This window comes from Glycine soja, chromosome 18, assembly GCF_004193775.1.
Source record: "Glycine soja cultivar W05 chromosome 18, ASM419377v2, whole genome shotgun sequence".
Lineage (NCBI taxonomy): Eukaryota > Viridiplantae > Streptophyta > Magnoliopsida > Fabales > Fabaceae > Glycine > Glycine soja.
In genome coordinates, this window is record NC_041019.1 from 51,553,474 (window position 1) to 51,624,309 (window position 70,836).

Genomic DNA, 70,836 nt, shown 5'->3' on the forward strand with positions numbered 1-70,836 from the left:
GCTCAAAGACATCCCCCCTAATCTGACTAAGTTCAAAAGTTTAACTGCTTCGCCTTGGGGGATGACGAATTAAAAATTGTTACTAGTTTCTATCTTTCAAATTCACTTATCTAATAATTATTTACAGATAGATGCATGATTCTGGAATCACTTTAAAAAAAATATAGAAAAAACTGCATGAATTGAGCAAGTACCAAACATCAACAATTATAATACTAAGAATAATGGATTTGTAGTTAACACTTAACACCAACTGTTAGCAGTGTTATAAAAATCGAAGGTCATTGACCCGGTAAAAATATTAAATTAATGATTAAATAGTGAGTCACTGATTAAATCACGTTATCAATCACATCATGAACAATAAAAAATAAAGTAACTTGATGAATATATGTATATTTGTATTATATGTATTCAAAAATAATTGTAGCTGAGTGGTTTGGTAATTGTTAAGTTAAATTGCTACACAGGTAAAGCGTGCCCACTACCAAGTTTGAATCTTTCTAGTCTTCACTTTTGCTTTTTAACAAATTGAGTAACGTGCTGGTTGATGTTAGTGTGTTGCAGGATTATTAATTATTAATTAAAGGATATAATTGAGTGGTGTGGAATGTGGATTAGTGCGTGCGTGATGCAAGTATTAGAGCACAGCCGGCGTGGATCAGTGTGAAAAGTCAAGTCAATAAGGAGCAATGTTTAAGTATTTTTGTAGTTTGTAGTTGAAAAAAAAAAAGTTTTTTACCGGTTAAATGCCGAGTTGATCAGTTTATATCAAGTCAAGTGCAGAAAGTGTTGATTGCCGGTCAAACCAATTCGATCCAGTTTTTATAACATTATCTGTTAAGTTAATTTAATGTTACTAAAAGTGGAAATTTTTTATTAAAGAAATAACAAGCAATGTATTACATGTCTAATTCTCCTTAGTTAAAATCTTAAGAGTATGATAGATTTAGAAAATAAAATAAAGGGGGAAGGAAAAAATAAGTAGAATAAAAATAGATTAATATGTGATTTGTTTGATAAAATTAGAGGTGGGTAAGCGGGCTAACCCACCCACATAAGTTTTTATTGACAGCAGATCATGTTAGTTTGTCTTGGTCCTCTTCTGTTCCATTGATCTCACAGGTTAGTCCATGATTCTAATTTAAAAAAAATTATAATTTCAAAATAAATATATTTTTCTCTTAAAAAGATAGTCAATTATACTTAATTATATATATATTTTTAAAAAAAATAAGTCTTAATAAATCTCTAACAAATATTTAATTACAAAAATTTTAACCTAACGAAATAAATTTCAACATAAATGCAAAGAAATTCTGAATTGAACTTTGAGGATTAATTGGGTTTGGGTTGAGTTTAGTGGGTGATTGTAGGTTTACGGGTCAACCCGCGGACCTCACAGTCTAAACCCGCATAGTGCATGGATTATGCAGGATAGACCCAAAATCATACATAGTCACGAATTCTTAAAAAAATTTGATTTGTGACTCGTGTCCTCACTAGTCGATCCATGGACCTAAGTCCATTTACCTGCCCCCAGATAAAATAACAAAATCATATCTTATTAATATATCAAACATCTTATTACAACATAAAAAGATTAAGATGGTTATTTTATGTTAACCTATCCTATTTTGGGCATCAAATTAGCTTGATTTCTTAATCGAATCATACCAAGGAAGGATGTGTCATACATTAGATTCTTTCTTGATTGTTTTTGTCCTATTTGGTAGAGAGGAGAGAAATATTATTGATGGAAATAAAAATTATTAGTAAAATTAGGTAAAAAATTAAATAGAAATTAAAAGCATTTGACTGACGATAAACAAAGAAGAGATAAGAAAAGAGATAGACAAATGAGTGAAAATATGTAAAAAATAATATATTCTCTAAGTGAAAATAAGTGAGGCTCACACTATTAACAAAATTGTTTGTTTTCTAAATCTTCTTTAACAAAATAGTCTAACCAATTTTCATCTTTCGCCCTCCCCCAATTTATTCTCTACCAAAACATTTAGGAATTTGGTTTATCAAAGTGAGAAAAGTGTACTTTAAGGGATAAGTTTGTTGTACACCATCATCTAACCACAAATTATTGTGTATGATGAGTTAATTTGTTGACTTTTATAATAAAATAAATAATTTATCCATTAATAATATAAAGTAATTTATTATTTTTTACACTATCATTTAATTATAATTTATTATGATAAATTTGTTAGCTTTAAATATAATATGAACCCTTCAAAAAATATAAATATGATATGAAATTGCATGCTTATACCAATAAAAAAATGGTACGTAGAAAAGTGTAACTTATAGGTTTAATTATATACCAATTAAAAAAGTACTTGAAAATTCCAAGAAATATTTTTCCCGTGCCTTTCTCTCTCTTGCATGGTAGAGTCTCAAATAATTTTCAAACAAATTGCGTCTTTTTCACTTTACTATTTAAGAAAAATTATATCATTTTCGTACAATCTAGCATTGCCATTGAATGTAATTGTTTATCAGCAGTAGCAACATTGCCCATTGAAAACCACCATAAATATGATTTTTTTTCTGTATATAAATTGGATTTAATACCATGCCACAAAAGTAGTATAAGAACAACATCTCTATCAAATAAGATATGAATCTCCAGTGTCAAATAAGACAGAAATTTGCATAATCAGATGCATTCATAGTAGTAATTATTTTAATTATGTCATTGCAATGAGGCAAATATTGGACAAAGAATAAATTGATACATGATGCATGCTTTCACTGCCTCGTGATGAAACAATAATGGTTTAGTTGATCAATTCAAAGACAAAGTCCACGTTCTGGTTCACGGGCAAATTAAAGTCTCAAATCAAGTTACGTCCTGTCCCAAACTTGCTGCCTTATTCTCCACAACCCAAATGTCGTAAATTAAAAATTAAAATTAAATAACGTCGTCGTAATAAAAAATAATAATACTATAATGATGATGATGATGCATGTCTTAGGCTAAATAGGAACCTATATATATAGCAGAAACATGGTCGATGGAACCATTGAATTAATGACGTGTTTGGTCTGTTTGGAACGAGATTAATTTCTGCATATTATTTTTTAATAAAATTCTTTCATATTGCTTCAAAAAAAAATTGCTCATAAATTTCTGGATTTGGCAATTTATAATATGTCTTGGATATTAAGTTGGACGTGGAAAAGATGACATAGTTCAATTATGCATGGAACATCATCCCTTTGATTAATTTTGTCTTAGTCCCTAGCTGGTAGTAAATTTTTGGACCGATGTTGGTGGGATGGAACGTCGAATGGGTGTGGATGAGAGAATTGGGTAATGTTTGCATGATTGCATATGGTGAAGTTGGGTAAACTTCTTACACTTCCACTATCATTTCCTGCATTTTTCATTAGATTATGAAAAGTTGATTCCGAAGTATATAAAAAAATGCAGGAAGCAATAATATGGGAGTATGGGAAGCAACAGATCATGAAGTTGTTCAGTGGACACGGGTGTTATCTTGTATACATACTTTTTGTAATTTTTTTTGGTTTTCCTTGAAAGTGGTTCATTGTTTCAGGGTTGGGGTGAGAGGGTAGAAATGAGTTACAAATATGTAATGAATCTCACAAGGTATTTGTTAGGGCATGGTACCCTTGGTAATATATTGGTTTTTCTGATTAAAAAAAATTAACTCACTTTGAGGTTTTGTCAAATTACATAAAATACTCGTGTTTCTTTTTATCTCTATACAAACCTCCCCTCATTGTTTTAAGAGCATTACACTGAACATCTTTTTTTTACGTTACACCCCCCTTAAGATTTAAAAAACGTTATATTGTGTGTATTCTCATTAAGGGAGGTCATGGTAAGGGTAAGAAAAGCATGACGTTTTGTGTAATTCGATAAAATTTCGAGGTGTTCAAGTCTTCAAAATAGTTATTCTAAAATAAATAGAAAGAGGGATTAGAGTCATTTGAACTTGCAAAAAAAATTATGACAATGCTAGCTAATAAAAGAAGTCTGATAGAATCATTGAGTAGAATCATTTAAGGTCGATACAATATAATTTATTTTTTTATAGAAAGATTGATACAATATAATTAAACATTAATTATATATGTTGATCGCATTAATGTTCAAGTATATAGGATATATTAAAGGAAAGCAAAGGACTAATATGTCCGACCCATATGATTATTTGGGTCTAAGGTGGGATTTTCACATTCTTAAGGATTAATGGGTCCATCATCAAATATTTTAAGGGATTTATGTTTTCTTTAGTGTGTGCGTTGGCCATGTGTGTGATAATATACTCCTAAGAAAGTAATTCTATTATGAAAGATATTCAAGTGTGAATTATTCTATTCTAACTGGGGGGTTTTATCCTATGGAATATCAGATAAAAGCCCAAAAGTGATATTGTGTACATTATTTGTAAACAAATTTAAATATTAAAATATTATTGTATTTGATATAAACGTTAGATCAAAATTTCTCCTTGCAAGAAACATTCCCAACTAATAAGACTTTGCAGTGCAAGAGTTAGTTAACCCTGCATGCGAGTCATTTGACCATTTCTAAGTGGCTCCAGCTGGTTAATAATTCAAGTGAAAAAGATTCAATGCAATGTGTTGGAGAAGATACCTGTTTTAGTCTGATGATGAATTTGAAGTCATCATTCATTATTAGACACTTAGTCCAAATTCTTGTGAATCACATTTCCACAAAAGTATCCTATGTAACTGTATAGATATTTTTTTTTTGGATGAAGGCAACATGATAGATATTGATAGGACACTGAAAATGAAAGCTCATACAAAATTACTTAACCATCAAATTATTTATTATTTTGGGGGCTCCATCAAGGAGTAAAAAACTCAAACTACAACTCATACAATTCCACTTGGTGCCACTACAATGGGACTCCTAACACTGTGTGTTCCACCTTCTTCAACCCAAACAAGATCCCCAAATGATATATTTTTCTTCTTGTACTTGCTATACTTTATCACAACATCGTAGCTCAGCTTCTCATTTTTATATCTGAATGTTAATGTCTCAGGTGACACCGTCACCACAGAGCCTTTTGGTTGTGTCACCTTGGCTCTGTATGTGGCAGCACCATCTCCAACATTGGTCACTGTCCTCCTAAACTTGTGAACAACTGACCTTGTGTTGTTGCGATAGAAAGCTATAAATGAAGGGTAATTAAGATCAAACGATGGTTTTGCACAATTGTAAGATGTTGATCTTGTAATGGTTAGGATTTGCTTTTGTGTGTACTTCAAAGCACAAAGGAGATTAACATAGTCCTGTGGGGTGGCATCATATACTAAACCTGGATCAAGTGCTTTGTTGGGGTCAATTTGACCAGCTCCAATGGCAAGAGGGGAAGCATATTGAGAAGGGTAACCATAGTCCCTAATTGGATTTTGTGTATTATCAAGAGGACTAGCTGTGGTTACTAGTGCAGACCTTATAGCAGCAGCACTCCATTTAGTGTGTGCAGCTTTCAAAAGAGCAGCAACACCAGAAGCATGAGGGCATGCCATGGATGTTCCAGACAGCAAATTGTAGCCACTGGATAACATCACATTGTTGCCAATTGTTGCTGCTGGTTCTGTAGGAACATAAGCAGCAAGAACATTAGAGCCAGGTGCCATTATGTCAGGCTTCAAGACCCCATGATAGCTTGGTGAAGGACCTCTTGAAGAGTAAATGGTAACAGCTGGTGCTGGCTTTATTCCAACAAATGTTCGTTGAAATTTGATGGTGGCTGTTGGCTTCTTATGGCTTTTTGCATACTTGATCACAGATGGTGCATCCTGTGAGCTGATTACAATAGTTGGAGAGGAAACATGTCCTTCTTCATTTAATAGAGGTTGATCAGAGATAAACACTGCCCCTAACAAACTGGCTTCATCAACAAAACTCCTTTGGTTCATCTTTAACTCAGGGTCTGACTCTGAGTCACATAGAATGATCCCTTGTTTGGCCACTTTGGATAAAAGCTTGACTGAGTTACATGCTGATATATTCTTATTGTAGATAAGTGGAAGATTTTCCACCAAGGCATTTGCTGGAAACAAGGTCCAACCAATAATGGTTTGTCCATTTCCAAGAATTAGAGTACCAAATGTGCGGTCTATGGTGCCTGCAGCTACAGTCAGAAGCCAGGGGATTCCATTGTGCAAGGTACCAAGATCAGGACCTTCATTACCAGCAGAAGATGAAACCACCACCCCTTTTTCCATTGCTGCAAAAGAAGCTATTGCTATAGGGTCCTCATAAAGTGGAACACCATCAAACCCCATAGAGATGGAAATCACATCAACTCCATCAGCAATGGCTTGGTCGATTCCAGCCAAAACATCTGAGGCTACACGACCCTCGTCAAAAATGACCTTGTACATGGCAAGCCTAGCTCTTGGGGCAATGCCTCTAGCCACCCCTTTAGCATAGCCAAAGTAAGAGGCTCCATGAACATAGTTGCCAGCAATTGTTGATGATGTGTGAGTTCCATGACCCACGGTGTCTCTAGCTGAGTTCATGCTGATTTTTACCTTGGAATTTGCAGCAATCACACCTTTGTTGAAATATCTAGCTCCAATTAGTTTGAAGTTGCACATGGAAGTGTTGAAGTCTTGTCCTTCCTCACAGGTCCCTTTCCATTTGTTTGGAATTTTCTTAGTCATTCCTTCATCTTTAAAGCTTTCACTCTCAGGCCACACACCAGTGTCAATAACACCTACAATGACATCCTCCCCAAAATTTGAGGCATGCCATAGGCCACTAGAAGAGTCTAGGGAGAGAAATTCAGAAGTGTGAGTGGTGTCTATGGTGACATTTCTGTCTGGATATGCTGCAACAAAGCCATGAGAGTTCTTAACAGCCTCCAACTCTTCTAATGTTAGTACAGCACTAAAACCATACATGGCATGGTTATAGGAGTACACTAGTTTCTGTGATTGGTTAGATGAGTGACCAAGTTTTGCTGATTTTATGGAATCAATGGTGGATTCAAACCAATCATGATGGGTTGTGAAAACATGAGGAAAAAGGGATTTGTCCATGTGGACTATATATGTGGAAGTCTCAGCACTGCCATGAAGAGCCAATAGAAACCAGTGAGTAATGAGGAGCATGAATGGAAATGGAAACACAAAGTTAAGCTTAGGCCTCATCATTGTTTATGAAACTGAATGAAAATTTCTGAGTTTGAACAAGTTGATCAGATCATTCAGCATATATAGGAATTTTAAGTATGTTTAATACCAATGATGTTGACATGTGTAATTGTTACGGAACTGAGGGTAATTTCAATGCAAAATAATTGGACAGATTTTTTTTTCTTGCAGAGAAGGTGCTTTATGATGAGAAAAGTATAGACTGCTTATTTTTCTTATAATTATTGATGCAATGTAACAAATCTCATGTAAGATTTCTGTATTGTACCAAATTAATTACCAATCAGATAGATACAATTGTTTATGGTATATGCATGGGCAGATCAACAAGATTTCATTGTACACGCATAGTTTTTATTAGGGCAATAATACAAATAGTCAAATATAGTTGTGTCGACATGCATGTGTGGTGGTTACATAAAGTATTATCAAGAGAGGAATAAGAGTAACGAGAGAGACAGAAGTGCATACGAAACTCTGAAAGGAAAAATAACTGTATAAAATCGAGGGCCTTATTTGTTAGATTCCATCTTCCATTTATGTATATATTAAAAGCTATGTATAATCTGGAAAAAAAAAAAACCCAGCCATGTATAACAGGCATTGAAAAGTGAAAACACTCTAATTGAATAAAAAAATAGTAAATGCACGTTAATGAAAATAAAATCAACTATCAATCGTAATTAAAATAGTACAAGAAGTCGCATCATGTCCCTAAAAGATTACAAAAAAGCCTTTTTTTTCCTTGTTTTCTATTTAAATAATAAAAATTTCTCCTCAAGAGTTATTTCTTTCTTTGATATTATTTTTATTTTGGGGTTACAAGTAACGATATTATTATATATTACGATCCATAATTGGATGGTAATATTTTTTTAATTTCAGTATATTTAAAATAAATCTTATATTTAATATCATGTAAAGTTTAAAAACATTCAATACTTTCATTATTTAGAATTATTAGTAAGAAGATCTATTATGGTATTATGAACTATTCATCTACAATACATCTTTAACGTAACTTTTTTTGTAAAATCTTTTAACTATAAATATCTATTTATTCTTTAATTGATGTTCTTACAATACTACATTGGTTAGGAGCACCTAAGAATATTTTTTTATTAGTGGAACACCTTAAGAATATACAAAAGCCAAATAGTATCGCAGGAAATCCATAATTGCATTTATTTTCCAATGAGTAGAAACAAGAAGCATCGCGATTATAGGAGACGTGTTGGATTAATTAACGTCAAAGAATCAAAAAGGTCCTAACATATTTGTTTCTAGCTTTGGAAGCTTCGCTCAATTTTCTTAAAATAGTAAATGAATTTTTTATATTATAAAATATTGATTTTTCAAAAAAAAAATGTTTTTTCTTAATTAATTCACTTTTTATATTCTCTTTTAACTTATTATACAATAATTCTTATCATTTTTTAATTTAGAACAAATTAAATATAATTTTTTATCTTAACTGATATTTTAGCATGCACAATGCACAAGATCAATATTTATTTTTATATAAATAAAGTTTAAGATTAATAAATAGTTTTAAAGTTATAAATCATATTATAATTGAAATCATAATAAATGAATATTTTTAAATATATAAATTGTATTTTAAATTTAAGATAAATCATTTAAATTTTTATATAAGGTTACTTTTTAAATATTGTCAAATTTTAAAAAATAAATATTGAAATTCAATTTAGAGATAAATATAACATATAATTTTGAATTAGTTTAGAGGATAGTATGTGAAATGTACCTTTAAGAGGGTGGAGGAAGAATTTTGAGATTGACTAATTGAGAATATGCTGTGGGTGAGAAAATCACTTTTCAAATGTTGCTTTGTTATGGGTATTTTTTAACTTATTGAATTAAAGACTAATTTTACTTATAATACATGATTATTGTTAATTTAAGACAATTTTACACATCGTAAAAATTAAACATAAATTTTTTCATTAAATAGATCATTCTTTCACATTTGATCGAAATATCTTTTAATTTATAATACAAGAGTAAATTTGATTTATTAAAAATTATAATAAAATAATTCTAATTTATATAATCAAATAATAAATAATATATGCACTAATAATATAATTTTATGATGTTATCTAATCATAAATAATCATATATATATATATATATATATATATATATATAAAAGTTTATTTTCATTTAGAATAATTATCTTTAAAATGATATATAAAAATGAGTTCTAATTAATTGAGAAAGAAAAAAGCTTTACGCGAATTGTGTAGGCCTGTTAAATTCTTACATAACTATATAAAAATATATTGATTCTATGCATATGGAGGAGATAAAAAAAATTAATCTCTTCTTTCAATTTTTTTTTTTTTTACAAAACTCAAAGTCAAGATATTACTTAAAGATATATACTAAGTTGGTAAAACATTCATCTTAGTTTACATTAAATTTCTTTTCGAATGATTTTAACAATGCACCTTTTTACAAAACTTTAATGCATTTAATATATATATATATATATATATATTTCGAGTTTAATACCAAATTTTTATGTACCGGGTAACATCTTTAAATAAACAAAACTATCTAGTTTGGGGGAGGGGGAATCTGGCTAACACTATTAATAATTGTTTATCTTTGAGTGAGATTGAAGATTTTGATTTAATTATAATCCAACTAGAAAATTTCTTATACAATGTACTGATATTTTTTATTTTAAATAAAATTTAAAGAGTGGATATTTTAATTAGTAATATATTTTTAGTCATGAGAAAGTTCTAATTTTGGTCTTTATAATTTATTTATTTATTTTCCACTCCTCTAAAAATTTAAATTATTGTTGTTACTTCTTATAAAATAAGTGAACTTTGGTTTAGGTCCCTGTAATTATTTTTTAAAATTATCATCCTCTAAAATCATTCTTTTTTAACACTCATTTTAAGATAAATAGATAACATTTGTTTTATGGATAATGAAATTTTTTAGAGTTATCAAATGCTGACATTAACCATCGATACTAATAAGTAGCACTTGAAAATTATTTAATCTTTGGCTAATGAGTATCACATAATAGTAGAGAACAAAGACAATAATGATTTGAATTTTTTGAAGGTGAAAGGTAGAGAAAATATTTATAAGAACTAAAATCAAAACTTGCTTATTTTATAAAGATTAAAAATATATTTAAGTCTAAATATTTTTATAACATTAGTTTGAAAAATAAATTAAAATGATAAGACTATTAAAATTGAAAGAAAAATGTGAAGAGACTTATTTTGTACGTTAAACATATTTTCACTGTATATCAACTAATAGTCTCATTAGAAGTTTATTTTATAAAATAATCTATTATCAATAATTCATAATAATATGCCGTTACCAATTAAACTTAAAAAAGAAACATTATTAAACTATTTTTTTAATACTTTAAGGGAAAGAGATAGTTAAATAAGTATAGTTAGGATAGTTAAAAAGAAAGAGCATCAATAGTAATGAAGGCGTCAACTTCAACAACTTCTGTTTTTTTTTTTATATAAAAAAAAAACTACCTATATATAATTAAAAAAATTAAAAATTGATACGACTGAAACTAATTTTAAAATAGTAAATTGAGAGTTAATTAACTTTTTTGGTAAATAATTAATCTTCTGTTAATTCTATTCTATTAATATAAAGATACTATTTTAAACATTTTGGAAGTATTTGTTTACAATTAAACTTCATTAATAATTCCTGTATTTTATTTATTAACGTCGATTCGAATTCTGATCATACTTCTAAATTTACATGCAGTGACTTGTAATTCTCAATGACAAAAAGAAAGCACTGAGAAAGGATTGTTTAACAGATCTATTATAATTAACAATTCCAAAACATCCTACAAATCAACCTAGCTAATTCCCTATACATTATCGCCATTTTTCTCTCTTGTCACAACTTTTTATCATAATTTTTTTTTCATAATTTCACTTTAAATTATTTTCCCTCCACTTCATATCTCTCTCCATCCATCTCTATGGTGTCATTCACGACTCTTATTTTCACAAGTAATAACCTAGACCTATTTATCAAATTGTTCCTTTTATTCATCTTTTTCTCTTTCTTCATTTGTGTGTGTTACATCTATATTTTTGTGCATTATGATTAATAAAACAATGAAAATATATTAACTATGGTAATAGTGGTGACGATAATCATAATCAAAACCACCTCAAGTATCCATTCATGTAATAAACTCCTAGCACACTTTCCCTTATATTAGCAAGACCAACAATGAGGCAACAATTTATGACCATGACACCATATGCTCAATATACATTGAGGACTACGAGGATTCGGAGATGCTAAGGATAATGCTGCAATTTCGTCATTATTTTCATAGAGATTATGTTGACGTGTGGTTGAAGATCAACACGTTGTGTCTCGTTTGTAGAAACTCGCTCTTGGAAATTAGTAATAATGGTGACACTTCCTTAGATTACATCTAATATATTATATTACATTTGTTTTTTTTTTTATAAGAAATAAGTTACCATGTAAAATTGTTTCTTATAATAAGGAATCAAGGTGGTATAATTCTATATGATGAAATAGTTTTGCATAAAAAAAATAATTTCCTGCGGTAATTCGATTTGTCTAGTTTCTTTTTTTAATTTGGTTTTACGTGACATTTGGGAAACCGTGAGTTGTAGGTGTTTAGAATATTGAGGAGATTGATTAGTTGGAGAAGTTGTGTTGTATACCTTTTGAAAAATGATGAATGTAGATTTTTTAGGTATATGACTATATGTGCGGAGAGAGAGAGAGAGAGTAAGTATAGAAAAAGAGAGAAAGTGGTAAATATGTTATATGTGATTGGTAATGAAGAGAAAGAGGCAGAAAAATGGGGTGAAGAGGCTTCTTAATTTTCTCACCAAAAAGTTAATTTGAAAATTCAATGATGTGATGATCTTCTTTTTTTTTTTATTGAAAAATTTGAGCAGTAGATTCTTAACGCCGCAGGAGCTTTATCGAATATGAAAAAAATCACAAGAGTGTTTTTTTTAATCAATATACAATCTCAAAAACTAATTTTATTTGTAAATATTTTTTGTTGGATCTTTTGAAATAAAAATTTGTTTATTTTGTGAATCTCTATGCTTCAAGATGTGTGAACTAAATCTTAATTAAATTTGAATTGATTTAAACTTATATTTTTTAAATTCATAAATTTACCTATATTTATCCATTTAAACTAAGGTACGTAAGAAACTAAATTATTCAAATAAAATAATTTAAAAATTAATTAAAATATTTTTTTTCCACAGTGGAATGTTAAACACATGAAAACTTGGTATGTAATTTGTACCTTGTACAAGACTATTATATATGGATATATAATTTATGTTCAAATAAAAATATTAAATAAAGTAAAGTCATTTTAATTTTTATGTAGTGGAGATCAATTTAAACATATTTATTGTTTTAAATAGTTAGTTAAGAAGATTATTTGAGTTTAATTCATTCTGGTGCATCGGACCTAACTCCTTTCAAAATAGAACCAGGGTTTGCTCAACATATATCTAAGATTAAATATTTTATTTAAATTATTATATATTTTAAAGTTATTTGAAACATTTTAAGATATAAAATAATTTATTTTACGGTTAGGATTGATAAAATAATAATAAAATTAAGATCACAACATTATTATTTGAAAACACTGACTAAAAGCATAAATGGGATAAAAATTTTGGATATAAGACTGATAAAATAATTGTTGACAACTAAAAAGTGGAAATTTAAAAATATCAAGCACTTGAAAACATAATTAACTCTTCGTTACGTTGATCACTTTTTCATAAATTTTAAATTGACAAATACTAACCAGTGTATTTATGACTTGATTTATGATTTTTACAATAAATATTTTTTATTTTAATTTTTTAATTAATGACTTAATGGCTCATGGTCATCCTATCCTTTTAAATTATATATGGACTCTTGTTGCCTCTTCCACTATTCCATTGACGTGAGCCGTGGGTACAAATTTCAACCATAATTATGGTTTCCGCAACAAAATGGAAACTGGTTTGATGAGTAATGAATCTAATGATTGATGTTTATGGTTCACTGAAACCCTAAGTCATTTTTTTTATTAAAAAGTTTTAGGTGAATGCGATACATTATCAATGCAAATATCCCACTAACTTCAAATAAAGTATGAGTTCTACTAGAATATTATTCTTGTTGTGTTGCTATTATAAGAATCTTTTAATCAATTTATAATTTATTTTTAAATAATTAATTTAGTTAATCATATTAAATTTATTATTTATTTATATTATCATTTTAAAATTATTTTTTTTATCTCTCTATTTACTTGATTAAGTCTTATTGATATTTGGAGAAAGAATAATTAAATAAAAATATATAAGAAAAAATAATTAATACATCTAAAAAATAAAAATAATCTTATAAAAAAGAATAAATAAATTTTTTAAAATAATCTTATAATTAGATAAAGAGTATTATATATGAGCTAACAATGAACATCTAGTTTTCGGAAGTTTGAAATTATTTACTTTTAATTCCTGCATATATATTTTTCTGAATAATTTATTCCTAAATTGCTCACTTTTTAGTTTTTTGTTAGCCTAAAGAAGAGACTAAAAAATAAACATTTTCATACTTCAGGAGACTACATTGATAAATTTGTGTACCATTCATAATATAAATATACATAATATCTATTATTTGCACTGCACTGTTAACAAAATAAAAAAATGAAACAATTTGAAAAAAATATTTAGACTTTTGTTAAATAATAATAATAATTTAAAAGTTAATGATAATCATGATAATGAATGTAATGACAATCATGATGGAGATAATGATAATGATAATTGTGATCGTAATTATAATTGTAAAGTGATGGGTTAAGATGTTGAAAAAAAATAATGATGTATATAATAATGATAATTGTGATGTTGTAGAAATTTAATTTTTGTTTGGTGATTCTTTTAAATATTAAATGGTTGCATGAGCTTTAATTTGAATTATTAAGTATTTTAATATAGGTGTTCCATTTTAATTTAATAATTGATTTGTTTACGGATAGGAATCAAAGATAAATATATGAAAACTTTGATGTATAATAACTAATATATTTTTCCCAATAAACTGAATTAGATTGTTTGATAATTTAACAAATGAGATCAGCTGTTTTTACAATTTTTTGTCTATTTTATCCTTATTAAATGTACACACTCAAATAATTGCATGCGACTAAAAAAAGAAAGAAGCCACAATTTATTAAAATCATTGATGATCTATGTTTGTAAAGTTAAAGACTAAATTATGTTGTTGAATGGATTGTAATTGGAAGGATTTAGGGATTGTGGGTGTCTTTCTCGAACCCAATATCCGATCATGGCCCTCAAAGACAAACGTTATAAACTCAATTATCAATTATGCTTCCCTCTTTTCATGACATCATAAATTATATCATTATATATATATATATATATATATCAAAAGTTAATACTCCTCTCTTGTAAAATATGCTTGGGAGTGGGGTTTTAAAGGAAAGTAATTTTTTTCCCTAATTTGTAAATAAAATAAATAAATAATATATTAACATAACTTAGGTATGTTTGATTGTATTTTTGTTTTTTAATTTTAAAAATTATTTTATAAAACAATTTTTAAAAACTATTTCTTTGAAGAATAGGAACGGGGTAAGATGTAAGAGTGAAAGGAAGAACACGGGTTACAAAACAATTTCAAGTAATTATACTGGAGTTGAGTTGTATAACTTTTCACTTATGACTAGGAACTTTTATGTTTATTTTATTTTATTTTTAGGAGAGGACCTTTTATGATAGATATTGGTGGATAAACATTTTTTCACATATTTTAAGAGAATGATAATTAATATATGATCTATTCGAAGTTGCAACGGGTACGAAACTGATGTCTAAGTTTTTTTTTTTTTTTATGTTTTACTTTCTCACTGTACACGCTTTTTTTTTTATTCTAACTTTACACGTTGATTTGCTTTAGAAGATTTAAATCATTTTTCATGTCTTATACTTGTTCCATGCTCTCGTGTGCACATAGTAGAAATTTGTAAGGGAAATTCATAAAAAAAAAAAATAATAATAATAATAAATAAATAAATAAATAGTAATGGATAGTTTCATCTTGCAAAAGCCAAACAATGTTTGTAATGCTTCCAGGGACAAAACTCACAAAAATCCACTGCGTCAAATAGGGTTGTGTAATGAAGACAGAGATAGATGAATAAATCTAAGATGTTTTGGTGAAAATGAATATTTAATGAAACAAATATAAACGATTTAGCTTATATATAGTATTGTTTAAATGGAATTATTATTGTACTTTTCTAAGCCTAATTCGAATTCATGATGTTGAGATTTGATTAGGTCATTTCATTCTCAACATTACAAATCACTGAGCTAATTTGTTCCAACACTCGCTTTCTTCCCACCCCACGACACCCAAAACACAATACCAAACTTTTCTCAGTTGTGGCGAGCACGAACAAAAGCTGCAGTGAACCCCAAACACTTTTCTTACGGCAACTCCGATTACAACCTCACACACCACCACCATCACACAATCACCCTCCAAACCATTATCCCAAAATCAAAATAAAAAAGAATACAGAACCGAAAAGAGGACAAAAGAATAAAACAGACACCAAAAGAAAGAGTAGTGCCTTGTAATCGATAGTGGTAGTTGATTGTTGATTCCCCTCCACTGCCAAGTACCAACCTCCAAAACCAAAGTGGAGAAAGGCAAAGTCGTAATAAAAGAAAGTGCAAAGTTCCAACGCTAGCACAAACTTTCTCTAATTCTAGCACACTAATATATGTTTGAATTTAAGGGTTTTTTTTTTTGTTATCATATTAGTATGAAATATTTATTGATTTTGTCGATGAATAGTTTTCATTAGAAAGTTTGACTGACCATCTTTAGTAAAATTCTTTCCTTTCAAACACGTTTTCTTCATTTATCATGCTCGAACATGAGATCTTGTTTTACAAGATCAAGTTTAGTATAACCCGAAGTAATGACTCGTTGGTTGTTTGACTTTAAGTTTAGAAGCCTTAACCAATATTGTAAGTAAAAAAGCAAAAACAAGTTATCTCCCAAATTAAATCATGATTTAGAACTTACTTGACCAAACACTTCTTTAACTTTCTCTTAATTTTTGTTTGACACACCAAGAAGGTATTCTCATTAATAGTTGGAGAACCTCTAGGTCAATAAATCATGATTAGTTACTTTTTAAATGTTTTACTTTTTCAATAAATATTTATTATATACGCACAATAAAAATCAAAAATATATTTATTTGATGTCTAAAACCAATTCTTGCTATGAGATATGTTTCATGTACCCGTATAGCTAAGAACCTCTAAACTTAGGGAATCTTAGCCAAACATAGGGTCAAATTAGTGTTCTTGAGAACTCTATAAATCTAATTAAGGACAAAGAAGAATCTAGTTTATCTTAACCTAGTTGCTATTTAGACATCATTACATTTAATCTTGGAGACAAAGGTAAGGTCATTCATTCTTATTTATTATTTTCATTTATTATATTTGGAGAGAGTGCTAATTAGAAGTCAGAGTGCCTTTACAAGTACTCAATCTTGTAGTAGAGCACAACATAAATTACCATGAAGGATTTAGATATGTAGAGGAGATATGTAGAGGAGAAAATTACTGTAGTATCCTCATATAGGTACATTTGATATAAAGTTCATCACTTAAACTAACTTAGACATACCTCATAATTATGTTTAGAATAAATAGTAACAAGTGTAATAGGTCTTAGATTGACATCTAACTATAAAAAATTGTAGGTGATAAATTTGTTGAGTATTAAAATAAGGGTTTTGCTAACCGGTTGGTTATGGAATTAAAAGATGAAAAGTTTTATTGAAAATTATATGAAAACACAATTAACAATTATAAAGAAATACATTTTTCGTATTTCAATAAAAAAAAATATTTATCTTCCTACTTTTCTAATTAGTGCCCTTCTCTAAGGGTACTAAGGATACTAGTTAGTATTTGGCTTAAAATAATTACTACTCTCGACAAGTTTCACACCCTTACAAACTTGCTTAAGACTAATCACTTTATTGGATCACCCCTCTCGAGCCAACTTTATTGATAAATCAAACTTTTCTAACCACCTCACTCTATATACTTGGAGACTTATTTAGTGCATATTCCTTGAAACACACAACCATCAATGGCACAAGCATGCATGAACATTGCACACAAGGAAACATCTAACATAATCCACAATCTTAAGTAACCCTCTAACTAGACAAGATCAAATAACAACATTAAACCATCAAACATGTCACTCATTAATTCCCATAAATATTACAATTATTACCTTTAGTAAAATTTACTAGATACGTTTGATTCATATACTCGTATCGTTATTTTGTTAAACATTAACCGAGACATCAAAATCTCTACAAGTAGGTTCTCTTGACATTAGACGACAATGATTTATAAATATTTGGTTGATCCTCCCAATTTTGAAGCAAAATAATTTGTTACTATTTGGTTGATCCTTCCTATCCTAATGCAACTCGCGGCAAGAGTTTAACCCTAACTTATAAGTAATACTAATGATAATTTTGAATTAGTTGATAGTAAAAATCATATGGGATGAACTCTCTTTTCTTTTGTACAATAATTTTAATAATATCAAAATTTATGAACTCATGAATACTTGGTTATTTTTTTCCTAGTAGTCCAACCCAATGGTTATGGCTATTAAACTCTTATGCTTAAAAATTCAAAATCAATTGCAGTCTATTTAAAGAAATAGAAGTCAAAACATGTATCATAATGTGAGTAACCCCCGCTACCACTTTCCACTTGCACAAGCAAAATTAAATGCAGGCTAACTCCCTTGCTGAGAAAAAAAATGAGTTTCTCAACAAAATCAAAAACATAGTATTAAATGCAGCAGCTGGGATCCTCACCCACCCTTTACCCCTCAAAAAAATCACACCCTCCCTAATTCCCTCTCTCTTTCTCTCTCTCTCTCTCCCTTCACAAATGGCTAACAATTCCTTTTCTCATTCCCTTCTCTTATTTTTTTCTTTTTTTTATTCACTCCCATGTCCTCTGATCACTTCCCCCACCTCGGCCTCGGCTACTCCATCGCCATAGCCCTCGCCTTCCTCTTCCTCCTCTCCACACTCCTCCTCTCCTCCTACCTATGCTGCCGCCACAACCGCCGCCGCCACACCCAAACCACCGCCTCCGCCGCCGCCTCCGACGGCGGCATCGTCCTGCCACGTGTCATATTCGTGGCGGAGGACGATGACGAGGATGCCGATGCCTGCATGGTGGTGGGGCTCGACCAGAGCGTGATAAACTCGTACCCAAGGTTCCAGTTTAACAAGGACAGCGATGCGCGGAATATTATTAACACCACGTGCTCCATATGTTTGTGCGAGTACAAGGATTCGGAGATGCTGAGGATGATGCCAGAGTGCCGCCATTACTTCCACCTATGTTGTCTCGATTCGTGGCTGAAGCTCAATGGCTCTTGCCCCGTTTGCAGAAACTCGCCGCTCCCGACGCCGCTTTCTACGCCGCTGCAGGAGGTGGTGCCGCTCTCTCAGTATGCTGCTGATAGGAGAAGAAATAGGTGAACTTTTTTTATATTATTTATAAAAGAACAACTTTTTGGGGGTTGTTGGGTTAATTGGTGATGTGGGTTTTGTTTTTTTGTTGGGATATTTAAAGTTTTCATCTTTCGTATTTTTAGGAGTGGGGAGGAAGGGGAAGAAAATAGAGGGTTTTTTTTTTTAGTTTTGATTTAGGTTTCATGTGAGGGAAATGGGGAAAAATTATTAGGGCTAGTTGGTTGATTATGTAATTCCTCCATAGGGGTGTTTCGATTTGTTTTTTCTTCTCTTTTACATAGATTAATTCAAGTAAATGTTCTAGTAAAAAAAAATCAAGTAAATGTTTGCTTCTTTCTTTATAAAATTGTGTGCTTTTTTGGTTTGACAAGACTTGACTTGTCATATGATGCTTTATGCGGCTCGTGATCATGATTCGTGTGAGTTTTTTTGTTAACGGGATGAAGATATAGTTCTAGAGTTTAGGCTAATGAAATTGGTGTAACACTGTTAAATTAAATACATTTCAAATGTGGATTTAAACTAATTTCAGTGCATTTGAGAGGTGAACTGAAGTTAATTTCAATTACGAATTGTAAGTTTCAGCGGATGATTTTGATTTTAATAAAACAAACGGCCAGCTTTGGTTGATTGGACATTACATAATCCCTTTCTCCATCAACATGGGTCGTTGATACAAATGCCTCAACGAATTTGAAGTTAAATTTTCATTTTTATGTGAATTCAATTCTTCTCACATCACTCAAATCTTTTTTGTGAGGAACCCACCTCTACTTTAGCATCAATTTTCACCTTCTCTTCTGTTGCTCTGACACAAAATCTTGTTTGGTGACAACCTTCTTTTTGCGTTCAGAAATTCAGTAGCTAATAGCTATGATTGCATAAAATTATCTGTGTATAGTATTTTCCGAAATAAGTCTTTGCTGACATTCTTATATTGTCATGCCTTCGTGTTCTACCACTTCATAATAAAAAAATCATTTTCTCTCTTACTTTTGCTCTCGTGTCTTGACCAATTTTTGAGTCGAGTACTTTCTCAAGTCATTGGTAATTTAAGACACAAAATCCCATATCAGAGGATTTTCATTTTATTAGTTTTGTTCATTGCCTTTGCCTCCACTTCATTCAGGACAGAAAGATAATGATGTTCTTTAGCTTCCCTTTTTTTCTCCACTAGTGGACCCATTTATTTGTCCTCATTCATAGATAGCTTGTATTTGATATCCGTTCATTCTGTTCCTGTTTTCTCTCAATATTCTTGTTGTGTGAAAGGAATTAGATGAAACATCCTTTTCAGCAGCATGTAGAAAGAATGTCAAAGGATCCCTGACACGTTTATATGCACGGCCACAATAACCGGTGCTTTTTAGCCTCTAGGATTTTCAAACATTCTTCTACTTTATCATTAAGACCCGGTGAAGTAGTCAACGTAATTCATTTGTGGTCAATGATATTTTACACTTGCTTTAGTTCAGCAAAAGAAAAAGAAAACTGTTCTTATATAAGAGTGTTGTCTGTAATCTAATTTAATTTAAAACATATTGTTGTCTTAATTCACTAAATAATTTGAAAATGACAATAGATACAACATCTTTTTTCTGTTTTTTTTTTGTGAACAAGATACAACATTAGTTAGTTCAGAGAAAAACTCAATTTAGAAGAACTTTATTTCTTTATAGCTTCTCATTATAATGTGGTACTAACTACTAATAGATTATTCTTAAAGTAGTGACATTAATTAATTTATTTTCTTTATTCTCGAGTGAGTGGAAGACTTAGATTGTTGAGCATATGGGAGGCCTTTTTTGACTAATTATATAGAGCCTTAAGTACTAGTGCTTTCTATACTCAGCTGAACTTCTAGTATTTTACTATTAATGTTCCTCCACTTCGGTGCATGTATTAGATAAATCGAAGATGTTACTTTGAACAAAGTGTGAGTGAGAACCCAATATAAGATATTTTTGTTGAGTTGACATCACTATTATTACTGATTGAAATTAAGCATTTGTTAAGCAGTCACAACAGCGGTTGGATAATCCACTAGGTAAGTGCCAAACTCCATTTATCAGCATGCGTTGGACCTTGGAATCTAATCCTCAACATTTTCATTTTGATTTAACATTATGTGATTTCATAGCTTCTGAGACACACTCCATCATACTTTCGTATCTTTATCCTTTTTGGTGGTACACTATCTTCAGTATCTTTGTATATTCACCCATCTGAATCCTGAGGGGTTCAAATGCAATTCGAAATGAACTGAGGGTAACTGCAATTTGTACTTTAGAAAGTTCAAGAGGAGAGATACAGAACAGGATCCAACATCATCAGCTTTTGTACTGAAACAAAGAAAAGTGCCTTTCTTTCTGACATTGAAGGCATATGCATATAATGAGTTGAATAATCTGCAAAACAATTTTAGTATCACAGTATTTAATGCGATTAAATACTGTGATACTAAATATGTGATGGGAAATCAAAAAAGAAACAATGTGATTCGTAATCAAATATGTGAAGAGAAATCAAATATGTCTACACCAATTTATATAAATAATAGAGATGATAGGAGATGCAATAAAAATGTAGGATGAAATATGCGAGAGAAAGAGAAAAAAAGTTTTAGATACGGTAAATTATTTTATATTTTTTTTTTGCTGGCTACTATTATTTTTTGCTAGCTAATTATTGCAAAATTCTATCATTTCCTTATTTTAGAGAAAGCCATAAAGCATAATGCTAGAAGCATAAAGTTTTAGCACACTGTATTATTGACTGGAATTAAACTAGCTTGAAAACTAAGTTCGTGGTTCTGATCACTGATCTCCTATAGTTTTTTTTTTTTTTTTTTGTAACATATCCTTTATTACCTATAGTTTCTAGTGGAACTGTAAAAATTACACTCGTTAAATTTATTTTATATTACATAAAAAGTTAATACTTTAAAATTAAATTTTATTAATTCAAACAATTGAATTTATAACTTTGAAACTGTAGAAGATCGGAATCTGTTCGTGGGGTGATCCTCAGTCAACACAAGGAAATGATGCTTTTGAACAACACTTATCTTAGTTTTCCACACAAACTAATCATCCCTCATCAGCAACTAAACATATATTTGTATCTGTTAAATTTTAAATATAATTTCAGAATAAAAATATCTGTTATTGTTAATATATGTATATACGATGGGATATATATAGATAGATAGGTTGCGTGTTTAGATACACATTATAATCAATGAGTTCAATTTTTCATTGCTCCTTTTACTGAGATGTAAAGATGGTGAGTTTGGAATCTCTTAACCAACAAAGAAATTTAAAAGCACATTTACGCTGTGTGTTTAGATGAGAGAATGGAAATAGGGTTGATAAAAATAGAAAAAAGATAATTTTAAAAAGAAGAAATAAAATATAAATGAAGTTAAATGTTAAGTTATTTGGTTGAAGAGAAATAGATAAAAAAATAGGGTGGATAAAAATAATAAAACTGTTTTATTTGAATAAAATAAGAGAGATTTTAAAGAAAATGTAAATTTATAATTATCTTTTTTATTTTGTTCAAATAATCTATTTAGTCTTTTATCTTCTTTTTTTCAGTTTTATCTTTTAAAAAAAATTAATTTGATCTTTTATCTTTTTTTTAGTTCAGTTTAACACTCTACTTTTTAAAAAGTTTATTAATCATTTATTTTATTTTTTTTTGTTTAGTTTAATCATTCGATTTATATAACATTAACGTTGTTAATCATTTAAAAATGATATTTTTTTTGTTAAAAATGAAATGGAGGGAAAGAAAAGAAAACTAAAACAAAAAAGTTCATTTTTAAATAATTAATGAAGTCAATCTTAAATAAATAAAATGACCAAATTGAAATAAAAAATAAATAATCAAACTAAACCAAACAAATAATATAAAAAATCAAATAAACTTTAAAAGAAATTGAAAAAAAAAAAACAAATAAATCATTTATTCTTTTATTGTTACAATTAGTACAATTAAGTCGAGAAAGGTCAATAAATACTCTCCAGTGCTTTTGTCACCTCTATGAGGTAAAAGTAGCAATTATCTCTTATTTTTTTTGCTAACCAGCATCTATTTTGTGTGAGACCAAAGGAGGACAAACTTATTTCCTCACAATCTCTACTCCACCAAAGATGCATCCATTAACTCAGGTCCTATATATACTAATAGTCCTTCTCAAGTCACATGTGGTGTCTTACTAGTGAGTCCTAAATAATTTGTGGATAAGGGAAGATAATTCAAGATTCCTTCTTTGCGGGTTATAAAAGATTCCTTGACGCATCCTAATGCTTTAGGATTTCCCCTTCTTATTTATTTGTGTAAGCCTTTACCTATTCTGATAGGCCGATTAAGAATGTAGATTAACCGATTAGAGATATCGTCTATAACATACATAGTCTCATAAAATACTGAGTAATTGAAGATGAAGATGATGTGATTTTAATATATTTGGACTGATCTACATGATTTTGTATGGAGTTTTTTTTTTTTAGAGTTGTTCCATGTTATCCCTTCAAAATAATATCATTTTAAGAATTGTATTGATATTTTCATAATTAAATATTAACGTAATTCTCAAAACAGCGTCATTTTAAAGAGATATTATGCAAATAGTTTGAAAAGGGATAACTGACAAATCTAATAGTTTTCTATGACACTAACCTATTTTACACTCCAAATCAAATAAAATAACCTATTTTACACTCCAAATCAAATAAAAATTAAAAGTAAAAAAAATATTAAGAAAATAAAATGATAGAAAAATATGAAAAAAATGGAGAAAGAGGTTAGATAGAATGAGAGTTGTTTACTGTTTAGTGTAGACAAATCCAGTCCTCTTGAGTCCCGAGCCTCAGGTTCGGATATCCCGAACCTCGTTACTCGTGACACGCATAAAAGCCACACTGAGATTCGCACTCCTAGTCCCAACCCTACTCTCACACACACTGCAGCGAGAACCAAAGAAAAAAAAAGCTTCTTCCATTTTCCGAAATCGAAGCATTAGGGTTAGGGTTTTTTCCGATCTGAGAAATTCGCGGCCCAATGGCGGAGGAACCGGAGAGCACCGTCACCACCGGCGCCGCCGACGAATCGCTGCTCGATAAGATCACCGAGAAGCTTCACGGCCACGATTCTTCGTCCTCTTCATCTTCCGACTCCGACTCCGACTCCGAAAAAACCGTTACTTCCTCCGTTAAGGATAAGGTTTTTCGCCTCTTCGGAAGGGAGAGACCCGTTCACTCCGTTTTCGGCGCCGGAAAACGTAAAACTTTTTTTTTGTTCATTTTTTCTTGCTCACTTATTTTTGTTGTCGTTTTATTGCGTTTTGGGTTTTGTGAACAGATTCAATGTGGGAATGTTGTGGATGTAAATTGTAACTGTTGGAAAGGAAAAAAAAATTGGCAAGAAAAAAAGTGACTTGGCCTTGCCTTGCCCCATGTTGTTTATCATTGATCGGGGTCACTAACATGTTAAATAGTGCTTTGTGTTTCTCTTTGAGGCTCCTTGAAATTAATGAGGTTTTCTCAAAATTGAATTTTTTTTAATGTTAGCGACCTTACCCTGGTTCTGGTTTATTATATGTTACGTTTTCAGGTGGTTTTAATTCTAGATGAGTCGAGTTTAGCTTATATAGGCATGGTTTTGAATGATGATAAATAGCTTGTAATGTGAATTTGACTTGGGCTGCATAGGTGAAAATTGGGATGTTAAGTCAAGAATTGAAGAGTTGTTTGATGAGGTGTCATTGAATGGAGAATTGTATGCGATTGTGAGTGGTTTTATAGAGTGAGAAATGAAGTTGCAGTCTGATAATATCTTATGGCTTTGTTTTTTATGACAATATTTTGCAGCTGCTGATGTGTTATTGTGGAGGAACAAGAAAATTTCTGCTGGCATGCTTGGCGGAGCCACTGCTGTTTGGGTTCTTTTTGAGTTGCTTGAGTATCACCTTCTTACTCTGGTGTGTCACATTTTGATACTGTTGCTCGCAGTTCTGTTCTTGTGGTCCAATGCCCATACTTTCATCCACAAGTAAGCCTCTAAAACTTCGTAGTTTGTTGAACAGAGAGGTAGTATAGTGTGTTTTGGGGTTTGGCTTATCTAACCTTTTGCGAGGAATGCCAAATTATGTTGCAGATCTCCACCTCGCATTCCGGAATTTCATCTTCCAGAGGAGCCATTCCTGCAAGTTGCGTCTGCATTGAGAATTGAAGTCAACCGGGGATTTGCTGTTTTGCATAGTATTGGCTCTGGAAGGGACTTGAAGAAATTCCTAGTGGTGTGTAACTTAATAATTTGTTGACACCATTAAATGCATACTAAATAGAAGATTTTTTATAAGTAATCTCTACAATGTTTTTGGGCTAATTGATTATAACTTACCAAGATGGTACCACTTCTTACTGTTCTACAAGCTGCTGTGCTTTAATGGATAAATGGGTGTTTCTAATTTGATTTTGCTTAAGTATAATTCAGAACTATACTATTATCATGATGTTATTTATAATATTGATGATTCTGTTGTTGATGTTAGGTTATTGCTAGCGTATGGATTCTGTCAATTGTGGGGAACTGGTGCAATTTCTTGACCCTGTTCTACATAAGTAAGAATACTTAGTACTACTTTAAATTACATAATTTTTATAAAAAAATGGTATGGAATTTTATTCATTTACATACTCTTCATTTCATGGGCAGCTTTTATCTTGTTGCACACGGTTCCTGTGCTATATGAGAAGTACGATGATAAGATAGATCCACTTGCAGAGAAGGCAGTTATTGAGATTAAAAAGCAGTATGCTGTGTTTGATGCTAAGGTCTTGAGTAAGATCCCATTGGGTCCATTGAAAGCCAAGTTATCTTAGTTGTTAATCTTTGTAACATCAGAAAGAAAGAGCTCCACTTGTTTGCTCAAGGAAGTTGCCAAGGCCAGTGTCTTTTATCGAATGTCGATCTTTGCTATGTTTGGGTTGGTTTTAGGCTGGGTATGGTGTCAATGGCAATCAGTTTGGATTATCTTCAAATAGTAATTTCTCAGTAGTTTCTAACTGTGCAAGCATATGGGTTTTACTGGTTTCTTTTGAAGGTTTGTATGAGTTCAATCAAATTGTTCTTGTAAGATAAAAATACTTGCATGCTTCTTTTTATTTTTATTTATTTATTTATTTATATTTTTAAGTAGCATTCGTTACCGTCTGTGTTTTGGTGTTGGGTTCATTATGTAGAACAATGTTCTAAATATCGGTTTGGTTATGAAATTTTGCCAAAAAACACGGTTCCTGTGGTTGAACCGGTAAATATCAGGATGTTTGCAAGAATTCATTTACAGTTTTTTAAGACCCATGGGATGATTATTTTACGGTTTACTATTTTATATTATTTGTACAAGTATTTGGGAGGATTTATGATAATTTATTAAGTTTATAAGATTCCCGTCGGGGACATCCGATAAAATTGGAACGATATGTTTATAAGTTATTTTTAGTTTATTTCAGTAAGTTTTCTAGAATTGTTTATAAAAATAACTCAAGTTTAAAAGAAAAATAGGTTAATTCATTTTCTTAATTTTTATAATAATTTTTAGAGTATATTTAACTAGTGGGATTTTTTTTAGATTATTCACAATATTCCTGTTTTATTTTTTTAAAATGTCAATAACTTCCTTTATATATATAGAGGTACAAGACCTAATGTCTTAGGTTCAAGTCTTGAACAAAATTGCTTATAGAGGATATCTGTGGTTTAGATTAGAATTAAGGATCACCTTTTATGGAGGGTACATGTGGTATTGAGTGTTAGTTTAATTTTCAAACAATTAAGGGTAGTGCAAGGAAAAAAAAGATGAATATGTACACTGACAAAAAATCTATGAAGTATTAGTGTAATTTATTCTAAATTATATTATACTTAAATATATGTTTATTAAAACATTTATGTACTAAAGTAAGATTATATAAGAAATTAGGAAAAATCATAAACTATTATTAAATGTTTTATAAAATAAACAAAAAAAATGTGGGAACCATGTATGAACTTTTATTTAGTTATAAAATATTTTTGTTGAAGTAGAAAATATTTTATAAGGAAAGTAGCGTTGGTTCTTTACTAAATTTGGATTTACTTGACTTAATTTTGAGTCCATTTTCTTTTCTTTTTTTATTATGTCTGGACGGTTTGAATTATTTTAACATTAATCTGTTCAATTTTTTAACATTAATGTGGACTTGCGGGGAAGAAAAATGAATATACTTTTAAAAAATTAAATCCATTAATCCTATGAAGATGACTCAATAAAAGGCTACAAAAAATAATAAGAATCCCAGTTGACACGAAGTAACAGCAGACCAAACTATCAAAAGATTCTATCACATGATAATCTAATGGAAATTATTTGGTGGGAAAATTCGGTACGTGATAGACAACAAACATATGACTGCAACAAGGGGCATATCACAGTTGGCAGGAGTGAATGTTCTCACCATATTTTAACATTGAAAAGTTATTTTTTTTTTAATTAAAAAACACATTTTGATATAAATCTACAATTGTAATTAATTTGGATACATATCAATTTAAAATAAGATTTTAATTTTTATGTACAATCAATATAAAAGTTTTTGTTATCAACCAATGAGAAATTTTAGTAAATAGGTATAATTTTTAAGAAAATTATCATAAAAGTTAAATTTTTTTATCTTTCAGGGTTTTCTTTTTTCTTTTTGCCAAAGTAGTGTCCATGGATTTGAACCAGCGGCCAGTTGATAAGTAATAACCAGATCTTTTAACCATTTAAGCAATAATTGGATCTTTTGAGCTTGAGGCCCAGTTGAATGGATAACTGCAATGGTCGCAGCAATGTTGATAAGGGTCTTATCGTTGGCAAACCACAGCATTTGTCACGTCGCATCAATGCTTTTAGTTGTTACTGAGTTCATATTAACCTTTTCTTCCTTGGCTTGGCTCTCCACAATGAAGAGGTTCAGCTTTTCATCTCGGATATTATTGAGGCATTGAGCTATGTTGTACTGGCTAAAAAGTCCTTACCAAAACTCAATGGCCGCTTTTCAGTTTAATCTAACCCTCATGCTGAAAAAATAGTAGACTGCTACGGGAAATCCGTCAAGATATAGAATGAGGAGAGATTACACAAACAACAACAAAATCTTATCCCATTAAGTGAAATAAACTACATGGATCACATGATATCATTCAACATATTTAGAGTTTTAGAAATATTATTTATACTGAGATGAGAGATTAATAAAGGAGTAGCACGTAGGCTAGTGAAACATAGTGCATCATATATTATATACTCTATGTATCAAAGAGATAAGAGTGTGGTATTACATGACATACAGCAGGATAATTTTCCACTGTTCCAGTGTTTTAAATTATGCAAGAATAGCCACACAAGATGACGAAGGCAATGAAATGAAAGAATTAATTGAACAATATTACATGTCTACAATTTATCATTGATCTATACCTTTTGTTTAATTACATGGAAAAAAATGTATATTTAGTATCTAGGAAGTCTTGAACTAGTAGTTTTACTATCTGATGATGTAAGGGGAACTGTTGAGAACTCTGAACCAATTTGTTCGGAATGCTGAAAGTATCCACGAGGGTGAGAACTGATGTTTTGATTAGTGGGTGAGTTAATTGATGCTCCAGTGCTAAACCTCTGATTGGAATGTGGTGGAGAAGAATTAATATCAAAACTTTTATCATGTGACTCATCGATGGATTTATCTCTTCCTTCTGACTCCTTCTTCTCTCTTTCTTCTGTTTCCTTGAGAAGAAAATCAACCCACAGATCTGCAAAGGACTGAAATAGGAAATGTACAAATTCAAATTCATGATAAGAAAAATAAAGTAAACTGCGTTAAATGTGACAAAATCTAGAATGCAGTTCAGCATTTGTATAAGATTCTTTGGGTAGATGTTATCGACCAAAGGAACAACATATGTGCAGTGTCTGCTGTAGCATAAACATGGATCATGTTAAAAAACCCCAACTGGTTTTAGGGATATGGTTCACACTTGTGCCTTCAAAATAAAAGAAATTATTGTGTTCACAACATAGATAAAGAAAGACAATAGTCCAGTTAGAATAAAACTTTTAACACCATTCTTCAACCTTATCTCCTTTCTTCTGGGCTGCCAGAAACACCAAAAGGAAGAAAAGCCACACCCTCAATATTCTATTATGATCCAATTGTAAGTATGGGACTTGAGTACCACATTTGGAATTATAGGATTGCAGTGTCGGGTTTAAGGCCTTGGGCTTTCTATTATAACAACAAACTTTTGTGAAGTTCTCCCAGTGTTCTTATCATATTTTTTTCTGCACTTCGCTTTCTAAGTAAGCCCCACGGATAACAAATACAAGATGAGAAGAAATGGACCTGGTTATCTACTCCTACATTTGCAGCTGATTCAGTTGAACCACTTCCTCCCAAGATACCTCCAACTAGGCGGCCAGGAAACCCAAGAACACCACGGACAACACCTTTTCCTGGACCTTGTTGAGCAACACCTATTCTTTGTTTGTCCTCGGTAGAGAATCCCAGCATGCGAACCATTAGATCCAAAACCTGTCCCAATATAACACTTCATGAGCAAGATCAATTTGAACAAGAGATCACACAACTGATAAAAGAACACTGCTTAATTACATGTACTGCAAGGAGTAAACAAATACAGGTGGACAACACAATTTTACTTGGATAAAATAATTAATAGCTCAGACAACGAAATAAAAGCTGAGTCCATGAATCCCCCCAGTGCACGCACACACCAAAAGTTAGGATAATTACATGCAACAGAAAGGAATGAACAGTCCTACATGAGGTATCTTAAGCAACCAAATTAGTGGGCTTCCATACCTCTTTGCTGTGGTTTCTCTGGAAATAAGTGATCAGTAATTTTATCACAATGCGCCTGTCAAAAATACAAGATTAGTATATTAATTTATTCTCAAGCAGAAGCAACATGATGACAAATAACATTACTTGTAAGACTCCATTTCCAATTAAAAACTTTTTAGGAAATTAATGATAGATACAGAAATATTGTAGACAATAGTCCCTTCAAGCATTTCATCTTCATTTAAAACCAATCAGCTAGAAATGTTGGGGGCTCCCAAGTCACATGGCCAGAAGCTGATATTGCATTAAAAATTACTTTGATGAAAAACATACCAACCTGTCAACAAGAAAATCAGAATCCACTGACATTCTATTTAACCGTGTCATACTCTGCTCAAGAGCTCGCCTCAATCTGGAATTGTCTTCTTCAAGCTTGCTTACTCTACTTCTCCATTCCGATTGTACCTTCTCAGATTGAGAAAGCTTTGCTAAAATTTCTTCTTTTTCACTGATCAATACATTTGCTCTGCAGTCTGCATCCTGGCAACCATTTAATCAACATGTTACTTGATTGGAAATGCCAAGTTAACTTATACTTTTTGACTTGGAAAACGTAATAATATATCAATATAATGCAGCAAAGTTTTGAGGAATAATGGGGAATAATATAGGATGATTTAAGCTTTAAGGAATATGAAAAAGTAAATGATAAACTAAAAAATCAAATACAAGGTCAACACCCACTGGCAGGACATTTGTAATTTTGTATTTGAGCTTTCCCTTGGCACAAGCTCTCTCTCTTCTGATAACCATTAGCACTACCACTCTCTCCATAACCACTGATTTCCTTCTATTATCTTTTTGAAATAAGCCTAAACTAAAATGCTTCCAAATTATCTTACCTCTCAGATATGATTCTCTTTGTCTATAAGGATGAAACTGTGTAACAAAAAATACACTTCTTTCTGCTTAAGTGTTGGAGGGAAGCCCATAAGTTAAGCTACCACATTTTCCTACTCTACCAGGATTTGTACAAAAGAAATGATTGGATCAAAAGAATACAGACCAAGACTCTCATGGTCAGCAGAGATCATATTCTTTTGTTGTCACAATCATCATCATAAGGGTCCAATGCTGTTCAGCAAAAGTCTTAAAAATAAAGTATGGGTTGTCTAAAAATTATATTTAGAAACAGTAAGAGAGGGTTTCATACTTTCAACAGTTGAGAAAGCTTAGATGTTTCTTCCTTTGCACGAGCCAAATCTCCTTCTAAATGTTCCTTCAGAAAACAAAATTATAGAGGATATAAGCTTACTACATGCAGCAATAGACAGACAGGCACACACAAAGATATTGATGAAAAATAAGTGAGGGAATGTTAACAAATCAAATCAATGCCAGTAAATTTGTACACAAAAAATTAAAAACAACCTTAGCTTCAATTTCAGCATAATATTGTCCAAGAGCTGTCTGTAGATTTACAAGTTCAGTATTCTTAGCATCTATTGTGCTCATACAGTTTGTAAGCTTCTTGTTGAGGTCATCAATGATTTCCCTGGACTTCAGAATTTCATTGTCGTTTGCCATCTTCAGTTTCTCCTGACTTGCAGTTGCCTGTTTCAGAGTTCTTTCAAGATGTGCTATTTGAGCCCTTAGATAATTATTGCTATCACGTAGTTCTTCAATGATTTTGATATCCTCATCCATTTTTTCTGACTCTTCAGATTCCTAGACAAAAAAAAGCAGGGTGAACATCTTTGAGTGTACTGGGGGAAGATTGATATACTAAATTCATCTGGAATGGATGCAAATAAGTTCATTCATGCTTATTAGAGGTTTGAGGGGACAAAATGTAATACAAGTGGGAAACAATATATTTTGAGATAAACACGACAAATGGATTATGGTAATCAGTACATTGTCCCTTAAAAATCATAATTTGATAAGGCTTCAAAAAAATAAAATGAAACCTTTTCTAACAAATGCTGTTTAAGACGGGTCAATTCTTGTACTGCTTTGTTCCTCTCATTTTGCGTTTCCTTCAATTCTTTACTTAGCTTATGTAAGGATCTTTCCAAGTCTTCGTTCCCTGGAAAACTTTTGGAAGGATCTGGTAACTGCTCCTGGAAAGCCAAATTCCAAAACCCCACAAAAGAGAAGAATGAAGACAACAATTACTAACATGATTCTTGAGGCATAACCTGTAAAGTAAATATTGCTTTCAAGTTTTGGCTCACATCACTGTTACTGCTTGGAACCTTGATCTGAATCTGAGAATCATCAGGTGACATTTTACTAGCCATCCTACTTGATTTGAGGGCAACCTCAAGTTCATCTTTTTCCAACTAATAACAATAAGAAGATAGAATTTATTAAAGTGCAGTGTGGAACACAACATAAAAAAAAGTCATTATCAAACTTTGAGTGATAAGACAGTAGGTTTTTCTGTATTACAATGAAAAACATTAATGCATAAATTTACTAACCTTAAGAGTAGTGTTTTCCTTCTCCAAAGTTTCAATTAGTCTTTTGAAGCTATCCACAGAATCACCTGCTTCTTCATCTTCTCGTCTAGTCAACTCCAATTGCAGACGTTTTATTTCTGATATTTTCTCATTCAATTCATTGTGTAATTTGCTCACCTCATTTGTTGTCTTCCAAGCAATAATACAACATATGTATTGGTTAGATTAGATAACCAACAAACTATAATATAGCCTATCTTATCACATTACATAGTACAACAAACCAACATCCAGATTCCTTGAACAGACATAATATACTACTCAATGGATCATCAAGGTAAACAAGAAAGTGTTCTAGATATTCCCTCTCTATTTAAAATATATTATCTAAAGAAATAGTGATATGGAGAGTTGAAATCATCTGAGAAAGCTGATCCATATACTCTTTAAATTTATAATCATATAGTTTTCATGAATCTAGGCAATGTGTTTATTCCCAAATATATATTTTCATTTGCTTCGTATCATCATATTCTCTGATTTTCTTCCATTCTTTTCTTTTGATTTAATAACAATTTCAATTCACAATCAAAGCAGTTTATCAATTGTGGATTGTCTCTTATGGCAGTGAGCCAAAAATTCACCATAGCACGTATGGAAGATGGCATTGTCGCAAATGTGGCTATATTTAAAAAAGTATAAAATACATACAAAAAAATGGTTTCAATATATTAGGGACAAAAAAAATTATAGAAACACTAAGGAAATAAATTTCAACATATTTCTGTCTGAAGATAAAAAAAACTAACAAAGGTAAACCATAAAACAATCTAACAGTTATGAAATGGTAGGTAAAAATCATAGTTAACGCGTGGTTAATATCTTATTTTATTTTTTAAAAATACTATCTATCCATTGTCTCTACTAATATGGTGTAAAAACATTTTTGCCAAAATCTTGTAGAAATAAATCAAATTTATATCTATGTTTATATAAACTCACTTTGTCTCTTTCCAACTTTAGCAATTTAAGCTCCTCCTGGAAAGACTTGTTCAATTTCTCTTCTTCTGGCATCAAGGAAAGATCAAGATGGTTAGCAGTTTCTATTTAAACATGCAAAAATATATTACAATCTAGATATTCTAAATGCAGAATAATTACCCTGGAATTTTAGCTGAATATTTGCCAACTTTTTGCGTTCTTGCTCTAGTTCCAACTTCATTTTTCGTATCTCATGAGTATGTTGTACTGCTGCTGTGGCTGTGGGACTACTTTTTCCCTCTACCATATCTGCTTGCTCCTAGAAGGCATTCATACATCTGTTGTCAAGTTCATTCATCACTAAAAATAAAAATATAAATCCTATCAAAAAGTTTAAATCAAAATGACCAGTACCAAAAACAAAAATAGAAAAGCGAACAAAAACTTTTTTTTCTTTATTTTTAAAAAATTTCATATCATGCTTCTTAGGACTCCATGAAAAACGAATATACATTTGGACAAAAAAAGATCAAAATAGCAAGTAATATAAATGCAAACCACCTAATGGTAAATCTTTCTACATAAATTCATTATTTGAGGATAACAAAATATCCAAGATGTAGTTACCTTGTCCTTTACTCGTAAGTTTGAATGTTTAGATACCATCTTACTTTGACTAGCATCAGATTCCAAAGTAGATGTGGTTCCATTGTTTGTAGCATAACGATTTTTCATTTGAGTTGTGAACCTATGCAGTGGATTTGGTGATTGGTCATTACTTCCCTGCATAAATATTCAGAGTAATCAACAAGAATCCTTAGTGATGTTGTGAATCTTGATCAGTAGTGTTACTAGAAACTAGAAAGAAAAAATTTACTGCGACTGGAATGAAGAGTACAAGTACACATCAACCCCCCAGAACTTAGCTCCTACAAGGGTCCTCTGTTCTTATAAAATTCCTAAAGAAGTAGCTCCAATACCAAGTTTTTTTTTTTTTTTTGATCGGCGCTCCAGTACCAAGTTGAAGACTGAATATTTTGATGAATTGCTTGAGAGAAAAACCACCCAACAGGGCATATATTCATATACATTCCATGTTTAATTTTAAGAGAAGTAAACATAAATGCAATTCCCTAAGTTTATAAGATAAGCACTATGCATGAATCTGAACATTCATGTGTCCTAGACTTTCAATACAGCAATTCCCAATATCTAAGATTTGTTTCCAACAGTTACTAAAGAATATAACACATAATTTCACAAGTCTTGTGATTTAGAATATAGGATTACCTTGACTGTGTAAGCACCATTTGCAGATGCTGGACTTGTAGCCTCGAAATTCTGTTTTAATGAGCCATTTTCTTTATTCAATCTAACAATCTGATCCTGTGAAGTTGAAAGGCTTGGATAGTTAAACTTAACAAAGGGAAGTAATAAAATATCTAAAATTAATAAGTTAGACAAATTGTTAATTGATTCTTTATGGAACCTCTGCTCTGCCTGAGATAGATATCACCTAATGAAATATAATCCAACAATATATTTGAGAAAATAAAGAACCTTTTGTTTGGGCATACGGGAGAAGGGATCAGAGTCTTAGAAAAAAATAAGGTCCAGGTCCAAATTTTCTATAGATATCATATATTCTTCAAATAGTGCATTACAACTGAGTTCACCTTATTTTATACAAACACAATATAAGGTCCAAATTGGGGATTGCAATGTGCCATGGATCCATCTTAAAATGTGCTGGAAAGTAAGATTAATCATAATACTAGGATTGAAGTTGGGTGGATCAAATTGGCAACTTCTTGATCATAATTTGTGGACAAAAAGTTCCTATAAAAACTCAAGAAAATTATACAAGATTACCAATGCTCTATGGCAGTGAGAGTTCAGCAGTGAGTGCTGATGATAAGAGCAAAAATTAAGTGTAGTGAAGATAAATATTAGATGGACAAGAGGATCTAGAAGATTTAGGAATGATATTATTTGAGAATAAGTTGGAGTAGTGCTTGATGAGAAGATAATAGAAATATGCCTATGGTTTGTTTGATCATGTGATAAGAACACCAATGAAGTACCAAGTGAGAAAAGTGGTTCAAGTGAAAGATAATATGATGAAAAGCAAGGGAATACCTAACAAAACATTAAGAGAAACCATTAAAAAGATCTACTGGTTTTCCTAAAAATTTGGCAGGTAATAGAGCCAGTGGTATTGGTTGATACATGTAGCAAATCCACATTGCAGAATAATTAGGACTGACAATTGTTTAGAAAAATATTAGGTTCTTAAGGATTTTAAATAGCAAAAGCTACACAGAACCAACAGTAGTTCTTCAAGGAAGTAGCCAAAAAAAAAAAATCCAACCTACATGTAAACAATATCATTTGCATACAAATCACAAAAGGGACAAAGTTCGTGTATCAAAAGATTGCCTGTTTCCAACTAACAGTTGACACTGAATGAAATAGGTCCTATTTGGATAAATTTCTCCATAAACACTTGTAGGAGAATAAAATAAGAAGGAAAAGTGAAATATGCTTCTCTCATAAGCGAAAATTTGCTTATGCATAAGTCAAAATCAGCTTTTGGAGAAGTTAAATGAGAGAGCTTCTACAAATTAGCTTATGCATAAGCTAATTTTAACTTATGGGAGAAGTTTATTTTTTTTTTCTTTTTTATTTTCTTCTCCTATAATTGCTTATGGAGAACATTATCTAAACAGAAGCAAAGTTGAACATTAAGTAGCTCCAACAGTCCAACAAAGAAACATCAACAGAAAATTCAACATACTATTGGTAAATATATGTAGAAAAGTAATAACCAGCCATACCTCTTTTTCTTTTAATAGAGCTGCATAATTAACAGATAGTGCTTTAATTTCTGCCTCGGATGCTTGAAGTCTCTTGATTTCTGCTTTATATTGTTCTATCTACAAGAAATACAATAAAATTAAAAAAAAATGACACCTTTAACCATAATAACAACCTACCTCTGACTATTTAAGGGGAAAATATGTGCCATAAAATTTGAATACATTTCACTTTCATGCATTAGGTAAAAGAAAATTCTATAAATTTGCACTGGCTAGCAGCTAGCATGTTCCTTTATTTCATATGAGAAAAGGACTTATTAATATAGAAAAGGAAGATACAAAAAGGGAATAAGAAATCCTCTGAAGAACTAAAGAAAACACAACAAAGGGGGGGATCCAAGAAGCATCAACAATGCATGTCAATCTCTAAGAAGATCTAACAAGGACATCCCCCCTAAAAAGATCACAAGCATAACAACAAAAGAAGCAAATGAAACTACTCAATCCCAAATGAACTCAATAGATGATTGCCATCTGAGAAGATTCTACCATTTCTTTCCAGCCAAATACACCAAAGAACCACAGCCTGAGAACACCCCAAAGCTTTTGGCGTCTTTGCTACTAATAAATCCTTTGAAATTAACACATAGGAGCTTTTGAAGGTCCACAGGACAAACAAACCGTGCTTGCCAGAAACACCAAACAATTTATTCCATTGATAAGATGCTGATGGACAATGCAAAAACAAATGTGAACAAGATTCAGAACTCAATCTACACATTACACAGAAATCAAGACTGAGGAGTGAGAGAACTTCTGCATGTGATAGTAACATTTCTGGAGCCACTTGTTTTCATATGCAGTAATGTAGTTATTTATAATTTTGTCTTTATTTTTTGTATGAGATCACATGACACAAGACAATCCTACACGAGCCGATAAGATCACTATGGGTCGCAAAACTCTCTGTCCGAGTAATTGCCGCAACTACATACCTAGGGTATGAACTCCAAACCACAAGTTTAAAGTTGAAACAATTTCGTATTAGTTGATCCACGCTCTTAAGTGGTTTCATGGTTTGTCTTCTAGTTAATCTGTCAAGTTATCTACACGATGTCACGCCTAGGGTTTTGAAACACCACTCTTAAATCAAACGCAATTATTCGTTATCCTACTTCCACTCTCAAATTCTAAATTCTAATTTGAACTCTATGCGACTCAATTACTCGTAGAGCATTCACAATCACACATCGCTAGCTAACATTCCAACGTCCCACGGCACATTCCATTATCGCATCGCAAAAAAATAATAATCGCAGAGCCTCGCAGCGAATTTCATGAAAACATTACCTCAGGAGAGTAGGGGTGATCGGATGTTCCGTTGGAGGCAGCCGGCGACATAGGAAGCGATTTGGAATGCGCGGAGCTGTGAGAATTGCGGCGATCGGAGACGGCGGCGGTGTGGACGTCGGGAGGGAAAACGACGTCGTCTTCATCGGCGTAGTGAACGTCGAGGGCTATTTTGTTCAAGTTCTCCTTGAAGTTGGCGATTGTGTCCCACATGGTTGAGTTGAGATTTGAATTGTTGATGTTAAATCTGTGATTGGGTGAAGGCGCGCACTGCAATTTTCTGCTGGATCTCGCCTTCGAATCTGTCCCTGCGTTTTCTTAGCAATGCAATCTTTGGTCTAACTCTTCCCTTTTTTTTTTTTTAATTTCATTAAAAATAAATAAATAGTTTATAACTTAATTTATAAGCTATAAATAATACTACTAATACGTGTGGGGCCTGGATGTATTTTCCACACATTATTACAAAGGGATGGTTTTTAGCTAGCACCATAATATTTAAAAATTAGAAAAATTAAAAATTCTTTTGCAGAATTAAAATTTTGTGCTCGATTTTTCTTATACGTATGGTTTCATAAATCTTAAAATTGATTGAAAAGTTTTTTTATCCTATATGTTTTGATCAATATAATGAAAAGTCAAATGATTTCCTTAAAGCATGTGTAAGGATAAAATATTTTTATGTTGTGAATTTTAAGAAATCCAGTTTATTTTGATCTATGCATTAAAACATTCATATTTCTTTGCTCAATACATAAGGGGGTATTTGGTTTAGTTGTTTTCTGTTTTCATTTTTCACTGAAAACAGAAAACGGTGATGAAAATGTGTTTGGTTTGATTTCTGAAAACATTTTCAGTGAAAATGAAAACAGGAAACAACTAGAAAATGAAAACAATAAATTTTCATTTTCAGTATTTTCAGTTGAGAACAGAAACCTTATTTTGATCAAAATGAAATTGCGGTGACAATAAATATAATTTTAAACAAATCTAAAAATACAAAAAGACAATAAATTAATATATCATAAATTTTCAGTATTTTTACTTCTTGAAAACAGAAAACAAGAAATCAAACCAAACATGTTTTCAGAATTCAAATCTTTTGAAAACGAAAACAGTTTTCAGAAAATGGAAACAGGAAATGAAAACAGAAAATGAAAATGCAAACCAAACACACCCTAAGATTCTCACATACTATTTTGATCTCATTTTTCATTTTGTTCCCTCTTTTCTTTTTCTTCTTTTATCTTTATCTTATGTTGTTTTTTTTAGTGTATGTTTGAATGAATGTTGACAAAATTAATTTTGTTTAAAATTGATTTTGAAGTGATATGATTTATGTGTGGATGTTTTATTATAAAATAAAGTTAGGAGTAAAATTCATAATAAAATTTTAAATCAACGCGAAAGTTATTCAAAGTTACTTCAACTTATAATTAATTTTAAATTTTTCTCTAACGTGAAACTAAACATGTAAAAGTATATTCAAAATAATTATAGATGAGAATCAATTCTCCAAAATCAAACTAAATATCCACTTAACCATTCAATGATTTTGGGTTATACCTTTCATGCATATTTGTCTTTCTTTCCCAAGTTAGCTAGTCTTCCTTAAAGTAGGCCTGATTTGGGCCGATTCTAATCCCAATTCTACCAAGTACAAGCAAGCAGTCAGAAATAGCTAATCGTTATCCCCTAGTCATTTTTAGTGCCAACATAAAAGCCGCATCAGTCGATGAACATCAATTGAATCAGTTGTATGTGTCAATGATGGTAAATGACTATTCTTGATATTAAATATTTTTAGCATAAACACTTAGTTTTCAAACCCTAGATTTTCAGAACATCACATTTCTTTTCGGTTGACTTTGGTGTAGCTACTTTATGTTTATGAAAGGGCCGTAACCCTAATAGTAAAGTTCTGGTGGATTGGCTGCTACATTATCTATGATTTCAACGAGCGTTATTGACTAAGTTTGTAGATGATTTTTTATTATTTGTTCTGAAAATATATTGTAAATGCACTTACTCGAATGAAATTTGTACTGTTTGTAGGTTCAATATGAACAGTTACTAAACACTATAGTTTGCCATCTCTCAAACTCTCCTTCTCTCACTCTGGTACGCTCCACTCTCATTTCTTATTGTTCCTTGTTCCTTAATTTATTTTCATTTCGGCATTCTTACGACGGTTCTTTACGCTAAAGGCATTGCATGCTATTATTTGTGTAAATATTTTGTTGAACGTGGTATATAAAGGAATCCACTCCAACTAGAACAATTGTAATCCTAACAAGTCAGAGATTGGGCCAAGCCTTTATTCGAAACAAGAGATTATATTTCACCGATATTTTTTCAAGCATATATATATATATATATATATATATTTGTGAAATACTGGAACAGATCTTAAGGTTCAACAAGGGTAGCATATTCTACTCCTTAGAACTTAACTTTATTTCACCAAATCAAAACAAAATTACAAAAGAAAAACTACATTTTAAGATAATCTTTAAACACTTCTTCAAGCAATTTTTGTCATGGATATCATCAAATTAGCAGTCTCAAATATCTCCACCTTCATTATTTGCACAAGTTTCTTTCGAAACCTGATAAACAATTCATTTATAACTTGTGCGTCAAACTTTGCAGATAAGAGAGGCTCCATTGCAGCTCTTGTGTATGTGGCTATGAATTCAGCTCTTATATTTCCATCAAGAAAAAAATCATCACCACATTCACTTACACCCTCATCCCTAGGCACGGTGAAAACCTCTAATCTTTGAAGAAACAATGACTCTTCTTCCTTAATCAAATGCCTAATTTCCTCAATTGTAGGCTCATACGTTGGTATGTTAAAAGAGTCCAATTTTGCTTCTTCAATCAAACCCTGCAATGTATACCTAATTCTTAATTATAACATGTTATGTTTTAAATACTTAATTAATTTTCAACAGACGGCGTTAGTAATTAATAAAAAAAAATGTTATATATTTACCTCCGAGAGCATGTCATTCAGTGTTAGGCTTATTACTTCCCAAAGGCTTTTTGAAAGAGTTTCATTTTTGCAAGTGCAAGGTAACACTAAGACCATTGCTCCTCCAGGCACAAGTTCCTCCGAACGCGATTTTAGAAATGATTTAAAACCTTCTTGAAACTGCTTAAAGTAAGCTTTGTACACCTCTGAAGGGCTTGTGCTAACTATGTGACAGTTGCCCTTGTTAAGTGATTTTGTCTCCTTAGTCAACCCTGATAACGGATCCTATAACCAAAATTTGATAAATAAGATCAAACACTAAGAGGGTGTTTGATTTGTTTACTATGTTCATTTTTAAATTTATTTTTTTATTATTAATTATAAAAATATCGTCTTGTTTTGCTTTTCTACACACTTTTCTATCATTCCCCACAAAAGAAAAAATAAAGCAAAAATAATTTGACAATTATAAATAAACCAAACACACAATTTTTGTTGACTTAACATCTCAATCAGCTTAGAGGGAGAAAGAAAAAATATACAAAGAAAGAATTAGTTTATTTAACCTGAGAGAGCCAGTGTAGACTGTTGGCAGAATGAAAAAAGTTTATGGAATTACTAGGAAAGAGCCTCCCATGGAAGGATCCAGGGGTGGCATTAATAAAGCATGAACCAAATTCATTTCCCTTATCTCCTTGCAATCTTGTATAGAAATCAGGAAGTGACTTGAAGATGGTATTGAAATCATTTCCAAATAAATCATTGAGAAAAAATTGGAATATCGGTGGTTCACGATTCAAGCGGGTGCATGTGGTATCAACAATATCAATAATATTTGATGTCACAAGAAGTGTGTTTGGTCCTACAGAGCAACCTAAATCTGCTACTTTCATGCAGTTTGGAGAAGAATCACGATACAGTCTTGTTATAGTTTCTTCAAGCATTGGTTTGGCTTTAAGCATTAATTTTTTCTGCATTAAGATCAAAGTTAGATCAATATAAAAAGAAATGAAACAAATTAATATAAAGTTAAAAGATAGTATACTTGGAACGAAGAGTTGTTGGCATAACTCCTTTTTCCCGTGCCACCATTCATGTGAAGCAATAGCTCTCTTCCACTTGATGCACCCAATGAACCCATGATCAATATATCAAGTATCACCCTCCGACCGCTGATATATATATATTTTGCACTTCAACATTAGCTTGAGACAATCTCACCTTTTATAAACTAAAGAAATTTATATGGACTCGTGATTTGTGTGAAATAGAATGGATAAAATTCAATGAGAAATAGAGCTAGATAGAAATAATTAAAAATAAAAAAGTGGAGATTTTTTTTTATCACGTATTTGAATGAATCGAATTCGAAATGTAAGTTAAAATAATAAATAATGTATATTTACATTGCTTGTTGGTTCGGCCATGCAAAAGAACTAAAAAGAACTAAAGGGACATTAATGTGAACCCAAGTGATAAAGGGTATGTAAAAAGTAAAAAAAAAAATATAACTAATAAAATAAATTTAAAACGTGTTGACATATAATTATCATAAGTACTAAGTTGACAGATGTAAATTGAGGTAGTCATCTCACCTTTTCTCTTACTAAGAAGTTTGTTTGGACCTTTTTAATTATAAATTTGTGAATATTTAGTTTTTATATCTAGTTTATCATTTTGATAGGTTACATGTGCTTATTGATAGATTATTTTGTAGGAATTTGAAGTGGATTAAAATAAAATTTGGAGCATTGAGAAAGCTTAAAGTAAAAAGTTATAGTAAATTTGGCTTAAGCCCAAACAGTTTTGGCTTAAGCAAAAATAGAATAGAGCGCAGAGCTAAAGAGATTTAGAATTTGCTTGAGTTTGAAATTTTCGGTTTAAGCAAATTTTCACTAAAGTGCTACAATTTTTAGGATTTAAAGTGACCAGCTCATCATTTTAAAGGGAGGGACTTCGTTGCAGGAAAAGACACCATGTGGTGAAGGAAAAGCTTCCTCATTTTCTCATTTCTCCAATCTTCTTTCTCTACCTTATATTTTGGTGCTATCCATAAAAATAAGTAGCTAGATTTCTCCATTGTTGAAATTAGATAGTAACTAAACCTCATTCTCTCATGTATTTCTTTTGAAATATGTTTACATATGCATCTTGTTCTTCAATGTTAGTGTTTTACTTCTACTCTTAATGTTTGTTATGATTTGTTATTGAAAAATGCTTTCATAGCTTAATTTTGGAATGAAATTGTGATTAAGAAATACTCTCTTTATCTCTTGAATCATAGTAGAACACCCAATAAACCTCAAAGCTAAGAATAGAATAAAGGTTATTGGTTATCTTTGAGTCATTAAACTTAAAACAAGTTCATTTGTTAAATATGCAAGGGATTGACATTTAATGAAAAAATTTAAGTTTTTTTTTTTCACTTAAGGAATTAGAGATTAAAAACTATATATTATTGAACAATGACAAAAATTAACATTGAATCTAAAGTTGGTATTGTGTTTTATTGTAAAGAGAGTTTGATTCGATGAAATCTAATCCTAATAACCTTCGTCGTTTGATTTTTGTTCCATTTTATTATGTTTTTATCCAAAAATATTTCAACCGTGCCTTTGTTTATTTCATCCTTATCGTTGAATGCTATTTTCCTACTTCTATTATTCCATTTGTTAGTTTAATTAGATAGTGAAAATTTATGAATTTATCAAATATTATGTAAGTTTGTGGGAATGATATCTCTTACTTATCGAATATTACTTACCCACTTGATATGTTTGTGGATGAGTCAACATTCACCCATGTGTGTGAGGGCAATTTGAGCCCTAGCTTGTAGCTTCCCTGTGTGTGAGAAGCAAAAGATGTTTTTTTTTTTTTGTGTGGGAGGATTAAGATATTGGTTATATATATATATATATATAGAGAGAGAGAGAGAGAGATTCTTGTGGGGCTCCGAATAATTTTGTGAATTTTGATATTATTAATTTTTTAATCAATCAAATTACATGTTATTTTTTCATTAATTATTTTTTATTTTTTTAAATATAATTAAAAATAACTTTAGAAGTTTGAATCCTAAAATCTTTTTAGTTACTTTTAATATTTTTTATAAAAATATTTTTTTTGGTAAAATATAAGACTAGAACATTTAGATGAGTACTCTTCTTTGTTCTTTTCTTTAACCTTAAAGATGCTTTTATTAATTTATACATAATTTACTCAGTATTAATTACATTAAAGGGGAGGGTGAAATTCACTTCTTTTCTAATTTCTCATGATCTATAAAAATATTCTGACAGTGATTTTGAAATCATTTTATTTATAATTAACATAGTGTAGAAAAAGAGCGAATCAAAAACAATATAGAGACTCGTTAAACAGTAACACTGATTAGATCCCCACAGAAAAAACTTAAATATTGATATTTTCACCAAAAAAAAGGTATGATATTGATATTGATTTTTTTTATATAAAAAGTGTTCGAAATAACTAAAAAGATTTTAGATTCAGACTTCTAAAATTATTTTTAATCATTTTATAATTTTAAAAAGTTACAATTCTAAAATATAATAATAATCAAGGACTAACTTAAAAATAATAATAAAAAGATAAGATACAATTTGATTGATGAAAAAATTAATAATATTAAAACCTCCAAAATTATTGGAGACACACATATATATTATAACAATATTAAACAACGATTAATCCAAAACATCATTTATGCTACAGTATGAGAGATTGATTTGTCCTTGTTGTGTCAGAAAGTTAGAACTAAACTAGTAAAATGCACAGCATCAATTAAGCAAGAAAGGAGAAAAGTCTTACAAACTGGGTCCTGCCTTGCCCTATCAAGCCAAAAGATCTGCTAGCTTCTGCTTCTCTCCTATCTCCCCACTTCTTTGATTTAAAGTGTTCAGTATTTATAGACCCTTTTGGATTCATAATCTGTTTAATTTCTCAGTATCTGTTCAAACACTCCATTAATATAATTATCATCTTATTTACTATATTTATACTTTTTCTTAATTTCTATCTGTCAAATACAATTGTTTTTATTACTCCGTGCCATGCATCGCGCGCGGGCGCGTGCATTATTATTAATTTTTGGTGTTTTGATTGATCTTGCAAAGCCTAATTAATTATTTCTCAAGCTAGAGGACCAGGTCAAATTGCAGTGATGAATTTTCAAAAAAGCCTGTAGATGATGACGATGCTATATATACGCCTTTTTTAATTACAACTTGCAGCGATCAATCTTCAAATTTGGCAGCAAATTAACAACGACGGATCTAGAAGTCTACCTAAGAGGGGGAAAAAGTAATTATTCAACAAATAATAACTTACACGACAATGTATACTGATTTTTTTTATATAAAATTAAAATTAATTTTTATTTCCAATGATAAAGATAAAAATAAGAAAATGTAATAAAAATTTCTATCTCCATTTTTTTTATATTTCAAATGATAAATAAAATAATTAGAAGTCATCAAATCTTACAACAATATATATATATTCTCCATGCAAATTTTATATGACCAACAAATCTTAAGGTCACAATTTTGCTGAAGGTTTAATGACATTGGCGGAATATTTTGCTACCAGCTTAACATCAAATCATTTTGACGAGTTATCATGATGAGGTGTACGAGGATTTTAATTATTGGATAAGTGAAACCACCAAGCCCGACTTGGATATTAGTCATGGTTTTAAGACATTCACTTTGCATAATATGTGTATTATTTACTTTTTCATTTCTTGTAATCTTTTTGTTTAACTTGATGTGGTTTCTGTTGGGCGCCAAAAAGTTTTTTGTGGGGATAGTTGGCCTTTTCTGGTCGTATATAGCCATTTTTTTTTGGAGATGTATATGTCTAACTGTACACCTTGTACAGATATGATGTAAAGTTATACCTTCCTTTATTATACTAATACAAAAATATATTTGTCTTACAAAAAAAAATATTTACTAGCTAGAAGATTGTGTGCAGATTCCTCAAGAAAGAGCTACGAGACACTTTAACATATATATGTCATGATCTGAATGTTCTACCCTTTTGTGATATCAAGCTGCTCACACTTTATTTCAACAAAACTGGTGCAAATGATAGATCGCCATATCAAGATGCTATTCACGTTGATAAGTTTTACTAATCTAAAAGATTTTATACTATCAAAGCTATGATGAATTTATACTATCAAAACTATTCACGCTGGCTAATGTATATGTATACTAATGTTCCAATAAAGTTATTAAAATTATAATTGAAATATAAACAATTATAATGCCTAATCAATTAATTAATGAAAAAATAAGTAAAATATATTATATGGTTTAAAATATAATAACTTGACTTTATTTTAATGATGATGATTTAAACATATTACTGTATAATTAAGTTATTGATATTAATTTTAGATTTCATTATTATTTTATATATATATATATATATATATATATATATATATAATTCGAATATTAATAACTCATAAATATACCAATCTTGATGATTTTATATATACTACTAAAGTTATCCACATTGGCAAATAAGTATATTAATTAATGTTTAAATAAAGTTATTAAAATTATATGCTTAAAATATTTTCGAAGTGTGTTCAGAAGGATTTCAACTAACTGTATACTAGTGTTTAAAATAGTACGTTGTCTGTACAACATATATTTAAAATTCTGAAATGTGTTAGCATGTCTAGAAATTTAATTGACTCACATTTCATAATTTTAAATACATATTGTATAACAGACTGTGATTGGGCCAGTCTTCTAATTGAAACATAAGTTTTTATTTCATTGATATTGTTTTAAGTAGAAAAATAAGTAAGTATATATTACTACAAGTCATTATTAAGATTTGTGACACACTGATACAGATCTGAAGCTTCAATAAGAGTACGTAGCATCTTCTACTCCATAACTTAATTTCACCAAATCAAATCAAAATCACAAAAGAAAAACTACTTTTTAAGATGTGTCCTTCTATTGAGAAACAGTACTTCTTCAAGCAATTTTTGTCAGGGATATCATCAAATTAGCAGTCTCAAATTTCTCCACCTTCATTATTTGCACAAGTTTCTTCTGAAACCGGATAAATAATTCATCTATAACTTGTGCGTCAAACTTTGCAGATAAGAGAGGCTCCATTGCAGCTCTTGTGTATGTGGCTATGAATTCAGCTCTTATATTTCCATCAAGAAAAACATCATCACCACATTCACTTACACCCTCATCCCTAGGCACCGTGAAAACCTCTAATCTTTGAAGAAACAATGGCTCTTCTTCCTTAATCAAATGCCTGATTTCCTCAATTGTAGGCTCATATGTTGGTATGTTAAAAGAGTCCAATTTTGCTTCTTCAATCAAACCCTGTAATGTATACCTTATTCTTAATTATAACATGTTATATTTTAAATACTTAATTAATTAATTTTCAACAGACGGTGTTAGTAATTAATAAAAAAAATGTTATATATTTACCTCCGAGAGCATGTCATTCAGTGTAAGGCTTATTACTTCCCAAAGGCTTTTTGAAAGAGTTTCATTTTTGCAAGTGCAAGGTAACACCAAGACCATTGCTCCTCCAGGCACAAGTTCCTCCGAACGTGATTTTAGAAATGATTTAAAACCTTCTTGAAACTGCTTAAAGTAAGCTTTGTATACCTCTGAAGGGCTTGTGCTAACTAGGTGACAATTGCCCTTGTTAAGTGATTTCTCCTCCTCAGTCAACCCAGATAATGGATCCTATAACCAAAATATGATAAATAAACATTGGGTGTTTGATTTGCTTACTATTTTGAGTATTTTCATTTTTGACATGTATATTCTTAATACTAATGATAGAGATCTTAATACTAATGATAGAGATATTTGTTTTTTTTTACTTTGGCTTTTATCACCATTTTGTTATCCTAAAAAAGGTGAAAATAATTTGACATTTAATTAAATGTTAGAAATAAAAACAGAAAACAAACCAAACACGCTGTTTTTGTTGACCATAACATCTTAATCAGCTTAAAGGGGAAAGAAAAGCAAAAGAATTAGTTTATTAGACCTGAGAGAGCCAGTGTAGACTGTTGGCAGAATGAAATAAGTTTATGGAATTACTGGGAAAGAGCCTCCCATGGAAGGATCCAGGGGTAGCATTAATAAAGCATGAACCAAACTTGTGTCCCTTATCTTCTTCCAATCTTGTATAGAAATCAGGAAGTGACTTGAAGATGGTATTAAAATCGTTTCCATATAAATCATTGAGATAAAATTGGAAGGTGGGTTGTTCACAATTCAAAAGGGTAGTTGTGGTATCAACAATGTCGATAATATTTGATGTCACAAGAAATGTATTTGGTCCTACAGAGCATCCTAAGTCTGCCACTTTCATGCAGTTTGGAGAAGAATCACGGTACAGTGTGGTTATGGTTTCTTCAAGTATTGATTTGGCTTTAAGCATTAATTTTTTCTGCAATTAAAACAAAGTCATGATCAATATAATAGAGAAGAAAAACGGAACAAATTAATTAATTAATATTAATAGTACAGATAAAATATGTACTTGGAATGAGGAGTTGTTTGCATAACTCCTTTCTCCCTTGCCACCATTCATGTGAAGCAATAGCTCTCTTCCATTTGATGTACCCAATGAACCCATGATCAATCTATCAAGTATTACCCGCTGAATTCTGATATAGTATATGATCTACTTCAACGTTAGCTTTGAGACTATCTCACCTTTTATAAACTAAAGAAATTTATTTGGATTGGTGATTTGTATGAAATAGAAAGGATAAAATTAAATGACAAATAGAGCAGAAAAGGTGTATTATTTAGATAGATCATAGAAATAAAAAAAAATAGACAAATTTATCATCATTTATTTGAATGAATTGTAGTATAAGTGAAAATAAATAAATAATATAAACAAAATTTATACTAATGAAAAAAAAATTAAATTTAGCTAAAAAAATTTAAACTCTTACAATTTTGTTTTTTACTTATTGTCACAACATGCTCGGAGGTTGCGACGAGAGACGAAACATAAATCGATAAAAATCTTTACTATTTTTACAGAACTAGTCATTGAAAAGGTCTTTGTTGGTTTGGAAGTCTACTTATGGATAGAAAAGTGGAAACTGGTCGATCGATTGCACTTTTAATGCATTTGTTAAAAACCTTATCTTTAGTTAATGCGTAAAGTATTAATAAATTTTAATTTTTTATTTAACCTCTTTTATTTGAAACATAAATTATGAAAATGAAAAATCATTATTATTATTATTTTTAAAATTAAGATTTTTTTTTTATCAAAATCTCATTATTTACTTTATTTAAAGAAAAATCTTGAAAAATTTAGTTTTACTTCAACAAGAATGATCTCTACACTTCCATAATTTTCCCATGCAGTTAGAAACTTAAGATCACGTAGTTTTTCGCAAAATTATTTATATATTAATTAATTAAAAAACTTAATTTTTATGAAATTAATTTGATTTTTTCTTATCTTTAGGCAACAGTTTGATTTCCCTTCGTTCGATTTTTTCTTCTCATAGGAGGATCCGGGTAAAACTATAAGCATGATTCTCGAAAATAAAAGAGGAAAAAAGAAGTTTGGACCAATTCACCTTCGACATTCAATGCATTAATTAGGTCTGGGCCGGGTTATAACTTCCCCACCAATAAACATGAAAAGAGTTTTTATAAAATTTTGGATGAATTATACGTACCGACATTCACACAGACAGTATATGACATTGATATGGACATTCACACAGACAGTATATGACATTGATATGGACATCTATCAAACATATCAAACTCAATCAAACATGAACGTGATCTCGTGTCGGACACCAAATAAGGGACTGGGATATCCGTGCTTCATAGATTATATTCATCGGGAGCATACGGGACCGATATATGCTCGGATGATCGAGAGGTTATGCAAACAACTCGTCATCATATCGCATCATTATCACCAGGTAATCTTATACTAATTAGATTTCCTTAATCAAAAGGTAAGGTTGATGAACCCAATGATCCACAAATATTTGAATACAAAGGGCTAAATTCTTGAAATAAAGATAAGCTGCTCAGTTGAGTGTCGGAATTTCTTAACAGATATGGTGTCAAACATATATGCATACAACTGATATTGGAGGAGCATGATAGAGGTTGACGATAAGGAATCAGGCTGGACAGGAGTGTATATATATAATCGACGTACCCTTGTGCAGGTTAAAAAAGAAAAATGTATAACTTAATAAAATAAAAAACATGTTCACGTGGCGTGGTGGGGTGGGGGGTCAATAACCCCTCATGCAGAGATTCTAATATAGAAGAGCTGAGTCCAATGATATCAGCAATATGGTATTCTAATATGGACGCATGGATCAAGCTAGCATACCATATATATATATATATATATATATATATATATATATATATATATATATATATATATATATATATATATATCTTTTTTTTATATCATTTTCTTTTTTTGTTAACAAGATTATCTATGATTCTCATAGGAGATATAAAAGATTGATCCACTAGATGAAAAAAGGCAGAAGGAAAAAGGAAGGAGGGGAGGTTGCATATTCGAATTTCCCATCTGATAATTATAACAAATTAATATTTACTGATAAAAAAATTACCATTCTCATTACTCCAAAACATTGAGAACTGTTTATTTTTAAACATCATTTGTGTTTGGAAATTAACATAATGCACAACATTCAGCTAGCAAGAAATTGAAGGATGAGAGAAGTCTTACAATTAAACTGAGTCGTGCCTTGCCCTCTCTAGCCAAAAGATCTGCTGCAAGCTTCCGCTTTTTTCCTATATAGCTCTCCACTTCCTTGATTTAAGTTTTCAGTATTTATAGACCCTTTTGATTGATAAATACTACTATATATTTGTTTGATTTCACTGGGACATGCAACGTGGCTTAGATGAGTTGAGTTATTGCAGTGACCAATTTTCAAATAAGGCGTGATGATTTTACGCCTAGTTGAATTGCAATAATCAATTTTCAAATTAGGCTGCAACTGCAAGGAACAAAGTTGCAGACAGGCAATAATGGAACAGCAAGGCAGCAGCCATATAACCAAACAAATTAAGAACATTGAACACGAAAGAAAACGTTTCTTAGGCCTACATATGTTAATAGGAAAACCTTAGCATTCTAGGCCAAATTGAAGGCATGACTAGACGCCTCCAAGGTTTCAAGGCATGATTCAAAATGTCCATGTGAAATGGTCCAACTTAACATCTTAGGCGAAATTGGTAAATTGAACTTTCATTTGAAAAATTCAATCAATTTCAACTCATAAGATGAATGTTAGTACTTAGCACACTCTCTTTTCAACACTTTTTTTTATTAAAACTGATTAGAAATCACTTATTTTGATGGATCTTATTTCTAAATAAAGATAAAAAATTATTAAATGAGAAATAAGACTCATTAAAATTGATACTTAATAAATTTAAACCAATCACATAAAGAGTATTAAAAAGAGAAAAACAAAGAATGTTGCTAACATTTCTCAATTTGATAATTATATTAATTATACTTTTTACTTTATTGTTTTATGATTTGTGAATTTTGCCTCTCAATATTTTTCAATGCATTTTGTCATTTATTTTCAAATTTTTCTTTTAATCCTTTAGTTGACTATTCATTTTTGTTAGTTGACAATGATGTGATTTTATTAACAGCTAACGAAATATTTTTACATCTACATGTACACGTGACATTGACATGGTTGCTAACAATGTGACTAACATTCAATTTGCACAATTGTTTCATTGATTGTAAATCGTAACCTCTTATGTGAGGGGCGGCTAAGAAGAAAATGCCAAAGATCTATAGGAATTTGTAGAGAAGTCAAAAGAATTACATAATGAGACAATGAGTGAGCAATTAGCTTGTACAATCCACCCATTACTTCAACCGAACCAATCATCATAGAAGTATTTGTTTCCTGTATAAGACAACCAGTGGAAGAGAAAATAAGTTTTGTAAGGTAATGAAGAGACAAGTTTTGAAACAGATATCAGATTAAAGGCAAAATCCGGAAGATAAATTAAGATAGAACGACTTAGAAAAAAATACACTGCCAGACTAATGAGCAAAAAGCTGTGGACCCGAGGGTAATCTAATAGAAATTGGAAAAATTTTCTAGTATGAAGAGAAAGAAGAAAGGGAGGAGCATACATGGTCATTGACGCCTGAATCAAGTATCCAAGAGGTGGATATAATAATGTTCATTATGGAACTAATGGAAGCATTCTGGTCTGAGTGTTGGATGATGGCTAATAAGGCTTGATATTGTTGTGGTGCGAACTGAAAATTAGAATCATCAGAGGCTCTCACATACTCAGCAATTGTCACTAATAGTTGCTACATTATTGAAAGCAGAAGAAGAATGTTGTTGATTAGATGAATTGTATGGCTAGGAATTATAGGTCTGCAACGAATTCTCAAACTTCTAATCGCTGGTTACATGCTGATCTTGGCTTGAAATGTTAGCTAGATTACCAACTTCAAGATTCACATTGAAACTCCCACATCTAAAGTGCATTGCATGTGTAAAGTTTCAACACAAAAGATAAGATGGATGGATATTGAGAATTGAATTTTTATCACTAAGGTTTAGGTGATTTAAATGTAAATTGAAAAATTATATTTTACTAGATGAAGATTATTTGAATAGATACATTAGAAGTTATTTTTGTTTCAACATCCAAGATAATTTATTTACTATAGTTGGCGCAATCTTCATTATAAATAAAAAAGAGAATTAGTGGAGAAACAACACATGTAGATAGAGTGCGTAAGAAGAGAGATTATGAAACAAAATCACTTTGTTGAGTGAAAAGTGTCTTTGTGTGAGAGTGCTATCATTTCTTGTAACCATTGAATGGGGTAAATGCGCTATTTGGGGTGAGTTACAATCTTGTAATCATTTTTGTGATAGTAAAATATTTTTTTAGACGATTTCATGGACGTAGGCAAGAGGTGTCGAAACATGTTAAATTCTTGTGTTTGTTATTATTTTTCTATGGTATAATCTTTGTTGTGTTCTCAAGATCCGTTGTGGGTGTGAGTAATTTTATTTGAGTGAGTGATAATTACCGAATAGCATGAACACTTTGTGGCATATGAACAAATTGGATGTAATCTGAAATTATCAAATACAATTTGAAATTTAGTGAAATAATTTGTTATGCTGAAAGTTCCCCTTGCTTCATGCTTGAGATTTCTTGTTGTATATTTTCAATCCTCTTAAGAACTGCATTACTTGGTCTTGTTTCTTTCACTTCACATCTGAAGTGCATTGCATGAACACTTTGTGGCGCATGAACAAATCGGTTCTAGTCTGAAATTATCAAATACAATTTGAAATTTAGTGAAATAATTTGTCGCTGGAAGTTCTCCTTGCTTCATGTTTGAGAATTCTTGTTGCAAACCATAAATACAAATTAGGTACCCTTGAGAAAATCTTTGATACCTTATCAAAGAAGGCACAAAGCCAGAACATGAAAGAGAAACAAACTTTTATATTATTATGACTTCGTGGCAATACACGAATGTTTCTATACAGGAAAAACTAAAAGGAAAAGCTAATAACCCCGACTGACTAATAGAAAACAGATTTTAACAACCAAACTAACTTAACTGACTATTATTAGCTGAGAAGATCTTCTATTGAACAACACCTCTTCAAGCATTTTTGGTCATGGATATCATAAAAGTAGCACACTCTAATTTCTCCACCTCCATTAGTTGCACAACTTTCTTTTGATACCTGATGAATACTTCATTTATAACTTCTTCACCAAACTTTGTGGAAAGGAGAGGCTCCATTGCTGCTCTTACGTGCTTGGCCATTAATCCGGCTTTTATATTTCCATCAAGAAAAGAATCATCACCAGCTTCATTTATGCCTTCAACCCAAGGCAAGATTAAAATCTCTAGTCGTTGAACAAAGAATGACCCTTCTTCTTGAATAACATGCCTAATTTCTTCAACTGTAGGTTCATACACTGGTATGTTAAAGGAGTTTTTCTTCTTCAATCAAACCCTGTGGTGTATATATTCTTAATTATAATGTGTAATTTTTTAATGACTTAGTCAATTTCAAGAGATACCTAATGGAAATTAGTAAAAAGAAAATGTTATTTACCTCCAAGAACATGTCATTGAGTATTAGACTAATTAATTCCCAACCGGTTCTTCTTGGAGTTTCATGATTGCCGAGAACCACCAAGAGCATTGCTCCTCCAGGCACAAGTTCCTCTGAACGTGATTTCAGAAACAATTTAAAATCTTGTTGAAACTGCTTAAGGTAAGCTTTGTATACCTCTGGAGGGCTTGTGCTAACTATGTGACAATGGCCCTTGTAAAGCGATTCTGCCTCCTTAGTCAACCCCAATAATGGATCCTACAACCAAAATATGAGATAAATATATAAACACAAGCATTTAGAGTGTATTTGATTTTTTTACTATATTCATTTTTAAGATGTATGTTTTTACTTTTCAACCATTTCTTAATCTCAAAAGAAAACAAAATAAAGGGAAAACAATTGCACATTAGTTTAGAAGTAGAAACAGAAATCAAACCAAACACAATACTAGTTTTGGTCGACCATAACATCTCAATCAGCTTAGAGGAAAACAGAAAAGTGATTTGACCTGAGAAAGCCAGTGTAGACTGTTGGAGGAATGAAATAGGTCTATGGAATTACTGGGAAAGAGCCTCCCATAGAAGGATCCAGGGGTTGCATTAATAAAGCATGAACCAAACTTGTGTCCTTTATCTTCTACCAATCTTGTATGGAAATCAGGAAGTGACTTGAAGATGGTATTGAAATCGTTTCCAAATAAATCATTGAGATAAAATTGGAATGTGGGTGGTTCACAATTCAAGATGGTGCATGTGGTATCGACAATGTTAATAATATTTGATATCACAAGAAGTGAATTTGGTCCTACAGAGCAACCTAAATCTGCCACTTTCATGCAGTTTGGAGAAGAATCATGATACAGTTTCATTATAGTTTCTTCAAGTATGGGTTTGGCTTTAAGCATTAGTTTTTTCTGCAATAAATTAAAATTAGAGTTGGATCAATGTACAAGAAAAGGAAACAAATTTAGTGATAAAAAAAGATAGTACTTGTAGCAAGCTGTTGTTTGCATAACTCCTTTCTCCCTTGCCACCATTCATGTGAAGCAATAGCTGTCTTTCCGTTGTTGCACTGAATGAATCCATGATCAATGTGACAATGTCTATCAAGTATCATCCACAATGACTGGTTGGTATATATATATATATATATATATATATATCTTCTACTTCAACATGCGATTCTGGAAAATAGAAGAGGAAATACTAAGAGTTTATTCTAGCGAAAGAGACTAGTCTCTCCTAATGTAGCAACCAAGTTTGAATCCCAGTGAAAGATGTGCTTATAGTACCCAATCTTATCTCAAACAAAATGGCCTGTGATCCGAAAATAGATACCTATAGAAAAAAAAAAAAGAAAAAAAAAGCTTGGATTCAATTCAGCTCCTTGCTCCCACATTCAATGCATCAGATAAGGGTTAGGATCTCCCCACCAACAAAAATTAAAATAAGAACATAAAAAATGATATCTAAAAGAGAACATCACTCTTTCTGATTTGGGATGAAGGCTTATCTTCTGTGGTCCCATACCCTTATCTTACTCCAGAGCTTAAGTTGATATTATTCTACTCTCTCTATCTTACTCTTTTTTAAATTAAATATTTATTCTATATAAATAAAATTTAAATAAATAATTTTTAAAAAATATGTAAATTATATTATAATTAAAATTTGTCATAAATAATATTTTTTAATATATAAATTATATTTTAGATTTAGGATAAATAATTTATATTATAATATAATGTTGTTATTTTTAATTGTTGATATTTTTCAAAAAAATTATTGAAATTTAAGTTATAACTAAAGATAATAAATTGACAGATAGAGATTTTAAAAAATTCCTAAAAATGATTTTGTTAGAGAAAAATAGCTCAAAATACTGTCACGAGAGAAAGACAGTTAAAAAATACTCTTGCTTAAGATATTTGTTTAAAATAATTACTTTAGTTTATACATATTGATTTTTTTTCCAACAAGATTAACCACGATAAATTCTCATACATCCAAAGCATTGAAAACTTATTTATTTTTAAACATCAATATTTGTGTTCGGAAACTACGTTTAGTGATTGATTTCTCCTTGCTGCGTCAGAAAGAGTTAGAACTAACATAATGTGCATTTAAGCAAGAATGAGAAAATTCCTACAAACTGAGTCTTGCCTTGCCCTATCTAGCCAAAAGATCTTCTATAGCTTCTGCTTTTTTCCTATCTCTCACTTTCTTGAGGTAAGCTTTCATTATTTATAGACCATCGCCTTAATTTGGATTGATAATATAACTGTTTATTTTCACTGGTCAACTTGGCTTAGATTCAGTGAATTGAATTGATCAATTTTTTTAATAAAAAAAAACGTGATGACGTTATTTACTCCTTATTTTTAATGGCAGTGACAAATTTTCAAATTAGGCTGCAGCTTTTAATTAATCACCGTTCCAGGCCGGGAATGGAATAACAATAGTACTCAACAGCCATCTCGAATTCCCAATTGGTCCCTGGATATCAAACAAAGAACCTGAGAGAAAATGTTTCTGAAAAGTCAACTTCTATAATAATAGCTACGTACTATAAAAGTTACATTAAAGGTAGTTTCTAGATTCATGCATGAATTCCTTTTAAACTCTAAAAGGAAAAAGTCAAGTATTTTTAACTTTTGAGCCAAAGTGACCCATTCTGCAAATTGAAAAGAAAATGACATTAGTAACATTTGGGACTCAAGTTAACCCAATCGGATTTATTGAATAATCAGAGTGATAATTCCAAATCAAAACATTCTTATAATTGTGACTCAAATCAATTTGATTAATGTATTGTTTGACAACCTCGTTCAATGTTGCATCTCCGAACATTAATAATGTTCAAAACTCACTTATATGCATCACAATTTTTATTTTATTTTATCTCAGAACATAAGTTTTTATTTCAATTACTATTTCCAAGTACAACATAAAGTTTTTTTTCCCATACATACAATAACAATTTTTTTTATCAAAACATACAAATTCTCCCATCATTTACACAAATATATATGTTTACTATTCACATTATAAATTCAGGTTGGGGATCTGAATCCAATTTGAACTTACACTATGATTTGCTATTTTTTTTTTAAAACCCAGATGAGAATTTAGATTCTCCAACCCGAATTTTCAACGTGATTTTTTTTATTTTTTAAAAATAACTTTTAGAAATATTTATAAATAAAGGAAATTAATAAAATTAGAGAAGATTATGATGTAATTTTTTTGTTACGATATATGTATTTTTTAGTCAAATTTATGTATCGTTGGCGAGTTTGTTTTGTTATGTACGTTAATTAAAAAAATAAGAAAATTAGTTAGTAATATTAAAACAAATTAAAAAACACAGTAATAAATATAATTGATACATGTTTCTTATAGAATACACATAAAATTAAATGGTGTGGTGACTGAAATGATAGACGAGAATAACGAAACATACTAAAAATACAATTGTAACACAAATATGATGAAACTAATGATAGTCTTGAAGATTTTGTATAAGAAACATGTCTTCTTCCATTTGAGTTATTAGGTTGTTAAAAATAACTAAAATTTCTATTGGACAGAAACTATTGCAAATCTTCAAAACTACTAATTTACACTATACTATTTTTAACTAATTTTGTTTGATTTCAAAATCTTCTCTAATCTTATTAATTTCCTTTATTTATATTTCTAAATAATATTTTTAAAAAATTTTAGAAAAATGAAAAAGCACGTTGAGAATTCGGATTGGAAGGATCCGAATTCTCGATTGGATTTTAAAAAGAATTGGCAAATCACAATAAAAATTTGAGTCCCTCTAACCCGAATTTATAGTGTGAATAGTAAAGATGTATATTTGTGTAAATAATAGGAGAATTTGTATGTTTTGGTAAATTTTTTTGTTGTTGTATGTATGGAAAAAAAATCCTTATGTTCTACTTGAAAATAGTAAGTGAAATAAAAACTTATGCTGTGAGATAAAATAAAATAAAAATTGTGATGCATATAAGTGAGTTTTGAACATTATTAGTGTTCGGAGATGCAAAATTGAACGAGGTTGTCAAACAATACATTAATCAAATTGATTTGAGTCACAATTAGAAGGTTGTTTTGATTTGGAATTATCACTCTGATTATTCAATAAATCCGATTGGGTTAACTTGAGTCCCAAATGTTACTAATGTCATTTTCTTTTCACTTTGCAGAATGGGTCACTTTGGCTCAAAAGTTAAAAATACTTGACTTTTTCCTTTTAGAGTTTAAAAGGAATTCATGAATGAATTTTGGTAATAAAAAAAATGTTGTATATATGGGGGAAAAAATCAGAACATAAGTCTTTTTTAAGCTTTGGGACGTACTGATACAGATCTTTTCAACAAGAGTGCCTTCTTCTACTCAACTTTAATTCAAATCGCAACAAGTTCACAAAAGAAAAACTAGATTTTGATAAGATCCATTGAGCAACACCTCTTTAAGTGTTCTTTTTTGTCATGGATGTCACGAGCATATCATACTCCAATTTCTACACCTTCATTAGTTGCACAAGTTTCTTCAGAAACCTGATGAATAACTCATTTATAACTTTTGCCTCAAACTTTGTGAATAAGAGAAGCTCATTACAGCTCTTGTGTATTTTTGGCTATTAATTCGGCTTTTATTTTTTCATCAAGAAAAGATTCATCACCACCTTCATTTATGCCTTCAACCCAAGGAAAGATTAAAATCTCTAATCGTTGAACAAAGAATGACCCTTCATCCTGAATCACATGCCTAATTTCTTCCACTGTAGGTTCATACCCTGGTATATTAATTAAAAGAGTTCAATTTTGCTTCTTCAATCAAACCCTGCAGTGTATACCGATTATAATGTGTTATATTTTAAAGTCAATTAATTTCAAGAGAAACCAATTGGTAATTAACAAAATAAAATCGTTGTTTACCTCCAAGAGCATGTCATAGAGTGTTGGGCAAATTACTTCCCAAAGACTTCTATAGGAGTTTCATTTCTGCCAGGAAACACCAAAATCATTGTTACCCCATGCACAAGTTCCCCCCAACGTGATTTCAGAAACAACTTAAAGCCTTCTTGAAACCGCTTAAGATAAGCTTTGTATACTCTGGAGGGCTTGTGCTAACTAGGTAATAGTTGCCCTTGTTGAGTGATTCAACCTCCCTAGTCAACCCCAATAATGAATCCTATAACCAAAATTGATAAATAAACTCAAACATATATTTAGTTTTTTCTCCACCATAACATCTCATTTAGGTTGGTGACTAAAAAAGAATAACTTTAATTGACCTGAGAAAGCCAATGTAAACTGGTGGAGGAATGAAAAAAGTTTATGGAATTACTGGGAAAAAGCCACACCATGGTAGGATTCAGGGATGGCATTAATAAAACATGGACCAAAGTTATGACCCTTATCTTCTACCAATCTTGTATAGAAATCAGGGAGTGACTAATTAAAAATGGTATGGAAATCGTTTTCAAATAAATCAATGAGATAAATTTGGAATGTATAGGTGGTTTATGATTCAAGCGGGTGCATGCTGTATCAACAATTGTCAATAATATTCGATGTCACAAGAAGTGTGTTTGGTCCTACAGAACAACCTAAATCCACCACTTTCATGCCTTTTGGAGAATAATCGCAATGCAGCCTCGTTAAAGTCTCTTTAAGTGTGAGTTTAACATTAAGTATTACTTTCGTCTGCGATAAAATTAAAATTCTATCAATATATAGAAGAAAAGGAAGTTAAAAAAATTACAAAAGGTGGATTGAATGGATAAGAAAAAAAGGAAAGAAGAGAAAAATCATAAATTTAATCTTTTCTATCAACAAAATTAATATTTATCGATATTTTTAAAAAAAATGATAAACTATATAGTTAATTCAGATTAAATATAAAGGCAGTGCACTATTCATGTGAAATAATAGGTCGCTTCCCGTTGATGCACCGATTGCATACATAATCAAGTATTACCCACCCAGTGTCGTTTTGTTCTTATTATGTATTAGTATGAAATAATCTCAATAAAAAATAATGATTAATTTTGATTGGGAACTAATAGAACACATAAATGAATATTTTTTTAATATGATTTATTTTATACTTAAGGATCAGGTAAGATTCAAACATTTAATTACATGATTAAAGATACAAACTATTATCACTTGTATCAATTGTTATTAATAATATCTATGACTGATTAATGTATCACTAACTTAAGCTTGATTTTGGATAAACAACTAGGAAGATAATAAATGCAATTATTAAGTTCAAATGAATCTGTACCAAAAAAGTAAGTTATGATAAATCAATGGTCATACCAAATTATTCACTTTTTAACCAACAACCGTTTGGTTCACATAATTGATAATAACTTGTGTTTTTTAATTTATGTCTTTTAGTTAAATAATTCAAATTGATTTTTTATTGGTCCTTGTATATGAAATAAGTCATGTTAGAAAGAAAATATTCATTTTGTATATATTCATAGTATTGAAGATTAATCATTACTTCTCAAGCATCTACTGTGTTGTTGGTGTATTAATTAATTTTTTTAACATTTTTAAAAATTAAAACAGTTAAATATTTGTTTTTTTAGTATTTTCATTTTTATTAAATTAATTTTAATTTTCTTATTTTATAAATATATTTTATCATTTGACAGGATAACTAGTCTTAAATAATAAGCTAAAAGCAAAGTAAAAATTAACAAACAACTTCAAATTTTTGTTTTAAGTTCTTATTTTTAGCTTTAACTTAATAGTTATAACTTTTAAGCCAAAAAAAAATGGGATAAATATATCCTTAGTCTCCCTATATATACATAATTTCATGTTATTAGGAATGGACAAAATAGATCAACTGAATCGAACTGTTGTAGAATTGAACTAAACTGTAAAAGTGATTTAGACAAACTGAATTCAACTATTTAACAATTTGGGCGAATTGAATCAAAGCATACTACTCCAAATAGCTTTTGAATTGTCCAAATTGTTTGAACTATTCTTAGTAGATATCTTATTTTGAAGCATATTATTTACAGACTTTAATCTCATAAATTACAATTCGGTTTGGGTGAATACCAGTTCAACTTTTATTCAAAATCATTTATTTTTTAGTTTAGTTCGATTGGATAGTTAGTTCAAACCATTTCATATTGATTTTTTAAGGTTAAATGTCATTTTTGGTTCAATAATATTATGTTTTAGTATTTTTTTTGTTTTGGTATATTAAATTTTAAAAGTCTAATCCTGATTCTTGATTCTTTATGTTTTTAAAAATTTTATTTTAATTTTTCTTGTGTTTTTTGTTAATAACGTTTAAACACTATTAATGTTTTAAAATTTAAAAGAAAATTAATTTAAAACAAAGACAACTACAATTTTTAGCCATCAGTGTATACAACTCATACTTTATCTCTTCTAAAAAAGAGTCATGCATATAAAAATATTTTTTTAAAATTATGTTTGCTTATTTGTTGAGACAAGTCATAAATAAAAAATTATATTTGTTTTTTATTATAAGAAACAAGTTTTAAAATAACAAAGGTAGTATGACTTAATTATAATATTTACAATTTTTAAAATAAGTCTAGCATGCTGAACATGATATATTACCTTTCATATATATTGTTGTATGATGAATTGATTAACACCTTCTTTTCTTTTCTTTCTTCTCTAGTTTGTTTTCTTTCTCTTTTATTTGACAAGCAGTTCCACACTATACCGGAAATGGATCCACTCCATTTCCTTTTTTCTCAATTTCTTTCAATCCTTTCATTTTTTTTAAGCTTTTGGAAAAATAAATCAAATGGAGATGATACACACTTTATAGAAATTAAAGTAACATTTATTTTCTCAAAAGCTTAGTAATAAAAGAAATGGAGAGAATCTAAATCCCTTAACTCAATATTCCTACTTACACCCTTTCCTCATTAATTACTCTCAAATATCTTATCTCCAACCCTTAATTTTCAGGTGCCCTAAGCGGCTCTATACCAATAGATTATGGATTTAGGCTGAAAGGGTTTAGGAAAGGAAATTGTGGGTCACCTACGTACGTGTTGTATCATATGCAGAATCCTATGTATGACATATCGAAAGAGTTGAAAAGTCTCCAAATCGTATATAATTGGGATTGGGAGACAAGATAATCTCGGTCACTAGATTTTCATAAGCAGGCCCAGTCCTGATCATAGGTCAAGGAAAGAGATGAAAAGCCGCTCCAGACACTTTAATTTAGAACTTCCGTGCTTCACTAAAGTGCATGTTAATTTCATATGTGAAGTTCTTTTTTATTATTAAATTACATGCCTAATGTGTGAAGTATAAACCTAGAAGAGAATGAGAGAACGAAAGACACAGTATCACTTTTTCCCACTATTAAAAATATCCTATTTTACGACGCACATTCTACGTCGGTCATTCAGTAGCCGACGTAGTAGTCAACGCGATGACATTTACGTAATTATATACGATTTTTAAACGATACATTTCGTAAACGACAACGTTTGAATATAACCCCGGCCAATACTCATAAGATAGAAAAAGAGATAACTCATATCATTTATTATTTACGAACTAAAATAATTAAGAATATTTTGATAAAAAATAATTAATTTAAGAAATAATTAAAAAAAAACTTATAAACAAAGACAATGAAATTTCAAAATAATGTCACCTAAAAAGGAATGCATGAAGTATTCCAATTAAAGTTAATTAAAACTAAATATTTTGAAAATGAGAGATTGATAGAAATAAAAAGAAAAATTAATATATTAAAAGCATATCAGGAACTGTAATTAAATTTTAAAATATATATCTGTATAATTGCTAGCGTACACCACTTTTTTAGTTGGAGTTAGTTGGCAATTTACAGCAAAAATTTAAGACGGAAAAATCCAATATATATGAAAAATGCGTTAACTTACTATATGAGAGAGAAGGGAGCACTCCTCTAGTATTTTTAATTTAATTAAAAAATTAAATTTTAAATTACTATACTATCCTCAAAGTGAAAAAGTAATAAATAAGAGTTAAATGGTTTTTTTTGTAAAATTTGTATTTAGGTTGTTAGCTTGCTCCAACTAAAAAAAACAGGTGTAAGTATGAATCCCCATATATATGGAATTGATTTTTTATATTCAACTACTGCTTATTAAACCGTCAAGTTGATATACCATATGCATTTAAGGAGAATGAAGTTCATCACTTCTTAAAAGGAGAATATCCAAATAAAAAGGGATGTGAGGGAGACTAGAACAATGAGAGCAATTAATATATATATATATATATATATATATATATAAAGGGGGTTTTGGTGAGAGTAATAATAAACTAATTTAAAGATGAAAAACTAGTTAAAAGTAAAAAAATTAGTTAGAAACTAAAATTAAGTTGTTGAGAGCATGTTTAATAGAGATTATTTTTAGGGTTTCTTAGGTGAAGAAACTGTTTTTTATCGTTTCTTTTCTATTGGAGTAAATCCATGTGATGGGGAGAGTTTCTTAAAAATAATATTTGTATTTTCTACAAGAAACTATTTCTTACCGATAAAAATAATATTTATCTAGTTTTTTTTTTAATGTTATTGTGTTTAATTATTTAATAACTCAAAAAAATATAAAAGTATGAGTTTCTTGAAGTTTCTTATTATTTGAACAAAATTGTGTATGAATTTTTTACGAATGATATGGTACTTTGAGACCATTAAAAGTAACTTAAGAAACTCACTTAAAAAAGTTTCATTGAAAATACTCTTGAGTTAGCTTATGAATTAAAACTGTTTGATAATTATTATTTTTAAATAGTCGATAAGTGTAAAATTAAAAAAAATAAACCTGTTTCTATGATTTTTTGTAATATAAATGTTAATTTTATGTTGTGGAAAACCCATGTGTCTAACATATATTTATCTTTGGATTTTCTTTGTGGTGTGCCAAAAGTTACGGCCTAGGTTGACAAATCATATTGTTTTCAAATTTTTTTCTTAATCCTTTAGTTCATTAGAAAAAAAGATTCTAATTAATTCAAAATTTGATTGAAAAGTAAGTAAAATTTAATTAAAAATTATTTTTTATAATTGAATTCAGATATTACTCAAACAATTCAATTAACCTTAACTTTAATTCATTAATTACTTGTGACCAATCACTTAGTACATCATTTTCATTTGTTTCTACTTGTTGGACATCACAAGTTTAATTAACTAGTTTAAGAAGAATTTAACAATTCTCTTGCGTAGATTCAATTTCCTCCATATTTGAGTAAGAAAGTTGGAGGAGTTATTTATGTTAATCCATGTTAACGATAATGAAAACGTTAAGAGGAGTTCATACATTTACTTTCTCTTCTATCTCATGGTCCACTTTTTTTTTTTCTATTTCTCTCATCATTTTACATCACATCATCATCTGCCTTATCTATCACTCTCTCTCTCTCTCTCTTTTTTTATCTCTATCTCCCCTTTCTTTCCACTCATACACCCCAAAAATCCATATACCCCAGAAATAAGATGTACGTTAATTTGTTTTTCCATGTTAAGATGTCTTAATAAATACAAGGTGTCCTTGTCTAACGTACACCTTCGACCTTGCAACTTGTAAGTGACCTCTTCATGCATTTTACTTTTTATTCTTTCTATTTCATACAAAAAAAAAAAAATAGTTTATAAAAGGATGACGATCGATCCTCAAGCTAAAGTTGAATTAGGATATATGTAGGTGGCTGATATATACTTGATCATGGATTCATTCGGTGCATCAATGGGAAGACATCAGCTTTGCCCACTAGATTATCTTGTTGCTGATAACAAGGGGGTCCATATTTTGGAGCGATTAACTTTTTCTAGTAGAAATTTTGATGTGATAAGTTGTTCCTATCTTACCTAATTCCAGTTACTTTTCTAATTTAATCAGAAGTGAAGGTCACTTGTCTTCCTCAACTGTGAGGAGCGAAACATCGAAAATCAAATCTATTTATGTGAGAACGAGGAAAACAAGAATTTTGGTAGAATCAGACCTGATGGAGTTGTCATTAGAAGTCAGTGGGATGTTAGGGTTTCTTACACATTTGTTGAATTTGAAGAAAATGCTGAAAAAGAAAATCAAAATCTAAAGATGTTGAAAAAGCTACCCAAAAATCAAAGTTCTTAGTTGGGGCTGAGTACACGTACAGCCAACCAAAGTATGAAAACCTGAACAACAAAGGAAAAACCCACTCTGTCGTCATGTCCTATTAGGCCTTGAGGAAGAAAATAAAATAAAAGACAAACAAAATAAATAAAATATTGGTTTACACAATATGAATAATTAACTACTTAATTTTCCCAAATTTAAATTAATACTTATTTTAATAATGCTTTAAAATTAATTATTACCACGTCCTTATTTAGATTAATAAATTCAGTTTGAATCAAAATAATAAATATTATCTCTCATTTATTAAATAGATTTATTTTTATAATATTTTTCTGTAAAAAATAATTCCTCTCTTTCTGAAAAAAAAATATATTTAAATGTCATAATTATATTTATAAGTTCTTCATTTCCTATAATATTTTCCCTAAAAAAATAACACCACCGCAAACACCTAACATATGCTTTTGGTTTCACATGCTTTTTATTTCACACGGTCCTTCAATAGTTATTGCCCTGACATATGAATATAATTATGGCATTATAAATTATTTTATTTTAATTTTCAGAAAGAGAAAAATTATTTTTTTAGGGAAAAATATTACAAGAAATAAATCAATTTAATAAATGTGAGAGAATATTTATTATTCTGATTGAAAGTGATGAATCTATTAATCTAAGAAATAATAATAATTAATTTGGAAGAATCATTAAAATAAGTATTAATCTAAATAGGTAACATTAAATAATTAATTACTCTTATGATGTGTAATGTTTCACACGTTAGAAAAACTGATAAAATATATATTATTAAATAAGTTATATATTCCTTTTTAACTTGATGAAATTAATTAGGATGCAAAAATTTAGAGGAAAACGGCTATATGCTCAACATCTTGATAGAACTTAATTAGGGTGGGTCTGGCAGAAAAAAAAAATGGAGGTGAAATAAAAAAAAAAAAACAGTATAAATAAAGAAAAAAATAGCAAATGGAGGAGTGTGTTTGGTAAAGTAGAAACAAAGAAGAAAAGAAATTTAAAAAAAATGTGAATTTCACGTACCTTTTTATTAAGGAATGGTGTCACGTAAGAGTGTGGGGGCCTTTGGCCTCCTTAATTTTTTTATACATATGATGAGATATATAAATATTTGAGTAATTAATTTAAATTTTGGAGTTAAATAATAATATTTAGGTGTTATTTTTTTATAAATATTTATTCTCCTTTTATAATATTTATTGTGAAGATAATTATATATTTTTATTTTTAAATAAATATATTTTTTCCATGTTGTATTTATTGTGGAGATACATGATTGTATTTTTTTTCTCTATTTAGCTAAAATATTTTAATATATATCATTTATTTTTTCAATATATTTTTCTTTTATCATCTATTTTAAAGGATACAAATAATTACACTTACAAGTCTTTATTATCCATCCATTAATATTGATAATTTGAAAATTAAAAATCATTTATTCACAATTGCCAATAGAATAATTAAGTTTAATTACGAACTCTATATAAAGGGTTGGTAATTTGAGGTTTGAGACTCATTAACAAATATTTTTCTATTTTCAATCACTTCATCGTGTATATATAAGGGATTGGTAGTTTGAGGTTTGATGACTAATATTTATGATCTTGGGTCTTAAAAAATGCTTAACTTGTTTTCTGTTTAAATATATTTTCTATTTTTTTTAGTTGGTCCCCCTAAACTTTAAACCCGGCTCCGTCTCTGATTATATTCATCCCAAAATAAAAAAGAATTATTCTAAATCTAAAACAGTATATTATATATATATATAATATTGAAAATTTTAAGAGAAAAGTTAGGGGGGCTCCCCCCCAACGTATGTCCTTCCCTGGCGACCCTAAGTTCGATATGTCATACATAGGATAGGATTCTGCACATGATACAACACGTAACACATGGCTGAGACACACAATTAATTTCCCAAACTACCCTTTCATCGCATGGATGCAAATCCACAATCTATTGGTATTTAGGGTCCCTGATAATTAATTTGGGGGTCAGAGATAAGACAAGGAATGTGTGAGAGTGATGAGGAAAATGTGTAAATAAGAAAAGTGAGAGGGTATAGAGTGGAATAGAAAAGAAAGAAGACAAATACAGAAGAAAGGAAGGTATATTACTCAATTGATTGCACAACTTTAAAATAGAAAAACTGCATACGAATTCTGAATGAAGAAAAAGGATGGAGATGCGGGGTATCGATCCCCGTACCTCTCGCATGCTAAGCGAGCGCTCTACCATCTGAGCTACATCCCCTTTCCGTTTTACATTATCTCAAAGGTATATATCACCAATGTTATATGCTATATTGGGATAACATGCGACCACCACCCAAACAAAATTATATATTTAAGTTGTAATAAGTTAATAAATGTATCATGGGCTATGACTTATGTGGGAAATGAAAATTAGTCAATAAAAATTAATTATTCTACCTCTTTCCCACAAATGTTTATGATTAAGGTTAATGTATAAAAATAACTTAATTATTATTTTGGTTCCTTTATTTATTTAAAATTTTTAATTAGATATTTTTGTTTTCAAAATTTTAATTAGGTCTTTTATTTTTCAAAATACCTCAATGGTTCTTTATGCCACAATTTACAACTTAAGGCAATTAGTCTCAATTGGACAAAAATATCATAGTATTTTAAAAAATAAAGGGTCTAATTAAAAACTTTTAAAAATAAAAGGTTCAAATTGATAATGAAGTCTATATAAATTAAGGAATATTTAATGATGTAAAATATTACTATATTTGAGTTAAAAAAATTATTTGATATTTCATTTTCAGTTACAATAATTATTTATGATAATTAGAATAAATTATAATATTGATTCTCCTATATTTTTAAATCCGTAATTGTAGTTTTTTTATTTTAAAATAAAGACATTTAACCTTCCAATTTTTTAAAATTAATAATTTTGATCTGATTTTTAATGTAAGATCATTAGTCAATATGAGTTAGGTTCAAACCCGACATTCAATATCATATCAAAGTCTATCCAAACAAATATTATTGAACATATGAAATCACATGCTATTGGATCATCATCGCACCAATTAAAAATATTAACTTTAGTAAAATTCACATTTGAGATCTCCAATCCTCAAAATGAGGAAAGTATTAAAAATCTTATATTAACCACTAATATTACAAGCAAATTAATATAAGCAACCCTTATATTATTGGTGTATGACCATATCCTAATGGATAGAAAAGGAAAAAATGTTGTCTACTAATTAACACACAGTTGTTCATCTTTTATTATGATATGCCTTGTCCTTACTGCTCCATAACTTTATTTGAACAAATAAATAAAAAAATCATAAAGGAAGAAAAACAAGTTTTTAAGATCTTTTATTGAGCAACATCTTCAAGCAGTTTTTATCATGGATATCATCAAAGTAGCCCACTCCGATTTCTCCACCTCCATCAGTTGCATAATTTTCTTTTGAAACCTGGTGAATAGTTCATTTATAACTTCTGCACCAAACTTTGTGGACAAGAGAGGCTCCATTATTGCTCTCATGTGCTTGGCTACTGATTCAGCTTTTAAATTTCCATCAAGAAAAGAATCATCACCACCGTCATTTATGCTTTCACCCAAAGGCTGGATGAAAATCTCTAATCGTTGAACATAGAATGACCCTTCTTCCTGAATCACATGCCTAATTTCTTCAACTGTAGGTTGATACACTGGTATGTTGAAGGAGTCTAATTTTGCTTCTTCAATCAAACCCTGAAATGTATATATTCTTAGTTATTGATATCAATAGGATAAATAAAAACCCAAAAACACACATGTACACGCATTGGAAATGAAAGAGAGGAAGAAAATTCCTTGGCACTACACACACACACACTCGAGACAGAGGAAGAGAGTTTCACTACAACTCACTCAATTTCAATCACTAACTTGATTCACTCATTCACTGATTTGATTCATAAAAACTTAATTGGAAACTTGATTGCAAGATGCGTTACTAATACAGAATTGTTGTTTACCTCCAAGAACATGTCATTGAGTATTAGACTAATTGGTTCCCAACCGTTTACTGTAGGAGGAATTTCATTTCTGCCAAGTAACACCAAGAGCATTGCTCCTCCAGGCACAAGTTCCTTCGAACGTGATTTCAGAAACAATTTAAAATCTTGTTGAAACTGCTTAAGGTAAGCTTTGTATACCTCTGGAGGGCTTGTGTTAACTATGTAACAATGGCCCTTGTTAAGTAACGATGCCTCGCTAGACCCCAATAATGGATCCTACAACCAAAATACAATAAACAAATTCAAACATTTTAGAGGGTGAGGGTGCTTGATTAGATGATTTGATCAATATGTTTTTTTACACCAAAAAGGTATACTATATAAGGAGGTACAAGGATATCTCAACCCTTATACAAATTAAAGTACATAGTAAGTCCAACTATGCAATGTTTTTCACCGGCCCTACAATCCCATCAAACATACATTATTGGGATTCCTTGACCATTTATGCCAAGTTAGAAGCCTCAAGAATAAGTAATACATCCCACAATAAATTTATTTCCAATAAATTACAATTCATTTAAATATGTTTTTAATTTTGTAATTTTTTTTCTTTATTTTTAATTCTTGTAAATTTATATTTTTTTAGTTTTAATCTCTGTAAGATCTTTTGTTCATTTTTCATCTTGAAATTTGTGCTTTTTCAAATTTTATTTCTTTAAAATTTAAATTTTTTATTTTAGTCCTTATAAATTTGTGTTTATAGAAATTAAAATTAAAAAAACACACTTACAATTACAAAGGGTAAAAATAAGATTAAAATTAAAAAAAAAAACTTATATAAACTAAAAATAAATAAGTAAAACTTATAGAGATAAAAAAAAAATATTTAAGTCATTATAATTTATAATAGAAAACCGTTCCAAAAATATATATGAGCTAGAATGGGAAATGAGCCCTTATATGGAAACGATATTCATTTGTCATATTTTTAATAGCAATAATAAAAATATCGTTGTACTTTAATTTGTTTCAACACCATTTTTTAAGCCCAAAAGAAGAATAAATTAAGTGGAAAAAATTGGACATTAACTTAAATAGAAGTTAGAAATAGAAGAAAAAAACAAACCAATTAACACAATATGCTAGCTAAATTCAGTCGACCATAACATCTCAATCAAATTAGAGGAAAACAAAAAAGAGTTACTTTACTTGACCTGAGAGAGCCAGTGTAGACCGTAGGAGGAATGAAAAAGGTTTATGGAATTATTGGGAAAGAGCCTCCCATAGAAGGATCCAGGAGTAGCGTTAATAAAGCATGGACCAAAATTATGACCCTTATCTTCTATCAATCTTTTACAGAAATCAGGGAGTGACTTGAAGATGGAATTGAAATCGTTTCCAAATAAATCATTGAGATAAAATTGGAGTGTGGGTGGTTCATGATTCAAGTGGGTGCTTGCTTTATAAACCATGTCAATAATATTTGATATCACAAGAAGTGTATTTGGTCCCGCAGAGCAACCTAGATCTGCCACCTTCATGCAGCTAGGAGAAGAATCACAATACAACAGCCTCATTATAGTTTCTTCAAGTATGGTTTTGGTTTTACTTATTACTCTTCTCTGCAATAAAATCAAATATAAATCAATAAAGGAGAAAAGGAAACAAAATTACAAACAATGATGAAGTGATACGGTTAAATCTGGTTAACTATAGTTATATGAAGATAAAGACAGTACTTGCATCGACGAGTTGTTTGCATAACTCTGTTCTTTATTGCCATCATTCATGTGAAGGGATAGTTGATATCTTTCCATTGATGAAGCACGAATTGAATCTGTTTTCAGAGACAAGTCATGTAATTTTCTTAGCTCGACAACACACTCATATATGATGAGGAATTTGTTCATGAAATAAGAACTAATGATTTCCTAGAATGACATAATATATACATGCATGGACTCATTTTATTTTGATTAAAATACATTTTAGGTCTTTGATAAATTAACCAATTTTGATTTGGGTCTATAATAAAAAAACTTATGCTTGATCCCAGACAAAAAAAAAAAAAAAGACT

At 30.2% G+C, this 70,836-nt stretch overlaps 9 protein-coding genes and 1 non-coding gene across 13 annotated transcripts in view; 2 read left to right on the forward strand and 8 right to left on the reverse strand.

Moving 5' to 3' along the window:
* Positions 1-4,822: 4,822 nt before the first annotated feature.
* On the reverse strand, positions 4,823-7,297 carry LOC114395078 (subtilisin-like protease SBT1.9). Its single transcript, XM_028356778.1, has one exon. The coding sequence runs from the start codon at positions 7,186-7,188 to the stop codon at positions 4,891-4,893; it is 2,298 nt and encodes a 765-aa protein (XP_028212579.1). The 5' UTR covers positions 7,189-7,297; the 3' UTR covers positions 4,823-4,890.
* Positions 7,298-18,054: 10,757 nt separating this feature from the next.
* On the forward strand, positions 18,055-19,247 carry LOC114395645 (RING-H2 finger protein ATL67-like). The gene has a single exon (XM_028357474.1). It carries the CDS (start codon positions 18,344-18,346, stop codon positions 18,881-18,883), a length of 540 nt encoding a protein of 179 aa, XP_028213275.1. The 5' UTR covers positions 18,055-18,343; the 3' UTR covers positions 18,884-19,247.
* Positions 19,248-23,806: 4,559 nt separating this feature from the next.
* Positions 23,807-26,202, forward strand: LOC114397489 (reticulon-like protein B1). The gene is made up of 5 exons (XM_028359544.1): positions 23,807-24,164; positions 24,754-24,934; positions 25,040-25,181; positions 25,437-25,506; positions 25,601-26,202. Exons 1-5 carry the CDS (start codon positions 23,945-23,947, stop codon positions 25,765-25,767), a joined length of 780 nt encoding a protein of 259 aa, XP_028215345.1. The 5' UTR covers positions 23,807-23,944; the 3' UTR covers positions 25,768-26,202.
* Positions 26,203-28,183: 1,981 nt separating this feature from the next.
* On the reverse strand, positions 28,184-37,751 carry LOC114396729 (golgin candidate 3-like). Of its 2 annotated transcripts, none has more exons than XM_028358859.1 (15): positions 37,388-37,751; positions 36,056-36,154; positions 34,509-34,604; positions 33,846-34,001; positions 33,399-33,537; positions 33,240-33,304; positions 32,259-32,426; positions 32,010-32,117; positions 31,743-31,895; positions 31,204-31,500; positions 30,986-31,051; positions 30,110-30,312; positions 29,791-29,845; positions 29,311-29,499; positions 28,184-28,730 (listed from the first exon to the last, which is right to left on the reverse strand). In XM_028358859.1, the coding sequence occupies exons 1-15, from the start codon at positions 37,598-37,600 to the stop codon at positions 28,422-28,424; spliced, it is 2,316 nt and encodes a 771-aa protein (XP_028214660.1). In that variant the 5' UTR covers positions 37,601-37,751; the 3' UTR covers positions 28,184-28,421. The 2 variants fall into 2 exon arrangements, with proteins under 2 accessions (XP_028214660.1, XP_028214661.1); XM_028358860.1 differs by having other exon boundaries at positions 28,422-28,730; positions 31,743-31,889.
* Positions 37,752-39,807: 2,056 nt separating this feature from the next.
* On the reverse strand, positions 39,808-40,888 carry LOC114394836 (7-methylxanthosine synthase 1-like). Its single transcript, XM_028356510.1, has 2 exons — positions 40,386-40,888; positions 39,808-40,277 (listed from the first exon to the last, which is right to left on the reverse strand). The coding sequence occupies exons 1-2, from the start codon at positions 40,479-40,481 to the stop codon at positions 39,912-39,914; spliced, it is 462 nt and encodes a 153-aa protein (XP_028212311.1). The 5' UTR covers positions 40,482-40,888; the 3' UTR covers positions 39,808-39,911.
* Positions 40,889-40,892: 4 nt separating this feature from the next.
* Positions 40,893-41,723, reverse strand: LOC114394835 (theobromine synthase 2-like). The gene is made up of 2 exons (XM_028356509.1): positions 41,410-41,723; positions 40,893-41,335 (listed from the first exon to the last, which is right to left on the reverse strand). Exons 1-2 carry the CDS (start codon positions 41,503-41,505, stop codon positions 40,922-40,924), a joined length of 510 nt encoding a protein of 169 aa, XP_028212310.1. The 5' UTR covers positions 41,506-41,723; the 3' UTR covers positions 40,893-40,921.
* Positions 41,724-46,266: 4,543 nt separating this feature from the next.
* Positions 46,267-50,256, reverse strand: LOC114394744 (7-methylxanthosine synthase 1-like). Its single transcript, XM_028356421.1, has 5 exons — positions 50,154-50,256; positions 47,934-48,119; positions 47,436-47,840; positions 46,862-47,125; positions 46,267-46,750 (listed from the first exon to the last, which is right to left on the reverse strand). The coding sequence occupies exons 2-5, from the start codon at positions 48,027-48,029 to the stop codon at positions 46,385-46,387; spliced, it is 1,131 nt and encodes a 376-aa protein (XP_028212222.1). The 5' UTR covers positions 48,030-48,119; positions 50,154-50,256; the 3' UTR covers positions 46,267-46,384.
* A 2,884-nt stretch (positions 50,257-53,140) lies between these two features.
* LOC114395861 (3,7-dimethylxanthine N-methyltransferase-like) lies at positions 53,141-55,089 on the reverse strand. 2 transcript variants are annotated; one of them, XM_028357728.1, is made up of 4 exons: positions 54,561-55,088; positions 54,080-54,484; positions 53,569-53,826; positions 53,141-53,466 (listed from the first exon to the last, which is right to left on the reverse strand). In XM_028357728.1, the coding sequence occupies exons 1-4, from the start codon at positions 54,654-54,656 to the stop codon at positions 53,437-53,439; spliced, it is 789 nt and encodes a 262-aa protein (XP_028213529.1). In that variant the 5' UTR covers positions 54,657-55,088; the 3' UTR covers positions 53,141-53,436. The 2 variants fall into 2 exon arrangements, with proteins under 2 accessions (XP_028213529.1, XP_028213528.1); XM_028357727.1 differs by having other exon boundaries at positions 53,235-53,413; positions 54,561-55,089.
* Positions 55,090-66,947: 11,858 nt separating this feature from the next.
* TRNAA-AGC lies at positions 66,948-67,020 on the reverse strand. The gene has a single exon. It is a non-coding gene; the product is annotated as a tRNA-Ala (tRNA).
* An 838-nt stretch (positions 67,021-67,858) lies between these two features.
* LOC114395484 (jasmonate O-methyltransferase-like) overlaps positions 67,859-70,836 on the reverse strand; it is a 3,540-nt gene continuing 562 nt past the window's right edge. The window contains exons 2-5 of one of the 2 annotated variants that reach the window (XM_028357278.1): positions 70,499-70,596; positions 69,974-70,381; positions 68,775-69,032; positions 67,859-68,508 (exon numbers count right to left, since the gene is read on the reverse strand). In XM_028357278.1, coding sequence (XP_028213079.1) covers positions 68,143-68,508; positions 68,775-69,032; positions 69,974-70,381; positions 70,499-70,576 — 1,110 coding nt within the window. In that variant the 5' untranslated portion in view covers positions 70,577-70,596 and the 3' untranslated portion in view covers positions 67,859-68,142. Of the gene's footprint in view, positions 68,509-68,774; positions 69,033-69,973; positions 70,382-70,498; positions 70,597-70,836 lie in introns of those variants that run through there. The other variant, XM_028357279.1, reaches the window with a different exon arrangement.

Coding starts and splice junctions, on each gene's coding strand:
- LOC114395078 (XM_028356778.1), bottom strand. CDS start 7,188: ATGATGAGGCCTAAGCTTAACTTTGTGTTTCCATTTCCATTCATGCTC.
- LOC114395645 (XM_028357474.1), top strand. CDS start 18,344: ATGTCCTCTGATCACTTCCCCCACCTCGGCCTCGGCTACTCCATCGCC.
- LOC114397489 (XM_028359544.1), top strand. CDS start 23,945: ATGGCGGAGGAACCGGAGAGCACCGTCACCACCGGCGCCGCCGACGAA. Junction 25,182..25,436: donor ACTTGAAGAAATTCCTAGTG/GTGTGTAACTTA, acceptor TGTTGATGTTAG/GTTATTGCTAGCGTATGGAT. Junction 25,507..25,600: donor CTTGACCCTGTTCTACATAA/GTAAGAATACTT, acceptor TTTCATGGGCAG/CTTTTATCTTGTTGCACACG.
- LOC114396729 (XM_028358859.1), bottom strand. CDS start 37,600: ATGTGGGACACAATCGCCAACTTCAAGGAGAACTTGAACAAAATAGCC. Junction 31,052..31,203: donor ATGCTGAAATTGAAGCTAAG/GTTGTTTTTAAT, acceptor TGTTTTCTGAAG/GAACATTTAGAAGGAGATTT. Junction 30,313..30,985: donor AGCTTTCTCAACTGTTGAAA/GTATGAAACCCT, acceptor AATGGTTGCCAG/GATGCAGACTGCAGAGCAAA.
- LOC114394836 (XM_028356510.1), bottom strand. CDS start 40,481: ATGGTCTTAGTGTTACCTTGCACTTGCAAAAATGAAACTCTTTCAAAA. Junction 40,278..40,385: donor TGAATGACATGCTCTCGGAG/GTAAATATATAA, acceptor TATACATTGCAG/GGTTTGATTGAAGAAGCAAA.
- LOC114394835 (XM_028356509.1), bottom strand. CDS start 41,505: ATGGGTTCATTGGGTGCATCAAGTGGAAGAGAGCTATTGCTTCACATG. Junction 41,336..41,409: donor CCAACAACTCTTCGTTCCAA/GTATACTATCTT, acceptor ATCTTAATGCAG/AAAAAATTAATGCTTAAAGC.
- LOC114394744 (XM_028356421.1), bottom strand. CDS start 48,029: ATGGGTTCATTGGGTACATCAAATGGAAGAGAGCTATTGCTTCACATG. Junction 47,126..47,435: donor GTCTACACTGGCTCTCTCAG/GTCTAATAAACT, acceptor TTTTGGTTATAG/GATCCATTATCTGGGTTGAC. Junction 46,751..46,861: donor TGAATGACATGCTCTCGGAG/GTAAATATATAA, acceptor TATACATTACAG/GGTTTGATTGAAGAAGCAAA.
- LOC114395861 (XM_028357727.1), bottom strand. CDS start 54,656: ATGGATTCATTCAGTGCAACAACGGAAAGACAGCTATTGCTTCACATG. Junction 54,485..54,560: donor CAAACAACAGCTTGCTACAA/GTACTATCTTTT, acceptor AATTTATTGCAG/AAAAAACTAATGCTTAAAGC. Junction 53,414..53,568: donor TCAATGACATGTTCTTGGAG/GTAAATAACATT, acceptor ATGAACCTACAG/TTGAAGAAATTAGGCATGTT.